The sequence below is a fragment of the Peromyscus maniculatus genome, chromosome 4 (genome assembly GCF_049852395.1).
Source record: "Peromyscus maniculatus bairdii isolate BWxNUB_F1_BW_parent chromosome 4, HU_Pman_BW_mat_3.1, whole genome shotgun sequence".
In the NCBI taxonomy this organism is placed as follows: domain Eukaryota; kingdom Metazoa; phylum Chordata; class Mammalia; order Rodentia; family Cricetidae; genus Peromyscus; species Peromyscus maniculatus.
In genome coordinates, this window is record NC_134855.1 from 65,001,840 (window position 1) to 65,073,928 (window position 72,089).

Here is a 72,089-nt window from a genome sequence, read left to right on the forward strand (position 1 = left end):
TCAACACCCCTTCATGATAAAATTCTTGGAGAGATCAAGAATATAATGGACATACCTAAACATAATACAAGCAATATAGAGAAAGTCAATTGCCAATATCAAATTAAATGTAGAAAAACTCAAAGCAATTTCACTAAAATCAGGAACAGGACAAGGTTGTCCACTCGTTCTATTCCTATTCACTATAATACTTAAAATTCTAGCTGGAGCAAAAAGACAACTAAAAGAAATAAAGCGGTTACAAATCAGAAAGGAAGAAGTGGAAGTTATCATTATTCACAGACAATATGATAATATATATGTTACCCCAAAAATTCCACCAGGGAACTCCTACAGCTGATAAGCACCTTTAAGAAGTGGCTGAATATAAGAATAACTCAAAAAATCAGTAGCCCTCCTATACACGAATGATAAATAGCCTGAGAAAGAAATCAGGGAAATAATACCCTTCACAATATCCTCAAAAAAATATATAATATAATGTTGTAACTCTAACCAAGCAAGCAAAAGATCTATATGACAAGAATTTCAAGTATTTGAAGGAAGAAATTTGAGAAAATATCAGAAGATGGAAAGCTCTCTCATGCTCATAGATTGATAGGATTAACATAATAAAAATGACCATCCTACCAAAAACAATCTACCGATTCAATGCAATCCCCATTAAAATCCAAACACAATCCTTTACAAACCTTGGTAGAACAATACTCAACTTCATATGAAAAAACAAACAACCAAGGATAGCTAAAATAATTCTGTATAAATAAAATAATTTCTGGAAGTATCACTATCCCTGATCTCAGGCTCTACTATAGATCTACAGGTGGATCAATGAAATAAAATTGAAGATCCTGACATAAATCTACACACCTACGGGCAATTGATTTTTGACAAAGAAGGCAAAATTATAAAATGGAAAAAAGAAAGCATCTTCAAAAATGGTACTGGTATAACTAACTGAATGTTGGCATGTAAAAAAAAATGAAGAATGCAAATAGATTCATATCTATCATCATGCATAGAACTCAAATCCAAGTAGATAAAAGACCTCAAAATAAATCAAGGTACACTGAATCTGATAGAAGAGAAAGTTGAAAATAGCCTTGAACGCATTGTCACAGGTGACAACTTCTTGAACAGGATACCAATAGTGCAGACACTCAGATCAACACACAATGAATGGGACCTCATGAAACTGAAAAGTTTCTTCATAGCAAAGTACACCATCAATAAGACAAAGTGACAGCCTACAGAATGGGAAATAAATAATCACCAAACCCACATTTAACGGAGGTCTGATATACAAAATACATAAAGAACTCAAGAAATTATATTTCAAAATACCAAATAATCCAATTTAAAAATGGGGTACAGATCTAAACAGAATTTCCAATGGAGGAATCTCAAATGGCCTAGAAACACTTGAAGAAATGTTCAACATCCTTAGCCATCAGAAAAAAACAAATAAAAATGACCGAGATTCCATCTACACCTGTCAGAATGGCTAAGATGAAAAACACAAGAGACATCTCATGCTGGAGAGGATATACAGCAAGAAGAACACTCTTCCATTGCTGTTGGGAGTGCAAAATTTGTATATCTACTTTGAAAATCAATATGGTGGTTTCTCAGAAAACTGGAAATCAATCTACCACAAGTCCTAGGTATACCACTCTTGGGCATATACCCAAAGGATTCTCAATCATACCACAAGGACGCTTGTTCAACTATGTTCATAGCATCTTTATTTGTTATAACCAGAACCTGGAAACAACCTAGATGTCCCTCAGTCAAGGAATAGATAAAGAATATGTGGTAAATTTAGACAATGTAGTATTACTCAGCTGTTGAAAGCAATGACATTATGTAATTTGAAGGCAAATGAATAGAACTAAAAAAAAATCTTCCTGTGTGAGGTAACTCAGAACCAAAAAGAAAAACATGGTATACACTCACTTATAGTTGAATGTTAGCTGTAAAATAAAGGATTACTATGCTACAATCTACAGACCCATAGAAACTAGGTAACGAGAAGGGGGGTGCCCAAATCTCCCTGGGAAGGGGAAATAAAAGATATTTCATGAATGGACTGTGTTCTAGTGGGGATGGTAAAGTGAGTGATCAAGTTGCGGGAGGGGGGGAAGGAGAGAGTACTGAAAGAGACTACTGGAAATGGGGGACATTTTGAAGTCAGCTTAAAAACCTGGTACAAGGGTATCTCCTAGAAATCTACAAGGATGACCACAGGTAAGAGTCCTATGACCAGGCAGTGACCAAACAAGACTTCAAGTGGAGGGAATGGGAAACCAGCCCAGCCACATAATCTTCGATCTACAGTTTGTGCTTCTTATGAGGTGTGCTGAGGTAAGGGTGGCCTAGAGATTGAGGGAGTAGACAACCAGAGACAGGTGTTGCCCAAAACACCATGCTAGAAGAGTAAGCCCACCCCTGACACTGCCTGGAGTTCCGAGACCCATAGGCAGGATGATCCAGAGACCGAGGATAGACCAAGTATAACTGGCTGAAAAAAATTGTCAATGTAATTATGCCTTAAAGATATTCTGCTATACTCATAGATTTGTGCATAGCCCAATTTTTATCAGAAGGACTTCATCCAGCAACTGATGGAAACAGATGCAGACCCACAGCTAAACTGAGGCAGACCTCTAGAAGTCCTATAGAAGAGGGAGAGAAAGGATTGTAGGAGCCAGAGGGGTAAAGGACACCATGAGAAACCCCATAGAATCAATTAACCTGGGATCATACAAGCTCACAGAGACTGAACTGACAACCAGGGCGCCTGCATGGGACTGATCTAGGCACTTTGCATATATGCTACAGTTGTGTAGCTCTATCTTCTATGGAACTCCTAACAGTGGGAGCAGGGGCTGTCTCTGACTCTTTTACTTGCTTTTGGGATCCCACTCCTCATACTTGGTTGACTTGTCCAGCCTTCGTATATGGGGAGGTGCTTAGTCTTACTTCAAATTAATATGCCATGCTTTGTTGATGTCCATAGGATGCCTGCCCTTTCCTGAACAGAAACAGAGGAGGAGTTGATTGGGTCCAGAAACAGGGCGGAGAGTTGGGAGAGGAACTTAGAGGAATGGAGGGAGGGGAAACTGAAGTCAGGATGTAAAATAAATAAATAAATAAATTTATAAAAAGAAGTTAAAAAATAAAAATAGTTTATTTAATGTTCACAAAAAAGTGACAATGTAATGGTTCACAATGGCAAAGATGTGGTGTAAGAGAAACAATCAAACATTGCTGGTGGAAGTGTAAACTCTTAAAGCTGCTAAGGAAAATTGTATGATGCTTCCTCAGGAAGTTAAGAATTGACATACTTCAAGATCAAGCTGTAGCATATTGGACATATGCCCATAGGATACTGTATCCTTCTACAGACACAATAGTACAACCATGTTTTTGCTGCTCTATCCATAATGTCCATAAGTTGGAAATAACCTAGATATACCTCAACGGATGAATTGATAAATACAAATGTGGTAAATTAACACAATGGAGTACTACACAGCCATTAAAAACATGAGATTTGCAATTTGCAGGCAAATGGATAGAACAAGAAAAAAAAATCATTCTGAGTGAGGTATCCCAGAACTGGAAAGACAATCATGGTATGCATTTCCTTATATGTACATATTAGATGTTAAGTCAATTGCAACCAAGCTACAATCCATAGAAGCACAGAGGGTAGGTACAGAGTAAGGGACTAGAGGGAACAGATAAATCTCATTAAAAAAGACAAATAGAACAGATAGATACAGATGGAAAGAGTGCTGGAATGGCAGGATCATGTAGAGAAGTGGAGGCAATTGTGGGATAGAATTTGGGAAAAGAAATAAAATTAAGGGACATTTGAGGGATAGTATGGAAACCTTATACAGTAGAAACTACTGAAAATGTATATATACATATATGAAGTCAAACTAAATGAAATTGCCAAATAATAGGGGAATCAGAGGCCCAATGGGCCATCTCTTGTCAACAAATGAAGCTCCTAGTATTGGGATACATCTAATTGAGTTGATGTCCAAAGGAATGCCTAAACAACCCAGGCTGTTACCAAGTCTATAGGTTGCTATCTGCAAACTGACAGTCAAGTCCCATCACTGAAGACAACACTTACAAAACTCATGAACACAGATCTCAATCTGATGCCCACATAAAGTCTTCACCTCTATATTCTAGTGTTTTTGGTAAAGGAAGTTACTCAGCATGCTATCAAAGTAGAAACCTAAACACCAAGTCAGCCACATAGCCTTTATCTACAATGTGGTATTACCTGCAAGATATGCTAGGGAAATAATGATACTGCTGTGGGATGTTCTGTATGTCCTGTGGGAGCCCTTCTTGGGTTCTTTGTGGCGTTACCCAGCAGGTCCGCATAGAGGATGATTAGGACCATGGGCCTGAGTGCAGGTGTCTGAGATGGTCTGCACTTGGCTGTGCTGGGGGATGGTCTGTATGTCAAGTTGTTCTGATTGATCAATAAATAAAACCTGATCGGCTGTGGCTAGGAAGGAAGGATAGGCGGGACTAACAGAGAGGAGAAATAAAAGGACAGGAAGGCAGAAGGACAGACTGCAGCAGCCGCCATGACCAGCAGCATGTGAAGATGCCGGTAAGCCACCAGCCACGTGGCAAGGTATAGATTTATGGAAATGGACTAATTTAAGCTATAAGAACAGTTAGCAAGAAGCCTGCCATGGCCATACAGTTTGTAAGCAATATAAGTCTCCGTGTTTACTTGGTTGGGTCTGAGCGGCTGTGGGACTGGCGGGTAACAAAGATTTGTCCTGACTGTGGGCAAGGCAGAAATCTCTAGCAACATGATACAAATCAGCAAATAGCTGATTTGACTTAAGACCCAGTCCACGAAATGGAACCCATACTTAACATTGCTCAGGTGACCAAAAACCTTAGACTAGACATCCCAGGAACCTAAGATAAAACCAAATATGATTGGTCTAAAAAACAGAGGAAAATTATAGTAGTAAAATGGCTCTTAATGATATTCATTAATACTCATAAATCAGTGCCTATTTCAGAGAAGCTTCCTCCTACGGCATGTGTGAACAAATATAGAGATGGACAGCCAGACATTGAACAGAGAATGGGAGACCTTGGAACATTCAGCCATAAATGAGATGCCTTCATCAAATCTTTCCCTCAGAGCTCAGGGAAACCCATAGAAGAGAAAGTTGAAAGAGTGTAAGAGCAAGAGGGGATTGGATCCCATCAAGAAAACAAGCTCTCTAAATCAATATGAACAAAGATCATATGAACTCATAAACACTGAAGAAGGATGTACAGAACCTTCAAGGGTCTGCATCAGATCCTCTGTGTATATATTATATGTGTTAGTGTGTTTTGTCTAACCTTGATGTTATAGTTTTTGTTTTATCTTACTATGTGTTATTTTATTATATTATTAAAAATGAATGAATGAATGAATGAATGAATGAATGATGAATGAAAACCTAGCCACTAGGTTAATGTTAACATGTGAGCTGTCATTTATACCTGCTGGGAGAGGGAAAACCAATTTTCTACAATGGAGTGACTTTGGATATATCAAACACTCCAGAGCCAACTTCATGTTGAGAATTGACCAATATGTAACAGACTTCATAGTTTTGTTGTTGTTGTCGTTGTTTGTTTGTCTTATTTAGTTTTATTTAGTTACAATTTGAAGAGTTTTTGTTTTTTTTCTTTTTGGGTATGGTTTAGTTTTTTTACTTGGTTTGAGGGCATTTGATGTATTAGTTTTTTGTTTGTTTTTTGTTTTGAGGAAGAACTTAAAATTGGGTGGGTGGCAGGGAGAAGATCTGGAAATACTTGGAAGAGGGGAAGAATATGATCAAAATATATTTAAATTTTAAAAATGTTTTAAATAACAACAATATAAAAAGAAAAAAGAGAGAGGAAGAAAGATAGGAAAAAGAAAGAAAGAAAGAAAGAAAAAAGGAAGGAAGGAAGGAAGGAAGGAAGGAAGGAAGAAAGAAAGAAAGAAAGAAAGAAAGAAAGAAAGAAAGAAAGAAAGAAAGAAAGAAAGAAAGAAAGAAAGAAAGAAAGAAAGAAAAGGAAGAGAGGGACAGAGGGAGGGCCAGAAGGACAGAGGGAAGGAGGGAGGGGAGAGAGAGAGGACACAGACTAAAAGTTCGAATTAGAAAATAGGATCTATCTTTCTGCTACATCAAAAAAAAAATATACCAAAATATACCTCACTATCAATGATAAATATTACCTCATGTTAAAAAAAATGAAAAATTATTCCAAGAAAATGAACTTAAGAAGCAAGTGGGGCCATCTACATATTTGACAAAATAGACAAAAACTAATCAGAAAAGATTGGGAAGGACACTAGACACTCATTAAAGGAAAAACCCCACCAAGAGTGTATTGCAATTCTGAACATTTATGTATTAAATACAAGGACACCCAAGTTATCCATTGCTGGTGGGTGTACAAACTTCTATAGCCACTATGGAAATTAATGTGACAGTTCTTCAGAATATTGAGAATAAATATACCACAAAGTTCAGCTATCCTTTTTGTGAAAATATACCCAAAGGCCTCTATATCCTACTACAGAGACACTTGCTTTTATATGTCATTACTGCCTTATTCATAATAACAATAAAATGGAAATAGCCTAGATATTTATCAAATGATGAATGGATAATACAAAATATGGTATGTTAGCACAATGGTAGTATATTCAGTTGTTAAAAATGAAACCATGATTTCACAAATAAGTAAATAGAACTAGAGAAAAAGTCTGAATTAAGTTACCCAGAGACAAAAAGACAACTATTGTATTTTTTCTTTTATATGTGGCTGTTAGCTTTTAAGTTTTCAATAGTTGTTCTAAAACAAACCTGAAAAAGCACAGGAGCTAGGTACCTAGTAAGGAACTGGGTTGTGGATGAGGAGGATCCCATTAGGGAGAGAATATAGAATACAGTGTTATGGAAAGAAAAGTGGGATTAGGAGATTAATTGTGGGGGTGTGGAGCAGAAGGGAAAAGTAAGGAATATAAGATGAGACAACTCATTCTGAAAACCATTTGAGAAGCCATATTGAAACCCACTTCTATAAAAGCTTTCTAAATTAGACAAATATTTAAAAATAATATAAATGGAATCACTGTGTAATTGAGACAACTAAGCATCTTATACTATCAAGTAAAACCTCCAGTGCCAGTAGTAGATTTCATCTTAATGAATCATTGGCCAAAGGGGTCCCATGTGATCCTTCAAACATCACAGGTTATTAGCAAGGCTCTTGATGACTCTCCATATTCTGATGGTAAGGCCCTATTTGTGAAGGTGTTTACTTATGTCATCAAACACGGAGAAGTCCAGTGGGTGACGACTAAAAACTTCAACCCTATTAACAGGTGTTCACAATATAGAAGATGCTCTACATGCCATTGAAGGAGAAAAAAAATCATCAATGCTACCTGTGTGTATTTCTCCTGCTTTTCTGAGGAAGGGACTCTTTTTCTGCTTGTTTTGTCCTATTCTGCTTTGTTTGTTTGTATTTGTCTTATTTATTGTTATTTTTTAAGTTTAGATGCCTCTGTTTTCTAATGAGAAAAAGAAAAGGTGAATAGGGAGGAAGGGAGGATCTGTGAGGAGTTGGGAGAATGGAAACCATAATAAGAATACATTTCATGAAATAAATCAGTTAAAAAATAATCACCCAGATCCAAATGATGTAAGAAAGTAGCCAAGAACCTGACCCTGGATAGATCATGGCCCTATGGGAAAATCAATTACTATTACTCTACTAAAGGAGCATAGCAGTAGAATGACCCCTAAAGACACACTGCCACTCCCATAGATCAGAGGATGGTTTGACCCCCATCAGAGAAGCTTCTTCTTCTTTTTTTTTTTTACATTTTTTTCCTTTTTTAATTATTTTTTTAAATTTTATAATTAATTTAATTTTACATATCCACCACGGATTCCCCGGTCCTCCCTCCTCTGCCCTCCTTCTCCCCCCAATCTACCCCCCATTCCCACCTCCTCCAAGGCAAGGACTCCCCTGGGGATTCAGCTCAGCCTGGTAGATTCAGTTGAGGCAGGTCCAGTCCCCTCCTCCCTTCACACATGCTGAGGAAAGTGTCCCAGCATAGGCCCTAGGTTCCAAAAAGCCAGCTCATGCACTAAGGACAGGTCCTGGTCCTACTGCCTGGGGTCTCCTAAATAGTTCAAGCTAATCGACTATCTCAATTATCCAGAGGGCCTGATCCAGTTCCATGGGGCTCCTCAGCTATTGGTTAATAGTTCATGTGTTTCCACTAGTTTGACTATTTGTCCCTATACTTTTTCGAATCATCGTCTCGATATCTCTTGCTCATATAATCCCTCCTGTCTCTTGCCAAAGTTTCTTCTTGATTGAGATGGGAATTAATACAGAGATCCACAACTAGATCATGTGCATAGTGTGTGAGTCTTTGGAGCTTTAAGTTCTAAATAGAATGTCTTCACCAAGCTCTTCCCCTGAGGTTTCAAGGAGCTATGCAGAAGAGGTATAATGGTTCTCAGAGCCAGAAATGGTGAATGACTCCAAGGAAACCCGTGCCCTTCAGACACAACAGGACCAAGGTACATATGAACTCACAAAGACTGTGGCAGCCTCCACAGAGCCTACATAGATTCAAGGCTGATGGTTGTCCAGGAACTGAGAGGGGGAAGTGGACACAGAGTGTCATCCCTAACCAAGAAGCTATTTACAACTGATACTCATTGGCAAAGAAAAAAATTAGTTTTCTCCAATGATGTCTCCTTGTTTATCTCAATCACACTCCAATGCAAGCCACAATCCTAGAAGTAGTTGGCCAACACAAGAAATTCAATGGTGTGGACATTTTGCTTCATTTTGGCAGGGTTTTTGTTGTTTTGTTGTAGTTGTTAAATTTTTTTTGTTTTATTGATCTTTTATTTGTTTGCTTTGATTTTATTTTTGTGGTATTTTGGGTTTTGTTGATTTATACACACATACACACACAAAGCAGGGGTAGGGGGAAGAATGTAAAGTTGGGTGGAAGGAATTAGGGAAGAGGAAAATATGATCAATATACTGAGGTGTTTCATGTAAACCAATGGCTGACAGTCTCTCAGTACTAGTGAACCTCAAACTCTCTATTATCACAAATTCTGAAGAGATACTAAAGCCTGCTTTGTGCCAAATAAAGATGCATCTAAGAAGCATAAAAATGAAAATAAATATCGTGGACCATGAGAGACCAGCTCCCACTATCAGCTCAGGGTAATAAAAGGAATGCCTCAGAGTTGTGAGTGATAGGAAACTTTTTTATCTGAGGGTAATTAGAACAAGTTTTTAATCTATCTATCTATCTATCACTGATGAGATAAGGAAACACATATGCTTTCTGATGATAACTTTCTCTTTGACTTCATCGTGAAAATGGTCTTTGACCTTTTCTGTCTCTGCATTGCTACATGTCTCCACACTGCTACACTGTATACAAACTGCTGCATATCTGTCTGAACATACATATGGCCACACATCTCTATATGCAGTTACTTGTTTTCACATGTCTACACATCTTTCTTTTACATACATTTCTCTTATCTATCATCTCACTTCTATACAGCTTCATTTGCCTTGTCTCTACACAGTTACAAATCTCTTTGGCACAGTTACATCCACACATTTTTTTTCTCTCTAGTCTGTTACATTCCTTCACATATTGTTACATCATTTATTCACTCTTTACTCACTCATTCTCTCATTCTCACCTTACTCTCACACTTCTTCTCTGCCCAACTGTGGACAATTATATGTTACATTATCTCTCTGTCCATTCAGCTACATTCCTCACTTAGCATGCACACCTACACATACTCACACACTCACTCTTACCCTCTGCCTAGCTCTTACACAAGTCCTTCACATCATTTGCCCTCATTCATTCTCTTACCTCATTCATTCTCTTACCTTCCCCAATGCTTATTCTTCTTCATCTCTCACTCAACACACACACACACACACACACACACACACACACACACACACACACACACACACTTTACTCACATTCTGCAGCAGCTCTCCCACAACTCTACATAGCCATCTCTCTCCACCTCTGCTGCTGCTCCCTCACTGCCAAACTCTGGACAATTATAAGTTATATTTCCAAGGCCCTAACCATTCTCAAAACACAAGATAAGTCACCTAGTTCCTCTCAGGCTAGTAATGTCATATAGACCCATCACATAGCCTAGGTTGGTGAGGGGTCCCAGACATTAAACAATTTGACAATTGGCTGAACTGTGAGTGGTCAAGATGTGTGCAGAAAGGGAACTACTGCAAGGACTATGTCTTGATATAAACAGCCTGGCCTTGATTTAGCAATAGACAACACCTGGGAATTAGTCTTTGTGTCTTTTCTGTCAGGGAATCTTAGTCTGTTTTGTACTTGTTCTAAGGTATTTGCAACATATATAAAAGGCTGTCTTTGAGACTGAAAATACTACTACATTTCTGTGTCAGTAAAGAAGAATATTCTGGTAATATTTCTGTTCATCAGAGTTATACAGCTTAAACAGAAGTCATAACCTGACCATCCACAACTATAAGCATGCCCAAAGTTGTAAAACACACTACCAAAGGGCTGTGGAAAGCACCCCACAGGTGTTCTTATTAGGGAGGCATAACATTGGCATACCTGAGAAAGTTACAGACAGAGAGCAACCGGTTTCAGCAGCAGTGACCTCATGGCTTTTCCAGGTGGGACTCCCCATCAGGGAGTTATACACCTGGTGGGTCAACTTGTCAAACATTAGTTGTCACCTGGTGTATACCGCCACTGCCCTCAGCAAAGAAAGTTGGTTCGCTACTAGAAAGGGTACTTGAATAGTAGATTAACTCTTTTTTATTCTAATTTTATTTTTTGAGATTATAATATAGTTATATCATTTCTTCCTTTCTTTCCTTCTTCCAAACCTTCTCATATACTCCTTCTTGATTGCTTTTAAATTCAGTGCCTTTATCTTTCATTAATTTGGGTTACATACATACATGTACATTTACATACATATGTATTACTAATTCATAAATATTGTGCAACTTCAAAGGGAAGTGGTCCCTGTATCTCAATATAAGCCCTTTAAGTAGCAATACATTTTAATGGGTTTCAAGATCTGGCCTTGGTAACTCATTCCCAGAATGTGGTCATACTAGTGGGAGTGAATACAGATTTCATGTCTGATGGGGAAGGCCCCAAACTCCAGATCAGAAGGTGCATGTGATGTAAGATGGGATGAAGGGAACAGGAATTTTTGCATTTTCAGACTCAGTTCTTGAAGGCACCCATGCAAATAAAGGCTTAAAGATGTGGGCCAGCCAAGCAGAATATATGTGGTCTAGAACCTTTGCATTGGGAACCTGTTCCCATAGAGGACCACGACCTGCAATGCCAGTCTGGGGATTATAGACTTGAATTTCAGCTGAAATTGGGGTCTATGAGTCTGTCTTGGGACTGTGGCCAGCCTACAGTTCATTTCTATTGGGTAAGGTTTAACTTGGGTGAACAGGACCTAACATGGTGCATGGCAGGCAATAAGTGGCTCATTCTGGAGACCTTAACCTGGAGTCTTGGGTCTTGGTACTTGCAAAATGATGGGTTTTATTTTTCCATTCATGGAGTTGGGGGACCAGAGAAGGTCAGGTCCATACTTCCTTACCCTCCCATACAGAGAATCTCACTGCTGCCTAAATGGGGTAAGTGCCTATGCTTACTTAGCAGGCCAAGGTCACCTGGTATGGCCATGAGTAATGAAACCAGGCTTGGACTGGAAGGGCCACAGCAAGACTATGACAATTTTATTGAAAACAATCAGACTTTTTATAACTTTATCAGCAACAGAATATAATGGCAATTAACAGGATCAATACAGTTGTAGTTGCCAGGATACTGTAAAGTTTGCAAGCTACAGAGGGTACACAAGATTAATGTCTAAATCCGATTGTCCTGTCAAGCCTTCATGCTTCCTTGACTTCTAACAGAGCATTCATTCAGAGAAACACAAAGTGGCCTGAATGCTTCATTGCCTGAAAGAGTGCATTGTTCTCTTAGGGACTGAAAGTTACACCCCAGGAGCCATGGACTCTAACCTAAAAAACATGACATATGCCTCTCAAGGAAGCTAGGCCAAGCCAATTCCATGCCTGGTTCCTTACAGTTCGGGGAAAGGCTGAAGCAGGGATCTGAATTTGTCGAAACAACATCTAACCTCCTTCAGTGCAGTGCTTTTTTCTGTGTATTCTAGAGTGCGTGTACATGGTAGATATTCAATTCAATATCTTGGGGGTATAAGTAACAAAAAACCCTGATGTACTGTTCTTCTCATAATGTCTACCTCTGTTACATTACACACACACACACACACACACACACACACACACACACATATATATATATATATGTGTGTATATATATGTGTGTGTATATATGTATGTATGTGTATATATATATATATACAGCATGGTATATATACAACATGATATACACATACACACACACACATATATATATGAAGACTCAGAAAATATGACACAGAAATTAGGACTATGACATGTAGTGTTGAATCTGATACTTTAAAACATTAATAACAGAGTCACAGGAATGTATATTATTATTAAATATGATAGTAATTTTTAATCATTATCTTGTAAGAGATATTTAAAATTAGCAGATGAAAGTTACCATTTTTTACTATTATCGATCAAACATGGAATCTCATACCTTCAAATGCTTCAAGATTTAGAAAGACAAACATCATGTTTTAGCTTTCTCATGCTCTGATTTAGCAGTAAATGTCATGATTATCTTTCCAATACAAAGTAGTTTCTGACACCAAACTTTCCTGAGGGCATTCTTCATCTCCATGTTTCTCAGCGTGTAGATCAGAGGGTTGAACATGGGAGCTATGACGGTGTAGAAAAGAGCAAACACTTTATCTTCTGGATAAGAGACAGCTGGTCTAATGCATATGAAAAGCACAGGCACGAAGAACAAAATGACGACGGTGACATGGGAACTGCATGTAGAAAGCGCTTTGCCGCGGCTCTCTGCTGGGTAAGCCCTGAGGGTGTATAATATGAAAGAGTAAGACCATATCAGGACTACAAAGGTCACCAGTCCCATCATGCCTGTATTGGCAACCACCACAAGTCCGACTCTGTATGTCCTTGTGCAGGCAAGTGACAGCAAAGGATAAATATCACAGAAATAGTGATCCATCTCATTGGGGCCACAGAAAGGAAGGCCGATAGCAAGGAGGCTCTGGAAGAAAGAATGTATAAAAGCACCAGCACAACAAGCCGCGACCATGGCATGGCACCTCCCCCTGCTCATGATGACAGTGTAGTGCAGGGGCTTGCAGATGGCCACATAGCGATCATAGGCCATCACTGTCAGGATGAGGATCTCAATTCCTCCAAAGAAGTGCATGGTAAAAAGCTGAGCCATGCAGCTGGTATAGGAAATCATGTTCCTTTCTATGAGAAGACCAGTGAGAAGCTTGGGAGTCACTGTGGAGGTATAGCACAGGTCTGACAAAGCAAGGTAATTAAGGAAGAAATACATTGGTTGTTCATTTAGCCGGCTGAGTGTGATAGAAATCATTATGAATATGTTTCCCCCCAAAATAGCTATGTAGCAAAACAAGAACAGCAGAAAACAAAGAATTTTAATTTTCTTGTTCTGGGAAAGTCCTAACAGTATAAATTCAGTGATGTTATTGGTGTTTTCCATATTCCAAAGAAATTAAGATTCAATGGAGTGATCTGAAAGCAAAGGACAGAGGAGTAAAATGTTTATTAATTGTGATATGAATCATAGAAAATAATATAAAAGTTATATTCATTTATGAAAACATCTATCTTGTTTCCTTCTGCATATGTGTTTATTTCTAATTCTCATATTCTATACAATTTTTTTATTTGAAAACCATCATAATTTCAAACATATTAATTATTTTATTAAAAATGTATAAAACTAAAAGTCACACTAGTGGAAAATATAAACAAGAGTGTGCTGTTACACTATATAAGATATACAAAAATGAGTTTATGAGTGTGAGATCCTTATCACAGTGTAATTTGCCCATTTGGTAGCTTAGACTTGTGAGACAAAGTGAAGGAAGAAATTAAAATAAGCATAGACTATTGTTTTAGAATTAATATTCTTTTGTGATGTTATTACTCATGATAGTAAAACATTTATTTTGCTTATTAAGTTGTTTTCATGAACAGTATTATAGATACAAAATCCAATCCCTGACCATGGGCTCAAAAGTATCATGTACTTGTGAGTACTATAGGAAGCAAGATAGAGAACATCCTCTGATGTGAAGTTTAAGTAGATCTACTATTTTTAATTTATTAGCTCAAAAATATTAATCATTAAGCTATTTATGTGATAAATGAATATTGTCACAAGATGTAGGAATACCAGTGTCCAAAGGCATAACTAACGCAAACAAGAACCAAAAGTTTAATAATGTTTAAATAAATGAATGTTTAGAATTTAGAAAGTTCTGAATTTTACAAATGACTTCATAAAAAATAAATATCACTCTGGATTTTGTTATGCTAGACATCATATAGGAGGTCTCTAGCCTCTGTGTCCATTTTGTTTAAACTAATACCCTAGTTCTTTGCATTGCACCCAACATCAAAAGCCATTTGCTCTTCCACCCTCAGGAAGCTTCCGCCCCCTATGTAATACTGCCAGTCTGTATATCCTCTAATCTCCCATAATTCCACCAATACTGTCATTGACATGTTAGTGTTCACTCTTCTATGATCCTGCAAAGCAGTTCTTCAGAGAAGCAATTACAGTGTTTTACATTCTTGCTGCCTTTTGTAGTTTGCTACTGTGGTCAATGTATCTCAGTGCACATTTGATATTCAGATGCAAGATCTGCCCAAATGTTCACAGACAAGAAGATCATTAATCTTCTTCATGCTCACCCACTCTTCTATAGTATGAGCATTTCCATTATCCATGACCACAGAGTTTACACTAACTAGTATTCAGTTGGTAACAAGAACTAGCAGTTATTTTTTTCTATTCAGATACAAATATATACTGGATTCACACATATATTAAAAAACTACACTAGCCAATACTACATTGAAAAGTTCTTATGAAAATGAATGATATCATTATTTAGATAAAACAGAATATTGCTGATGTCCAAACATGCCAACAAGAGAAATGATAAATTACTGATATGTGGTTAGTTTTTACCTTTTCATCAGAATACAATCTCAAGTATTTTACACACAATGTATCATTCATATTACAAGAGCCTTAGACTTCTTTCTACTTTTCAAGAACAAAAACAATTATTATTGACAATGTAGATACACACATAATAATGAAGATTATTTATAGAATATTTTTTAACATTTTTCTTGCTATATGAATATTCAAAACCCATTTTACATGTTTAAACTCGTAATGTTTATATTGTTTATTTTATTTATTATTTTTAATTGTTTATTACAACTTATAAACTCAAAGTCATTTATCTTGTGTTTATATCATAGCATCTTACAACCCTCATGAGAGAAGCTTTTCCTTACAGTAAATGGGAATTAATACAGAGACCTACAACTGGTTATTGTTGAGATAACAAAAGACAGCAGAGTAGTTAGCCTTAAAAGAGATATTCATACCTCACTGTAATGCTCAGGGATCTTGGCCAATGCAGAACAGAAAAACTGCAAGAGCCAGAGATGATAGGTAATGTCAAAAGAAGAAGAAGAAGAAGAAGAAGAAGAAGAAGAAGAAGAAGAAGAAGAAGAAGAAGAAGAAGAAGAAGAAGAAGAAGAAGGAGAAGAAGAAGAGTGTCTTCCAGACATAACAAGACAGAGGCACATACGAATTCACAGTGACTGTGACAGCATGCACATGACTTGCACAAGTTCCAACTAGACAAAATCCCAGCATGGAGAGTGGACACTGGGTGTAAAATCCAACCACTAGCTGAGGAGTGAGATTAACAATTGATGGCTTCTAGGAGAGGGAGAGTCAGATGTTTTAATGATGTTACCCCTTGTAGTCTGACCATACTCTAGAGCAGGCTTCAATATCAAGACTAACTGAGCAACGCAGATTGAACTTGATGGGGAAAGAAGAAAAAAAATAAAAAAATTAAGTAGTCATTTCAAAGTTGGGTGGAACAAGATGGGAGGATTAAGAAGGTGGGAAGTGGAGGAGTTGAGGGAGAAAATATCCAAGAAACATAGCATGAAATTCTCAAATCATTAATAAAAATAATTTTGCAGTCAAGGTAAACATTTACTCCAAAGCTTTGGATCATTCTCCTATAGACAATTCTGAGTCTCTATTAATCTTATTATATTTTAGTTTTTACTCTCTTTTCACTATTTTATTATTTTATTTCCTTTTTTCAAAACAAGGTTTCTCTGTGTAATCCTGGCTACCCTGGAATTCACTTTGTAGACCAAGCTGGCCTTAAATTCAGAGATTTGCCTGGCCTGCCTCTGCCGCCCAAGTGCTGGGATTAAAGGCATGCACCACCATCACCAGGCTTTACCATGCTATTCTATCGATCAGCCTTGTTCTTCATTGATTTTCACAACCTTCTGACTTTGTGAAATTCCAAATCATGATATTTTACAATTTACTTTCACCACTCTCTATTCATGTATTGCACAAGGGAGGCAAAAAAGGAAAAAAAATGAATTCCTGTTCTGATAGATTTCATTACTTTTTATTCATTTTTTCTTATCTCTTTTTTCTTCTGTATAAACTAACTGTTCATTAATCTATCAGTACCTTTTATCAAAGCCTTTATTTGAAAATTATTAGATAAAATGTTTTCAAAAATGTGAAAGTAAGGGGAAGATGAATTTATAATGCACACACTTACATGACATATACTGTACATGTGTAGGTCATTCAGTTACTTATTTTTGCTTTAGCTATTACTTACATCTGCATGATTATAATGTTACTTACCAGGTAATCCATCAGCACATATGTGTTCTGGCTCTAGGACTTTCTTCTCCTCTTTGAAAGAAAATATCCTCTCCTGAAAGAAAAAATCTTTGGAATTTTGGGGAAGAATTTTCCTGTTTCTGTCCTCAAGATGTATGTTCTTTGTGATTTTAGAGGGGTTAAATATAGTTAAAATTCTCTGGTCAAATTCCAAGATGTATAAAGTACATTACCTGGGAGACTAGATCTCAAGGCATCCTCTTACTTTTTCTAAGGCATGAGGCATATCCCAAAAGAACATTAGGGAAATGTGCTACTTGAAATGATTTAATTCCTCTCAGGTCTTCAAGAGTAGTCCTAGGTTAATAATGAAATACACTCTGAAGTATCTGCATATAATTTTAGGGCTGATCTGTACTCAATCCTAGTAAGCGTCAAACTCTGTAGACACAAATTCTGAAGAGATACTAAAGCCTGATGACTGCCAAATGACACAAACTAAAAAGTTGTGATACGGGGAAATAAAAACAATGTCTGTGAGTTTGGTTTGCACAAAAACAAAACAAAACAAACAAACAAAAAAAACCCTGTTGTTCCAAGGGCAGGAGCATTTTTCTATTGCACTACTTCAAATCTTGATGACCTCATGCCTCTATCAAAGTTGCCATGGCAACACATTTTATCATGCTTAACAACCAGGGCCTTGAACCTTACTCCTGGAAGTGCATCAAGATCTAGTTCTCGTGTGAGCAAGCCCAAAAATTAGGTTTCAAAGGGGAGAACTTGAATCCTAAACTTCAGGAATCTGTGCCATGTCACAGGGGCTAGCTAGGAACATGGAATAATAGGGGGATCTGCTCAGTATTAAAGATGGGTTTCTCACACAGGAGAGCTGTAGGCCTGAAGACTGAGGCCTTATGGTTAAGGCCTCTTATGGTTAAGATCCTCTGGAGCCTTGGCTTAAGGGACTAGCACGTCCCTCGGGGAAAGCCTTAACACAGAATTGTAGGGGTTAGCCTGGGGTCTGGATATGTGTTTCAGCCTGAGTCTCTGGGGTAGAATGGTACATTGTTGGGCCTGGAGTACACTTTCCTCTCTTTCTATATAATTTCTTCTCTGCTTAGCTGCCGTGTGTGTGTGTGTGTGTGTGTGTGTGTGTGTGTGTGTGTGTGTGTGTGTGCGTGCAGAGTAACTTGAAATTCCTTCCTCTTCCTTTGCTGAAATTAACCTTTTTTCTCTGTTGCACTCAAAAACTGTAGTATCTCCTCTGATATTCTTTTTTCCCAGTTTTTTTCATTAATTTTTTTTTATTCATTTTACACACCAAAGATCCCCCTCATCCCTCTTCCCACCTCCCCAGCCTTGCCCCCAACTCACCCCTCCCCCCCCACAAAAAGGCAAGGCCTCCCATGAGGAGGCACATCCAGTAGAGACAAGTTCAAGTTCTTCCCCCTGCCTTAAGGCTGCAAGAGGTGTCCCCACATAGAGAGTGGGCTCCAAAAAGCCTGCTAATGCACCAGAGATGGATTCTGATTCTACTGCCAGGGGTCCCCCACAGGCAGATCAAGCTACACAATTGTCTTGCCATACAGAGGGCTGCTGTGGGATGGTCTGTATGTCAAATTGCTCTGATTAGTCAATAAATAAAACACTGATTTGCCAGTGGCCAGGCAGAAAGTATAGGCGGGCCTAACAGAGAGGAGAATTGAGAGAACAGGAAGGCAGAGTGAGACACTGCCAGCCGCTGCCATAACAAGCAGCATGTGAAGATGCGGGTAAGCCACGAGCCACGTGGCAAGGTATAGATTTATAGAAATGGATTAATTTAAGCTATAAGAACAGTTGGCAAGAAGCCTGCCACGGCCATACAGTTTGTAAGCAATATAAGTCTCTGTTTTTACTTGGTTGGATCTGAGCGGCTGTGGGACTAGCGGGTGACAGAGGTTTGTCCTGACTGTGGGCAAGGCAGGAAAACTCTAGCTACAGAGGGCCATATAAGGGAATGGGATGGTCAAGTTGGAACAGGGATGGAGTGGGAAAACAATGAGAGAGATATCATGAGGGAGGAAGATATCATGGGTGTAGAGAGAAATCCCCTGATATTTTTAAATGGCTGCATATGTGTGTATGCTCAAGTTGATGTCTCTAGGGGATACAGGTGCATACCTGCTGGCAACGTCTTCTAGATATGATGGAGAAGCTATACCCAAGAAATTGTAACAATATGATGCCTAAATGAGAGCTGAATAATGATACTCACCACCAGTCACATATCATGTAGAAGAGGAAATTTTTACAAGCTATCACTTCTCTACATGAAGAGCTACCAGCCATCAGTGGCTGATGAAAGAAGGAAAAACCAATCTTTTCCAATGAACAAGCCCCCTCATAGGGTATCCAATAGGGCCAAGTGGTCAGCCTAAACACACATACATAGAGCAATACTAAATGGACTCTATGGGTTTTGTGAATGTGTTTGGATGTATAGGTGTAACAGTAGTATTTATAGAAGAGGCCATGGGCTTGGGAGGGAGTATGGGGACAAAGATTGGAGGGGGAAGAGGGAGGATTCCAAATTATGAAAATACAGTTTTCTTGTATGGAACTCTCAAAATATTTTTAAAGTTAAATAATAAATGACAAAACAATAAAAAGAGTCATGGAGAATGTGTACTTAATCTTTACACCTTATCCTATAGAAGTTGACATTTACAATCTGTATATGAGAATTATTATTACTTTCTGTTATTGAAGAAACATGGGGCTGGGCGGTAGTGGTGCATGCCATTAATCCCAGCACTTGGGAAGCAGAGGCAGGTGGATTTCTGTGAGCTTCAAGGCCAGCCTGGGCTACAAAGTGAGTTCCAGGGAAGGCACAAAGCTACACAGAGAAACCCTGTCTTGAAAAAACAAAAAAAAAGAAAGAAAGAAAAAGAAAGAAAGAAACATAGAGATGTGTTTATTCTCCATTATATTATTTCTCAATCTCTGTGCCAATGTAAAACAATTTTACCTATTATACATAAGTATCCCCAAACACCAGTGTTCTACAAATGACTCCAAGATGTCATCTTTATTAAGTTGTTTAGAATGTGATAGTTGATAAGTAAATAAAACCACAGGAAAATGACTGGACATGGAAGAATCAAAATTTACAAAATCAACATTTGCTTTACACAAATATGAACCTCAATTCACTGAAAGCCACACTGAAAGCAAAAAGAAGAGAGAATAAAGAACACAACAAGCAAATATGAACGGTTATTAAAATATCATAAGCAAAGTCAGCAACAGGACAGTTGTAGAATGTAGCGGTAATGCCCGCATTACCAATACCCGTTCACCATGTCTGAGCGAAGGGCTGTGGATTGAAAAATAGAGACAAGAGACAGCGGGTCGTTCGTAGGATTGGATGTCGAATGCCGTTTATTGAAAGAGGGAAGAAACCTTAAATACATACAGGCTTACAGCACAAATGGAGGAACCCCCGGAGGGCAGAAGTTCGCTACCAATGGTCTACATTCCAGACCCAATGTTCTACATTCTTGCATCTAAGTTGTTAACGCCCAAAATGCAGGATACACAAACAAGGAACTTCCCTTAAGCATTCAGAAGGGTGGATACCGGTAGGGAATCTGAATAGGGAGGACATCTGATCGAGGTCAGCAAGCAAGGCCGCAGCCACTCCCAGTCGGGGGCCAGGGCCCATGGCGCCCACAGTAGAATGGCTTGATATTCACATATACACATTTTTCGAGTCCGTCATGGAATATGCTTCTTTAACAAAGGTATTTGATGATACCATATTCTCTTTATGGCATTCTTCATCTCGGTGTTTCTCAAGGTGTAGACCAGAAGGTTGAACATGGGAGCAATGATAGTGTAGAAAAGAGCAAACACTTTGTCTTCTGGGAATGTTATATTTGGTCTCATGTAAACAAAGAGAACAGGCACAAAAAACAGGACCATAATGGTTATATGAGAACTGCACGTGGAGAGAGCTTTGGAATGGCTCTCTGCAGGGTAAACTCTAATGGTGTGTAATATCAGCAAATAAAAGATCATCAAAATTACAAATGTTACCAAAGCAATTAGGCCAGAATCAACGATGACAAAGAGATCAATTCTTTGTGTATCAGTGCAAGCCAATTTCAATAAAGGGTACACATCACAGAAATAGTGATCTATCTCATTCTGGTCACAAAAGGACAAAAAGGAAATGAGAAGGGACTGACTGGATGAGTGCAGAAATCTTCCAGTGCAACAAACTGCAAGGATTTCATTGCATCTCTGTCTGCTCATAATGAGAGTGTAGTGAAGAGGCCTGCAGATGGCCACGTAGCGGTCATAGGCCATTGCAGTGAGAATGAAGATCTCTATGGCTCTAAGGAAATGAAGAACAAATAGCTGTGTCATGCAAGTATTATAGGAAATAATCTTCCTCTCTGCCAGTAAATCAGCCAGGAGTTTCGGTGTCACTGTGGTTGTGTAGCAAAGATCAGAAAGTGATAAGTAATTGAGGAAGAAGTACATAGGTTGTTCCATGAGTTGAGTGAAAGTGATAGAAATAATTATGAGCACATTGCCCATCCAAATAGCAACGTAGCAAACTAGAAATAATACAAAGCAGAGGACTTCAATGTTTTGGTTTTCAGAAAGCCCCAAGAGAATAAACACAGTAGCATTTCCCATAGTTCAGTGTAATAGAAATACATGGCAGGGCCCTGAAAAGACAGATTGGATTGATGAATGCCAGCAATATAGAGATCATTGATGATGAACACTGATATGAACCTGTGTTTGAGGGACTACTTCACAGATTTTATGTTAGTTTTGACCTGAAAAAAGTTGAATTCAGTTAATCAAACAATGAAAGAGTGGTTTAAAATGAGGATTAGTTACTAAAAGTTTTCAACATACAACTAAGTCCTTGTAAAAGATGAGTTTGGGGTCCTTACAGACTCAAATACTGTTAAAGATAAAAGTATATGACAAAACACAAGTAAGGTGTAAACTTAAACAATAGCTCTAATTTTGAATCATGGAATATATTTTACTTTGAATTTATTGAGACATTGAACACCATTTATTTGCATAGGTGTGTGTGTGTGTGTGTGTGTGTGTGAGAGAGAGAGAGAGAGAGAGAGAGAGAGAGAGAGAGAGAGAGAGAGAGAGAGAGAGAGAGAGAGAAATGGAAAACAAGCACTCCAAGTAACTGGCCCATAAAGTTGATTTGGATAATTAGTCAGGTGTCTGTAGACTTGGTTCAATGATTAGACAGAATATAGTTTTTATAGAGGAGCTGAGTTCAGTTCTTAGTACACATATGGGGTGGCTCACAAGCACACCTTCTCCAGAAACCTTATACCCATGTAAAGACACAGAGATATATGCACAGTAGAAAATCACACTTTAAAAATATTAATAGTTTTCCTCTCTTTTTCTCTATTATTACATGTGATCTAGCACCATGCTCTTAATATTTTATAATCCAAGAACATTTATATCTGTGGGTATTTTATTAAAAATTAAATACTTAAATTAGCAATGCAACATGGAAGTTATTTAAATTGAAAAAAACTAGTGGAAAACGAATTCATTTGTATAATTTTGCTTTTTTAAATTTTTATATCAAAATATAAATGTGTCATTTCCACCCTTTCCTTCTTTCCCTCCTGCACATGCAAAGTTCCACCCTTTGCTTCTCCCATAATACCCCAACAGTGTAGCTTCCTAAACATGATCTGAAAAGATAAAGTAGACATGCTAATAGAGAAGGGAGAGATCCCCGTCTCAAACAAAAGAGGTTAAAGAGAGGTATTTTGTGCTATAGAGAGAGGGAATGAATATTTTATTCATCCAATTATTAATCAGGATATGGTGCATGAAAAAATAATCTATTTTCAAGGGGAAAAGAAAGAATTAATGAATTAATGAATAAATAATTTGTTGGCAGAAATTTCTGTCCTGCCAACAATTCCCAAATACACAAACTGAGGCTTATATTAATTATAAGTGTTTGGTTGATAGCTCAGGCTTTTTACTTGCTAACTCTTACATTTTAAATTAACTCATCTTTCTTTTTTATTTAATTTTATTTTTTATTTTAGTTTTTTTTTATCCATTTTGCAAACCAACCACAGGTCCCCCTCTCATCCCTCCTCCTACTCCCCCCCACAAACCTTCTCCCCAACTCACTACTCATCCCCTCCTCCAAATGGGTAAGGCCACCCATGGAGAGTCAGCAAAGCCTGGTACATTCAGATGAGACAGGACCAAGCCTTTCCCCTCTGCATCAAGGCTCAGCAAGGTTTCCCATGGTAGACAATGGATTCCAAAAAGCCAGCTCATGCACCAGGGATAGATCCTGTTCCCACTGCTAGGGGTCCCTCAAACAGACCACGCTCTACAACTGGCTCCCATATGCTGAGCACCTAGTTTGGTACCATTTAGGCTCCACAGCTGTCATCAACCCATATTTCTTATCTATGCTTTGCCATGTGGCTCGGTACCCCTTCTCAGTACAACATGTCCATCTTGATCCTCTCTGTGTTCCTCATGACTCCTCATTCCACCTTTCTTTCTCCCTGCATTCTCAGTTTGGCTTTCCCACCTAACCTTATCCTGCCTAGCTATTGACCAATCAGCTTTTTTATTAAACCAATCACAGCAATATATATTCACATTTTCCCCTTTTTGTCTAATTTAAAAAGGCTTAATTTTAACATAGTGAAATTACATACAACAAAACAGTTATTAAGTAAGAATTACAATTACAATATCCAATTCTTTTGTATTTGGCAAATTTAGAGAAAATAGTCTAATATGTCTTATCTTTGTGACTCTAAGTTTTATATCTAATTTATCTTTTATCATAACCAAGGAAAACTTTAATTATGACTATTGTAGAAGTTTCTGTTCCACAAGCAGCTTCCAAATAAACACAATGAGGGCTTACATTAATTACAAATGCTCAGCCAATAGCCCAGGCTTGTTATTAGTTAACTCTTACATTTTAAGTTAACATATATTTCTTCTCTATGTTTTGTCACATGGCTCATGGCTTGTTACCTCATTTTCTACCCATCCTGCTTCCTCAGCATCTGACTGCCATCTCCTCTGACTTGGCCCTTCGTCTTCCCAGCATTCACATCTTGGCTCTCCCACCTAACCTTATTCAGTTCAGCTATTGACCAGTCTCTTTATTAAACCAATCACAGTGACATATATTCACACAGTATATAGTAATATTCTGCAATAATTCAATAAATAATGTTTTTTAAATCTCAAGTAAGTATAAGTTAAGAAATATAATAGGTAAGGACTAAAGAAGGAGATGAAATTTTGTTTATGCCTTTAATTTGTAGCAAACACATTCATTTAAAGTAGGTATGTATATGTACCTGTTTATACATAAATATATCTGAAATTCATTACATAATATAATTATATAATACAGTAATGACAACCACAGTCTTAATTCCTGTTCTAGTTTTGATTGTAATACATACATAAAAGCTGAAATGGCATATCCAATATATCTTACATACTGAAACCTGCATTGTACTTGTGGCTAAAGCAAATGGAAGGAAGAATGGATGAGGGAGACACTGAGATACAGGGAGAGAAAGTTCCCAGTGTTACTGCCCCTCAGTCTAGTGTCTACACATCATTTTGTCAGAGAGCTCTGAGTAACATAAGGTACATCTCCAACATGTTCAAGAGCCTGGCCATTGAACCAAATAGTCTATGTACTGTTTCATGACAAATGTGAATGGGATAAGCTGCTACCTTTGAGAATATGAATTGAAATAGATAATAATGTGAATTATATAGGCTAGGGATAACTGACCTTAGGGGATGGTAACTTAGGCAATATTGATAAATTTAAGAGTTTCCATATAAGTTACTGTATCACATCCTTGTGTTAGCTTCACTAATGCAAACTAATTATAATTAATGGAATCTACCTGGTTATATGATGAAGTGGGCTCAATTAGATCCTCAGAATACTCTGTAAATGAATGAAAAATACTATCAACCAAGAAATGTGCATTATTTCATGTTGCCAGGCAAGTAAGTTATTTCCACTAAAACTGAGGAAATGAGGTTTTAGGGAAAAGGAGAAAGGGTGAGCCCAGGAAAGTGGAAAGACAAATATAGAGGATAAGATAGTCTATAAAGCAGGGAATTTGGTACAAATGAGGGCAGTGAAACAGACAGACAGATTGAAAGACAAAACTCAGTTACCACTATTATCATGCTAAGGGAACATAACAATAAAATAACTCCCATTGAAAAATTGCTATATCAATAAATCAGTGCATCATCCAACCAGTGCATCATCAGAGAAGGCTCCTCTTGCACTAGATTAAAACAATTAAAACAGAGACTCACAACTGGACACTGTGCCAATAATGAGAGACTTTGGAACACTCAGAACTAAATGAGATGTGTTTATCAAAGCCCTCCCCTCAAGGCTCTGGATCTGCATTTACTTGAGGTGTAAATGACGTTAAAAAGGAGCATCATTCAGATACACCAGGACTGATACACAACTCACAAAGACTATGACAGCAATTTAAGACCTATATAGGTTCACTCCAGACAAAAATCCAATAATGGCAAAGGTGAAGTAGATGCAAAATCTCCAACAACAAAGAAGCTATTTCTAAATGATACCTGCTTGGAAAAGGAAAATCAATTCATTTGTTTGTTTATTTTCCAATGCAGAGTCACTGAGTATATCAACCATACTCCAGGGTAGGCCCTATTTCTGAGAGTAGTTGGCCAACTCAAAATGGACTTCATGTTTCTTCATAAATTTTGTTTTGTTTTGGTATCTTTGTATGATTTTTGTCTGTTTATTTTGCTTTCACTTGAATTTTCATGCTGAGAAAGAGAGAGAGAGAGAGAGAGAGAGAGAGAGAGAGAGAGAGAGAGGGAGAGGGAGAGGGAGAGGGAGAGGGAGAGGGAGAGGGAGAGGGAGAGGGAGAGGGAGAGGGAGAGGGAGAGGGAGAGGGAGAGGGAGAGGGAGAGGGAGAGGGAGAGGGAGAGGGAGAGGGAGAGGGAGAGGGAGAGGGAGGGAGGAAGAGTGTGAAGTTGGGTGGGTAAAGGAGCTAGAAGTTCTGGAAAGAGTTGGAGATAGAAAAGAATATGAACAAAATACATTGTACGAAAAAAAAGAAAAACAGAAAAAGGGTAGGGGGCAGCAAGAGAGCCGAGAGTGAGGGGAGGAACCAGACACAATGCAAACCATTACATCATTTGTTTAGAAACAGATGAAATAATCTAAAAACAGAAAAAAAAAACTCTGTTATCACTCTGTCATTTGATTAAGATGACCTGAATCCTTTCTCATGTAAGGGTATCAAGAAAATCAGACATGTGCTGTACTTCCCAACGTATAATTCTAAAGCAGCTAAACTAATTAAGTTTTATTGGAAAGAAGTAAAAAGTTTTATTTCCTCATTCAGTGTTTTCACAAGCTGTGGAGAGTTCAAGAGATCATCTCATAAATTCACCCTAAACCTGAAAATATCTATAAACCCACTGTGTGTGCCTATGGCTGTAACCATCCATAAAACTGTTTATGTGCCTATGACATTTATAAGGAGATGGACAAGGCAGCAGCTCTCAGATAATGCATGGTGAATCTTTTCTGTCATAATCATTCAAATTCTCTTTTGTTTTACTTTTTCATAGAAAGATTTGTTTCAGAGGGTCACCATATGAGGTTTATTTACAAATCCTGTCAGAATATAAAGTTCATCACTAAATTGCTTTTTCTGGACTCAATCTCAATCTATTTCTAAATTGTGCTGAAAAAAAATGTGCTTATCATCATGTAATAAATCAAATTGAAAAACTAATAACATTTTAAATAAGCACGGAAATTGATTACACAATATAACAACCGTTCTTTGATGCAGAATAATTTCAATGCCGATTTTCTTACTAGGATTCACAGTGAAATATTTGTTAGTAAGTATTCTTCATATTCTCATCTTTGCCATTTATAAATGAGCAAAGCTTTGAACAGTTCAAATACTAATTGTTCTTCTTGATGATATGGTCACTTTAATAATTGTGCAGTGTTTTCTTTTAACATCATATGAATAAAAAAAATTGTGTGTCTCCTGTGAGACTGTCTATTGACACCAAACCTTCTTCATGGCCTTTTTCATCTCTGTATTTCTCAGAGTATAGATGAGGGGGTTGAACATAGGAGCAATGATGGTGTAAAATAGGGCAAAGATTTTGTCCTCAGGGAAAGTGGTAGGAGGCCTAAGGTAGGTAAAGATGGAAGGACCAAAGAATAAAATTACCACAGTGATGTGTGACCCACAGGGAGAAAGAGCTTTGCGTCTTCCTTCTGCTGAGTGATTCCTTAATGTGAACAGTATAACCATATATGAACCAAACAGGAGAACTAAGGTTACCAAGGCAATAATTCCTGAGTCCACAACCATGAGGACACCAGTGATGTACGTATCAGTACAGGCAAGTTTCAGCAGAGGGAAAATGTCACAGTAGTAGTGATCAATTTCATGGGGGCCACAGAAGGGCAAACATATTAGCATAAAAACCTGGGAAAAGGAGTGGGCAGCTCCACCAACCCAGGAAGCCAAGATCAGGATATAGCACCTGGTTCTGCTCATGATTACTATGTAGTGGAGAGGCCTGCAGATGGCCATATAGCGGTCAAAGGCCATGGCTGTCAGGATTAAGACTTCAATAAGGCCAAAGAAGTGCATAGCAAAGACCTGCAGCATGCAGCTTTCATAGGAGATGATTTTTCTTTGCACAAGCAGATCCCCAATCAGTTTGGGTGTCACACAGGAGGTATAGCAGATGTCCATAGAAGATAGGTGGCTGAGGAAATAGTACATTGGTTGGTTGAACAGAGAACTGCCTCTAATTGAGATAAGGATCAGCAGATTCCCACACAAGATGGCAAGGTAACAGAATGTGAAGAACATGAAGCAGAACACTTGTATGTTCTGCTTAGAAGACAGACCCAGGAGAAAGAATTCTGATATGTTCCTCTGGCATTCCATTTATTATAGCCTGTGCAAGAATAATTAAGTATCTACGGGAAAAGGAACCAGGTAAAAGATTTCCAATGTGATGACAACTATGTCAGCATTATAAACACGTATTAGATACTACTTTAAAAAACCACAGATAAAACTCTATAAATCAATTTAAATTGCCTTAGTATTTAGAAATTAAATTTGATATTTCAAATGGTACTTTATCAATTTTCCCTTACAGTCTGTAATATTACTAATGTCAAGAAAATCTTATCTGTTACAATATAAATTAAAGTTACTATTTCACCCATAAAAACAAAATGTGCTATTGTTGTATGTGAAATTTTAAATAGGAAAATAATTTAATATATATTTAATAATATAATATAGGGAGTTAATCTTATTTTTTGTTTCAGTTGCATATATTATTTGAAACAGAGAAGAATGCTAGGAATATTTTCTCTCTCCAACATGAAATAGAGTAGCTACCTGAATGTTTTTATGAATGAATATATTTATATTTGTAAGTTTAAATTTTTTAAATGTGAATTATATGACTGATGGGAAATATTCCATGAAATATGGTGGCAGGGAGGTAGAGAGATGGGAGTTACCTACTGGAATTAATAAAATATACTACGTGGAGAACATTCTAAATATAATTTTAAAAGTAAAATATAGTTACATTTTTATTATTGATATTTTGAAAAGACAGAAAATTTACTGTGTTTCTCATATACACTTTAGTGTAATATATTATCTTTAGGTCAACTCAAGAGTCATAAACAGCGAGGACACAAGCACATTAGGAAGAAAGACTGAAATTGACAGATAATTTGAAATCTATAGAATATATGTGTAAACAACAAATTGAAGAGAAGATAGTATATAATCTAAGTGCAACCTGTGTGGTAAAAATACTCTTAGCTTGTACTATTTCAGGTATGTGTAAACAACAAATTGAAGAGAAGATAGTATATAATCTAAGTGCAAACTGTGTGGTAAAAATACTCTTAGCATGTACTATTTCAGGACTTATTTACACATTCACATATATTATTATCAATTTTCCAGCTGCAATTCATGTTAAAGAATTAGAAGGGCAGGAACTACACATGTGTCTCTCTGGCCCTGCTGGAAAAAGTTAACTAGCATCCAGAATGAATTTATAGGTGAAACCTAAATTGCTAATTTAGTAATCTTGCAGGAATGTTTATCACAAATCCTGCAGAGTTTTGGCCCACAGTTTCCATATTTTACAACTTCACTAATAATGACATTTGCAACTATTTGAGGCTAAAATAGAAAGCTTTAAAAATCATTGTGTAGTATATTGACCTAAAATTTCAATTTCAGCTGTTTTTTTCTACATTAACAACAGAAAGTCTGAAATTTGTCATGTTCTGAGACTATCTCTCTAACAATTCCTTGTCTCCCATTTAATCAAAGCATTAGCAAAAAAAAATTTACAAACAATATCACCTCCATGAAACACATCAATGTCTTATGTATTAAATGAATTGGATCAAATTTATAGATAAAATTTATGCTTCATTTGTGGAATAATGTGTTCCAAAAGAAAAGTAAATATAATGTCTAGCAATTTGAATAACTTACAAAAAAGAACAGCCTCCAAGGTCATTTGTCCAATTCTTAATGAACACCTTAATTAATAACTTAAAAGTAACAAAATAAATGTTTGGTGCCTATAATGGTAGCAGTATGAAAATTACCAGCACATGAATTACAGATGCTCTCTGGGTTAGTTTTCTCTTACTCCTTATCACACATCTACCCCTCTCAGTAGCTCATCCTGCTCACCTTGCTTGACATAAACACTTGAAATAAAAAGGAAGACTACATAACAGTCTGAAAAATTTAAATTCTCAAAAAAAACCTCAGGATTGCATTTATCTTTTCCACATGGAGAATTCCAGTACTGTATAAGAAGTGTAAGCTTTAAATAGCTGTGGATTTGCACTACTATATTTCTTCAGTCTATAAGAGAAATATCCTACATTTTGAAAGCTGATAATTCTTTATACTTACCCTTATTGAAGATTAATGAGAACATTTTGAGAATACCATTCACAAATTTATTTGAATCTATATATTCACAGATATATAGCTAGCTCTGTAAGCATACAAGAGCCAGGTGAAAACAAAATAAATTGTAACATCTTTAAATTTGAATGCAAAGCTTCTTCTTCCCTCAGGAGCTTCCCTTAAATGATGTTAGTAGCACAGCACTCCGTTGTCCACATTTGTACCCCTCTTCTTCAGGGCTCTTATGAATTTTGAGCTACAACTCACTTTCAACTTTTGTAGTAGCAAGTCTCTTAGCAATGTGTCTCTAGAGTCCAGGATTATTGTTGAGATCCACAGAGCCTCGAGGACTTTTCACTCATTTGACTAATTTCATTCTCTGAAAAACAAGAAGAGAATCACAGGAGGAACACTGAGTTTTCTTTGGAGTAGTTCTTGGTTCTGGAGAGGAGAAATAAAGAGAAGTGTGAGTGTATGTGTCTACCTCTCTTTCTGTGTGTGTGTGTGTGTGTGTGTGTGTGTGTGTGTGTGTGTGAGAGAGAGAGAGAGAGAGAGAGAGAGAGAGAGAGACAGAGAGAGAGAGAGACAGAGACAGAGAGACAGAGACAGAGACAGAGACAGAGACAGAGAGACAGGGAGAGAGAGCGACAGGGAGAGAGAGACAGAGAGACAGAGACAGAGACAGAGAAAGAGAAAGAGACAGAGAGACAGAAAGACTTCAGAATGATGTCAAGAAGTATCGGGGAAGGAAATATACATACTCAGACACATGACAATCCCTTATGAGTTTTGTAATTTGGATCGGAATGTTTTTGACCAGCTGTCACGGAACAGCAGTGGACTATTCCTTCTTCCTTCATTGATTTTCTTGTGTGTTGAGATGACAAAAAAGTGCATGTTAAAATTAATATACACTGCCACTCCCACTGATAAATTAATAAATAAGACTATTGAAATATATCTTTGAAAAGTAGTAGATGATGAAAGGAGTCAAGAACTTGTGTGTGTGTGTGTGTGTGTGTGTGTGTGTGTGTGTGTGTGTGTGTGTTACAGTTTTAAATATTAAGTTTCCACTACAGGCTTACTGTTGAAGATGTGGCCCCAACCCAATGGCACTATTTTTTTAAATTTTTTTGTGTTCTTCTTGTTTTGTTTTGTCATTTTTTTTTGTCTTGTTGGTTTTTTGCTTGTATGCTCTGATCTCTTTTCAAAAAGAGAAAACATAAATTTGCGTGGGTTTGTAGGGAGTAAGGTTCTGAGAGGAATTGGAGGAAAAATTAAAATATATTCTATAAAAAATTAAGGCCCTATATATAATATATATATATATATTATATATATATGAACAACTTTGTGAGGCAGCTAGAAACTATATTACTTTAGGAATGTAGTAGTAGTAAGTTTTCCTCTAACACTTTTTCTTTCATTCATAGATGAAAGTACACTCACAGGGGTTCATCCACGCAATTTCAAACAGGCGTACACATGTACACACCGTGTGTACACATACACGAGGATGAAAATGAAAGACTGTTGTAAGCACAGCAGTAGTAAAAGCATCAAACAATCCAGATAATTTATCTATCAGAGTCTGAAATCTTAAGAGCAGTGTTTCTATATTTATGGGCCAATAACTATAGAATATTAATAGTAAGTAAATTGGTAGGTATAGGTCAAGGTTTCTGCACAGTCAACAGAAAAGGCACGCAGAACAGTAGTCAGGTAAAATATTTGTATATAGCCTTTACTTAACCTAGTTGTCTCTTTAACTTTCAGTTGTAAGCAGTGCCTGCTCCATAAGATCTCACAGGATTTGCTAAGAAGCAGCAGTCTGAGTCATGAGACAAGCTTCAATTGGTGTAAATGACTCTTTGAACAAAATGTAATTAAATAAAAATGTTACAGTGAAACCTAGGAAATACTCAAATACCTAGAAATCATGTAGCACACTTCTTAATAATCCAAATAGTCAAAAATAAATCAATCTACAGACTCAGTGTAATTTCAATCAAAATTCCAACACAATTCTTAACAAACCTTGGAAGAATAATTCTCAATTTCATATGGAAAAGAAAAGGCTAGCTAAAACAAGCCTGAACAATAAAAGAAATATCAGAGATCTGTTTCATCATTTGTGATTTTTAGTTATAGTATAGGACTATGGTAATAAAAAACATGGTATTGGCATAAAAACAGCCATGATGATCAATGGAATTGAATTGAAGACTAAGACATAAAACCACACACCTATGGACACCTGATTTTTTTTATAAAGAATCCAGAAATACACAATGGAAAAAAAACAGCATCTTCAATAAATGGTCCTGCTCAACCTGGATGTCTGCATGTAGAAGAATGCAAATAGATTCATAATTATCACCCTCCACAAAACTCAAGTTCAAGCAGATCAAAGACTTCAACATAACACCAGACACACTGAACCTGATAGGAGAGAAATTGGGGAATAGCCTTGAACTCATTGGCACAGGAGACAATCTCCTGACCAGAACACCTATAGCACAGGCATTAAGATCAACAATTAGTATATGGGGCCTCATGAAACTGAAAACCTTCTGTAAGATAAACAACACCATCTTTTGGACAAGGTGGCAGCCTACAGAGTAAGAAAGGATTTTAACAACTCCACATCTGATAGAGGACTAATATCTAAAATGTATAAAGAACTCAGGAAATTAGATAAATAAAAAACAAAATAAACCAATTTAAAATGGACTGCAGATCTAAGCAGAGAATTCTCTATAAATGGAACTCAAATAACTGAGAGAGCCTTAAAGAAATATTCAACATCCTTAGCCACCAGTGAAATGGAAATCAAAACTACTTTGAGATTCCATCTTAACACCTGTCAGAATGGCTCAGAACAATAACAGGAGAGACCCATCATGCTGATGAGGATAAGGACCAAGAGAAACACTCTTCCATTGCTGGTAAGAATGGAAACTTGTACAGCCACTAAGGAAATCAGTATGGTGGTTTCTCGGAAAGTTGGGAATCTATCTACCTCAGGATTTACGTAAATCACTCTTGGTAATATACCCAAGGAAAGCTCCATCTTATCACAAGGACACTAGCTTAACCATGTTTATTGCTGCTCTATTCATAATAGCCAGAAATTGGAAACAACCTAGACATACCTCAAGAGAAGGATAGATAAATGTGATATATTAACACAATGGAGTATTATTCAACTGTTAAGAAACAAAACAAACAAACAACAAACAATTAATCATGAAATTTGTAGACAAATGGATCCAGCTAGAAAATATCATTCTGAGTGAGGTAAACTAGACCCAGAAAAATAAATATGTATTCATTAATATGTGTATATTAGCCATTAAATAAATTATAACTGGGTGACAGTCTATAGAACCAGAGAGGTTAGGTATAGAGAAAGTGTGTGTGTGTGTGCGTGTGCGTGTGCGTGTGCGTGTGCGTGTGTGTGTGTGACTGTCTGTCAGGGGTAGAGACAGATGGATCACTCTGGAAGGGGGAAATAGAATAGATACTATAGATGGACTGGGGACTGGTTGGAATGAAAATTGGGACAGGGAGGGGAGATAGGTCAGAGGAAGTGAATACAGGGGGAGACAGCTAGAATTGAGGTGTATTTGAGGGATGGCATGGAAACCCAATGCAGTGGAACCTCCCTAAAATATATGAAAGCTATCATAACGGGATGTCCTCTTATTTTGGGTAACAGAGTCTCAACTGGCTTTTCCTTGTCACAAAACAAATCTTCCCATAGCAGGACAAGGTTACATTCAATTGTGTTTTAGATTAAGGGGGTTCCACAGAAGTCTCCTCCTGCAAAACAAACAAACAAAAAACAAAAACAAAGACAAAACTAACAAAAAAAAATGAAAAAAAATGGGCTATTGCTGTCACAATGGGTTATTCTCAGAAAACTGACTACAGGGCTACATGGCTGAAGACAAAACCATTACAACTAATTGAACATGGGGAAGTCAAGCTGGAGACTGCAAGGAATCTTCACCCCTATGTTCTAGTGTCTTTGGTACAGGAAGATATTCTACAGGCTACCAAAGTAAAACATAAACACCAATCCAGCCACAAAAACCTCTAACCTACAATATGTCCTGCCTGGAAGATATGATAGAATGCCAATATTTTTCTTTTGTCTCTTTATAGCGGGAGAAAGAGGAAAGAGAGAATATGAAATTGGGTGGGTAGGGATGTGGGAAGGATGTGGGAGGAGTTGGGTGAGGAGTAAATGTTGAAAATATATTGTACAAAACAACTTTAAATAATAAAAATATTCTCTCTTTCCTCTTTATCCCGCTCTCAAAAGAAAAACAAATGCCCCCAAGACCCCAAAACTAAAATTAAAACGAACTAACATATAAGAAAAGTAGACAAAACATACCAACACAAAAGAAATATTGCACTAAAAATGTGGTCAAATGGTCATTTCATTTTATGTAAATTAAAATTAAATTAAACTGCTGATTCACTAACCAAATTGACAAAAGCCAATAATAATTAAATTACCAATATCAAGAGTAAGATGTGATGGACTTGTTCTTTCTGTTCATAGTTCTTACGTAAGTACAGTTGTGAGGAATGCAGGTCAGCTCAGACTGGAGTCTGTAACCTCCAGCATGTAGTTGTAAACTTCACCCAGAATTTGAGATATTGCTGTATCAAAGAAGGAAGTTTCTATATGCTATTACTCATCATGCATAGATTTCTGTTGAAATTTTCCTGTTGTTTTCTTGAAGTACATGCCGATAACATCCATTGTTCTAGGATGTTCCTTACAGACATCTTTGTGATGCCTCTTTTAGAAAGAATCCAGCAAGGTTTGAGACTTACCTCAACTAATTTTTTTCCTTTTTATTTTATTTTCTATTTAGTTTAAATTTACTCATTATTCTTACCTTTCTTTCTCTGATTTAGTACACATTTTGATAATCTTACAGTGGCATCTGATAACTTAATCCCATTCTATTTTTTCTTTTTCTAATAAGAATTTTTTATTAATTTTACATACCAATCTTTCCCTGTATTCCCCCTCATCCCAACCTGCATTCCCTCCTCCATAAAAGGTAAGGCCTCCCATGGGGAGTCAGCAGAGACTGGTACATTCAGTCAAGGCAGATCTAAGCCCCTCCCCCTGCATCAAGGCTGTGCGATGTGCCCCACCATAAGTAATAGACTCCCATCTTAGACTACTAGCAATAGTGGAGAGGGTTCCTGAGCTGACTTACCCTGGTATTCAGATTGGTGAATACTCTGTCATCATAGAGCCTTCATCCAGTAACTGATGGAAGCAGATGCAGAGACCCACAGCCAAGCACCAGGCTGAGCTCCAGGAGTCCAGGGAAGAGAGATTCTATGAGCAAGGTGAGTCAAGATTATGATGAAGAAAGCTACAGAGACAACCAAACCACACTAGTGGGAACTCATGAACTTTAGCCCAACAGCTGTGGAGCCTCTATAGGACTGGACTAGGCCCTCTGCATAAGTGAGATAGTTGTGTAGCTTGATCTGCTTAAGGGCCCCCTGGCAGAAGGATCAGGATCTTAGAATCTCAGAATTCCACTAGTGTCATGTCTTGATTCAGGATTTTAAATTCTGGAAATTGTTGATTTTTTTTTAATTCAGCTGTCCATTATTCTTGGCTATGTGTGTATGTGGCTTCATCTCAGCATCCTGTTGTTCTCCACATCCCTCTATTAAATGCCATTCTACTATTGAGAGGCGTGAGCTTAATTACTCTTCAAGAATAACTGTTTCAGCTGCTGTTCCATTGCACATCAGAAGCAGTCACTTATTTCCTGTAAACCTTCATCTAATGATTTTTTAATATATCACAAGATGTTGACTATAAGATGTCAAGTGTTGTTGTCATTGTACAGATTTTCTTTAGGAAATCACATTTTTGAGATTTCATGGGTACAGCTTCTCTGTCATATTTAGAAGATGCTAGCTTATGGTAGGTGCCCTGATCCTCTTCCACTTAGAATATTTCTGACCTCTCTTCTGTGATGTTCTTGAGCCTTAGGAGTGTGAATTTTATTGTAGATATATCAACTGGTAATGGGCAGCCTAAGGCCAACTGTTCTCTTTGATTAGTTGTAGTTTACTCCATTGCTCTTCATCAGATGCAAAAAAAAAAAAAAAAAAAAAAAAAAAAAAAAAAAAAAAAAAAAAAAAAGCTTTTTTGAGGAGTAGTAAGAGCTTCACTTATTTTTGAATACAAGGATTCATTTTAGAGTTACTTGAACCATTGTTGTTAGGGTCATACACAGTTAGACAAATGTATCTGTTCTTAATTATTTAATTGCTTTACTGGACTATTGAAAATGTAATATTCTTTGTTCAAACTCCCCTTGCATATTTATAAAGCCTTTTCCCTAATTTATCAATACCCATAGTCTAAATTCTTCTTGATCCTTTTGTCTTATATGCAGTTGGTTTATTTCATTTTATTTTAAAGATAGAGTTTATTAAGGCCAATCTGGTATTGAACTCATTGAATATATATAGCCAAGGATGATGCTGAAGTTCCTCTAGGCTTCTGGCTTCCACCTCCCAAGTGTGTAGAGTTCAGGCATGATTCACTGTACATGAATTATAAAGAATATTTCTATAGCCAGAATAACTTTAAATTTTGTTTGCAGATTTTTTTCTTATTTAACAAGCTGTACCTTTTAATCTAAAAGATTAATGCATCAGAATGCTTGCTTTTTCTTAAGAGTATGGTTTTGCAATGACTAATGTAACACCATGCTGTCCAAAGTTTATTTTGTGTCTGCCTAGACACTTCTTAAACTTCTACACCACCCCCAACACCCATATCCTTCTTGGCACAGCTTTTGGGTCTGACCATGACCTTGACCACAATCTAGACATATTAAATAGTATCTGAAAGATACTACTAAGCTTTGCAAAGAAAGAAGAAGATGTTACTAGGCTACCCTAAACTTGTCACTAATGTAAACACCACTCAAGCACTACTGTAATGTGGGTCTTGTCTTTAATAATACTGTACCCCTGCACTTGGACATCAAAAGGCTTTTCATAGGCACAAGCTTGCTCTTGGTCTGACATTAATAAAAAGACTCATAACTTTTAATCATCTTAATTATCATGATTGTCAATAACTATCTCACATGGATTTCAGCTTAGTTTATAGTCTTGAAATTTCTTTTCTATCTATACTTATTCATATATTTTACTCTTTGTCTTATTAGTTTTCTGCTAGTTGTGTTTTCCATGGCTACTTAATGTTTATAGTTTACATTCCACAATATCAGCTTTTACATCTATATTCACACCGTTTTATGGATAATGTACCAGTATTATGGGACTATAACCACAATGCCAATACTTTAAATTTGTAGCAATCCTATTATACATATGATTTCTTGTGTGTATCTATATTTGCCAGAATTTTTTTGCGAAAATATTCAACATGAATCACTTAATTGTTGTACACAACATTCTTGGGTAGATGTGTACAAATGTCTACTAATCCCAAAAAGGCATCAATGACAGACTAAATTATAATGGCACTAAAGTCCAACATGGTGAATCAATGAGTTTTATTGAGCTTACTCATAGGAATAAAGATGAGGGATTACTGACAAGAGCAGAAATGACTCAAAGACAACTGCATCAGTGAAGCCCACTCCAGCACGGGTGGTAGCTCATGACAGCTAGAAATGAGCACATTGCATAATCTGCTGGCAGCTCAAGAGATTGGAGAGCATGTCTTCCAGGCTGCTCATTCAGTTGATCTGTGCCTCTTCCAGGTGCCTGTTCCTCAGCTTCTTCTAGACAGTACAGCTTGCCTGAGAATATCTCACAGTAGTTTAACAGATTATATGTTATCGATTACATACACTTGGGAAGGGAGTGTCTTAGTGAATTTGGTCAATGTCAGGGATTTCAAAAGATATTGAATTGTTCCTGAAGATGCAGTTGGTGAGCTATTTCCCTTCCCTTTGACATCGTGCACTTTGACAAGCTCAGGTTATACTGTTGCGTCAGTTGTGGTCTCCACTTTAGCATTCTGCCTTAAAATATCCTGTTGTTCCACTTCCCCTCAACATCCTGTGCCTTAACATGTTTTCCCCAAAAATGAAACTTTTTAATCCAGAAAATAAATGTTGTATGATGTAAGAATATCAAGAAAGTTCGTCATGAAAACCCATGAGTTTTATGGGGGTTACTTACAGAAATATGGCTGAGGCATTATTTATAGAAACAAAAATGACTCGCCAGGCGGTAGTGGCACACGCCTTTAATCCCAGCACTCGCACTCGGGAGGCAGAGGCAGGCGGATCTCTGTGAGTTCAAGGCCAGCCTGGTCTACCAAGTGAGTTCCAGGAAAGGCGCAATGCTACACAAAGATACCCTGTCTCGAAAAACCAAAAAAAAAGAAAGAAAGAGAGAGAGAGAGAGAGAGAGAGAGAGAGAGAGAGAGAGAGAGAGGAAGGAAGGAAGGAAGGAAGGAAGGAAGGAAGGAAGGAAGGAAGGAAGGAAGGAAGAAAGGAAAGAAAGAAAGAAAGAAAGAAAGAAAGAAAGAAAGAAAGAAAGAAAGAAAGAAAGAAAGAAAGAAGGAAAGATGATTCAAAGACAGCTGTATATCAAAAGCTTAACCCACCAGGGCTGAGGGCACATGGAAGCTGGAAATTTGAATCTTACTGTGCAACTTGCAAGTAGATTCACAGGTGGTATAATGTCTTTTCCAGGTTTCTCAATTAGACTGAGGCTTTTCCAGGAAATTCACTAGGTCTCTGACCCTTCAAGGTAGCTCTGATGACCTCTCCTCTTGGGAAGCTTGGCTGATCTCCATCTTCCAGGCAGGCCAGCTAGTCTGAGCCTCTTCTGTGTTGTGTCTGACTCTCCACAATTACTTTTTCTTACTTTTTCTTACACAGCCCTGAGGAGGGCTGGGCCTAATGAATCTAATGATCACATTCAGGAATTTCCTGAAGCTATTGATTTTTTTACTTCCTGAATTTTAAGGAACTTAATCGGGACATAATGTTTCTCTCCCTTTACAACATTAGATTCTCACAAGAAGTAACGTTTTACCTCTGAAGCAATTGCTACCCAATATTGAGGGGTTACGTTTGGTCCAGTGTTTCAGAGATGTCAGCCCATAATCTTTGGAGTCTTAGTTAATAGTGAGTTAGAACATCATGTTTTTGAGGAAACATTGTATTGAAATCATTACAATATTATATACATTTATATTTGTTCATAGATTCATATTGCTATATGGATAAACATTATAAAAACATATATATATATATATGTATGTATGTATGCAAGTATATGTATTATTACCTTTGAATTTAATATGTAGTATGCTTATATATAGACAGATTAATTTAGGTTCTTGATTTTGTTCATTCTCACTTTTCAATGACAAAATTTTAGTCTCATTTGTCAATGAGAGCAGCAAAGTATTTTATTTTAATGTATATTTCTTCTTATTTCTATTCCTTTGTGACTCACATCAAAAATCATTCAGTGAAGGAAGAACAAACAGTCCATTTATTGTTTTGAGACAACCGGTAAAAAGTAGTCAGATGCAAATCATGATGCTGATCATGGGACTGTGTTTCTTTCCCTGATGTTCCCTGTTGACATTCTGGAGATAACTCTACTCACCCCCTCTTCTTCCTCCCCCTCCTCCTCTCCTTCCTCTCTCTTTCCTTATTCTTTCTCCCTTTCTCTCTCCTTTATCCCTATTGCATGCACAGATGCACACAAACACCCATGGTTTCTTTCTGCTTTTTGAGGAGGAAATTAACCAGAACAAGACAAATTTCTTAAGCCTCTCTAGATCTAAATAAGAGTACTCATCTCTAGAGACACAGTACTCAGAGAGTGGCTACTATAAGAGAAAGTAAATTTAAGCCATAAAATTATCAAGAGGATTGTGGAATGCAAACATTTCTCATTACTATTATATTGTGATCATCATTTTTAACAGGCTCTTAAGGAACAGATTCTCCTTGCAGTAATATTTAAATGAAGATATCATGAACTCTTTTGTTTATATTTGGTTCATTATAAGGATCCTAACACTTAGTGTCCATGTTGCATGGTATTTTAACGTAATTTTTAATCTTGAGTAAGAGTAAGTATAAAGAAGTACCAGCAATTAAATGCACACAGTCTTTTCTAAACTGAATAAATGTTGCAATGTAAATCCAGATGCATAAAAAACTTCACTGTCCTTACAAGATAGTGAAATTTTTATTTTGTACAGGAAGACAGAAACCCCGAATTTTTTGGGGAAATTATAGTGTTATTTCATGTGTATATATGAAGGCAAGGTCAGCTAACTAAGTAACTAAATAAGGTAAGTGTATGAAGAGAAATAGCAGAAAATTAAGTTGAAGAACATCCATAATCCACATAGAGGTAAACCTTGTAACTTTTATTGTAAAATCAATATAAATGTTTGACAATTGCTTTTGTTATTTTTAAGGTTATTTGTTCAGATATTGTAAATAGAATTTGAGCAAGAATACTCTGGTTTCAATATTTTGTTTAATATGTAATAAAACAGAATTTTAAATTTAGATAATATATTAAGACAATAGTGTTCATATTTTTCTACAAAAATCAAACTATGGGAAAAAGGCCACTTTTCCAAAAGACTACTTCAAAGCTATGAAATATTAAAATTAAACTTTTACTTAGCTTTGCTAATATACAATTTAACTGTTTAAGATAAGCATAAGCAGCATTCTAATTTAAATAATACCATCAGAGCACATTTATGTTGCCACTCAAACTGTCTACATTCATACATGTTCAGATTTCTGCCTAAAGATGAATATTATTGCTTTTTTCAATTATTTCAACACATTTCAATTTTATGTCTACTTTTAGGACATTTCAACAATGATTAATCTGTTCATAGAAAGGGATATAATATGAAACCAATCATTTATGGGTCTGCACTTCTTTTACTGTCTGGAGTTTGTACATGCAAGCTTCATGAATACCTTAATATCCTCATGTATAAAATAGTTGTTTTCATCTCCTAATTGATGAAGAAATTGAAACATGGAGAAGTTGAGGATCTTGTGTCACTGAGAACAACTGTGGCGAGTGCAGAAACTCAAAATAATAATATATATATGTGTAGCTAGAGTTTTCCTGCCTGGCCTCGAGTCAGGACAAATCTCTCTCACCTGCCAGTCCCACAGCCGCTCAGACCCAACCAAGTAAACACAGAGACTTATATTGTTTACAAACTGTATGGCCATGGCAGGCTTCTTGCTAACTGTTCTTATAACTTAATATAATCCATTTCCATAAATCTATATCTTGCCACGTGCCTTGTGGCTTACCGGCATCTTCACATTCTGCTTGTCCTGGCGGCAGTTGGCAGTGACTCCTTCTGCCTTCCTGTTCTTTCTTTTCTCCTCTCTGTTTGTCCCGCCTATACTTCCTGCCTAGCCACTGGCCAATCAGTGTTTTATTTATTGACCAATCAGAGCAACACATTTGCCATACAGAACATCCCACAGCACATATGCATTCAAAATAAATTATGAATACTAATATAATATGAACTGTATAAAACAGTTGATACATATAAGGTGAACATGTTATTCAAGTCTACAATAAATGGCTATTCTCTCTTAGAAATCTAAAAATACTTTCACCTTTAGTGACAAGTTTACATAAAATATAAAGATTAAAGATTGAAAAATATGGAGTCACAATTCAAATTCCATTATTTCCCTGTGAATACAACTCTACAGGTATTGGATGATGCAGGTGAACAGTACTCAGACCATCAGAAATTAGTTGATACACATTATTCACTGGCAGAAAGGGACCATTAGTGCAGTTAAACATTTAGAAAAATGTGAATGATGATACTCTAAGCACATTTTTTCATTATAAAGCACTGTTTTGCTAATACGGTAGAACGTCCTTCTTATGATCCTCACTTCCTCACAGATCAGATCTGAGAGGATGCACCACGTATAGTGTACTTGTCCACTGCTTTAGTTAGATTCCTAACTTGATCTTAGTGGATAACATGTGCAACTTCATAACTCAGGCTATGGTAATATTTGATAGTTTCTCAACCACAAAATTTGAAATCAGATTGCATATTTTTTTCTTTTAATTGGTTATTCCTTATTTAATCTGACACACCACATTTTTGGCAGAATTAAGTTACTGTCTTTTCTTCATATGTTTGTCCAATCATTAGTGATAGTAGAGTTTGCACATCCCTATCATTTTTTACTAAAAATTAAATATTATTCTAATTATTTTCAAAATATTGGCAATCAAATTGTCACTGTATTTTCGTAGATTTAAATGTTTTATTGCATAGACAACATGGAATATTTTCATTAACTATAAATCAGTGTATTTTGCCAAGTTACTATCACCATGTTAGTGAAATATTTTAATGATAATGTAACTTAAAATTTTAGTAATATAAATTTGAAAGTAATGTACCACTAAAATTATCCAAAGAAACCTAAAATATTATTATATGCTGTGAGATGGAAGAAATATAAACAGTAATATCATGGTATGTATAAACTATATAACTGAAATTATAAGTGAAATAATTTTTCTACTTCAAATTGTGTTTTTATCTGTTTCATATCATTAGAAATAATAATAATACAACTTTAAACTCCTTTCCAAAATTTAACTTATCTTTTAAAACCCAATAAAATGTTCTCTTAATATTATCAATGTAGTAGAATATTTGAAAATATTAATAAAAAACTATTGAACAAACAAATGTAATTTACATGAAACTATAATTAATTTATTGAATTGATTAGCTTCTGTGATTCATTGGGAAAGTATGTATGACTTATCAGTCATGTTTACATGGTTGTGATTCAATTACAATTGTTGCTTCTGAAATTCTCATTTCCAGATAAGTATTCTTGCACACACTATAATAAATGGAATGCCAGAGGAACATATCAGTATTCTTTCTCCTGGGTCTGTCTTCTAAGCAGAACATACAAGTGTTCTGCTTCATGTTCTTCACATTCTGTTACCTTGCCATGTTGTGAGGGAATCTGCTGATCCTTTTCTCAATTAGAGGCAGTTCTCTTTTCAACCAACCAATGTACTATTTCCTCAGCCACCTATCTTCAATGGACATCTGCTATACCTCCTCTGTGACACCCAAACTGATTGGGGATCTGCTTGTGCAAAGAAAAAGAATCCCCTATGAAAGCTGCATGCTGCAGGTCTTTGCTATGCACTTCTTTGGCCTTATTGAAGTCTTAATCCTGACAGCCATGGCCTTTGACCGCTGTGTGGCCATCTGCAGGCCTCTCCACTACATGGTAATCATGAGCAGAACCAGGTGCCATATCCTGATCTGGGCTTCCTGGGTTGGTGGAGCTGCCCATTCCTTTTCCCAGTTTTCTTTACTAATCTGCTTACCCTTCTGTGGCCCCAGAGAAATTGACCACTACTACTGTGACATTTTCCCTCTGCTGAAACTTGCCTGTACTGATACATACGTACATCACTGGTGTCCTCGTGGTTATCAATTCAGGACTGATAGCTTTGGTAACCTTTGTTCTCCTGTTTGGTTCATATATGGTTATACTGTTCACATTAAGGAATCACTCAGCAGAAGGAAGACGCAAAGCTCTTTCTACCTGTGGGTCACACATCACTGTGGTTATTTTATTCTTCGGCCCTTCCATCTTTACCTACCTTAGATCTCCTACCACTTTCCCTGAGGACAAAATCTTTGCCCTGTTTTACACCATCATTGCTCCTATGTTCAACCCCCTCATCTATACTCTGAGAAATACAGAGATGAAAAAGGCCATGAAGAAGGTTTGGTGTCAAAAGATATTTTCAGAAGAGAAACATAATTGACTCATAATATGTTAAACAACTTCATGTAGCAATGATATTTCCCTTAACCCATAGGAGCATTACAAGGTTTTAAACTACTGTGTGTCAATGGCTCATGCATAAAGGGAAGACTAGACAGATTAAGGAATTGCTCATATGAAAATGTACTGTGCAACTGAGAATGAAAACTAACGTGTATATTAAAATGTTCTAGGCTGACTGAATGGTGCCTACAAAGTGTCATAAATTCCCGTACTAGTGCAGCACCTTACATGCTCCTTTATTTGGATTTTTGCATGATGGTAGAAAAAATTTCAGCATGATTTGTAAACAAAATAGATGCACATGGTTTTCAGAGAAATACTTTTACCAATGTGTTATATATTTTAATAAGATGTTTAAATAAATCTTGTACTGTGACAATCTTCACTAAATTATATCATGTTTATCTAACCAAACATTCTCAAACTGTGGAAAAACAGGATGGATGACAGTAAATTTTATGACTTTCCAGTAAAGTTTCAAAACTCTAAGACCACAAATTTGAGCAAATCATTTCATAATAGAAAGTCTTGAGATATAGACCTAAAAAAATGAATCCATTCACCTTCTGATGCCTAGTGCTAAGAAACTTCTTCTTCTTAAAAATTTTAAGCTTATATTGTTTTTTATCTTACTTATTGTATTGAAAGTTTGTTTTGTGATGTTTTCAAACATGGATACTTGCATACTTTGTTCTTACTTCGCTCCTAGTTGCTTCCTCCTCTCTCTACTCTCTCACACCTCTCAGTGTTCCATTCCTGTATTCAAATGTCTTCCCTGGTGTAGTCAGGTCAGATATATTCCATCACCCTCTGTTTCAGAGATACACTCTTTACCTATTTACCTCTGCATTGTGGTCCACTTCTTCATTTATGTCACAAATATATGGTTAAATATGTCCACTATATTAATGTTAGCATAAGCCTAGATACTACATATAAAGAATATGTAATATTTTTCTTTCTGAGTTTGGATTACTTTAATATAATGATCTCCAGTTCCATATTCTTAATAGCTGAATAAAATGCCATTCTGTTTATGTATTATATTCTCTGTATACATCCAGCCAATAAATGAATTGATGAATTCAGTAGAATGTTCTAAAAGGAAGAAATATAAGTGATTAATACAATTCTTGAGTAAATAGTAAACAATCATAGGTACAAAGAATTGTAAAAATAAAGCTATATTGTGATTTAACTTCAACTCAATCATAATTATTGTCAAGACAATAAATTACAACAAATGCTGGCAAGGATATGTGGAAATAGGAGAACAATATTGTGTTATTGGCAGTCAAAGAAACTATCAAAAAATATGGAAGTTTTCCCAAAACATCTAAAAATAGAGCTACCACATGTCCCAGTTACATTACTTTTGTCTTCTCACTTTTTGGCTTCCTTGGTTCCAGAAGGCACATTGCAAACATCTGAAGAAGGGAAACAACCAACAGTCTTACCTAGCTATAATGCCTATGAACCACATCAGTGGCTGTCATGACTCGATAGTGCTAAGGTTACAGAAGTGGCATGCATACCTTGGCAGTAAACAACAGCTTTCTAACTGGAATTAAGACCCATTCATTCCACAAGAGGGAAACCATTCCTAATATTGGAAAGCTAACTAAATACTCAGGGCTAGTGAAGTCATGGATATTGAGAAGAATCTACAACTACTACTTTACTAAAACAGCATAATCCTTAACAATAATATGAACATTTCTCTTTATACCAAGTAAACGTAGCCTTTATCCTTCACCAAGGAAACTTTCTGCAAGATACAGAGATCATTACTGAAAATTATTACAAGTCAAAATTCAGAGTTGTGGAGTCCCATCTCAATGGATACATCTGCAAATCATTCTCACACCGAAGGCTCAGGGAAATTATGAAAAGGAACTGAAAATATTGTAGGAGCATCAGATACTATGTTTGCTGTGATGTTTTTTTTCTACTGAGAAAGTCAGAAGGTACAACCATAAAGTCTCACAAATATGACTGCCTAAACATGAGCCAAAAATATAACTACAATAGATATAGAAAAAAAATGGATGAGGAGGGCAAAGTGACATATTGAACACCAGACCTCAACTCCACACAAAGACCTGTAGGCAATGGTGAGAATAGGAGGAATAGTCCTCCCCAGGGAAAAGCCCACCTATTCATTATCCAATACCAAATGGTCAGTCCTGAAAATATACATACAAGCAACAGCATATTGTCTAAGCAGCTTTTATTTAGGAATATGCACACACATATGCACATACACAAACATGTATGCATACATATGTACATATATATTCATGCAATAACTACTAAAGAAAAAGAGGACATCAGTTTGAAAGATAACAAGAAGGGGTTTATGGGAATGTTTGGAGGAAAGAAAGGGAAGGAATAAATGTTGTAATTATAATATCTAATATGAAAAGAATTTTAAAAATAAATTAAAAACCTGCCAAAATGTTGATAACATCAAATCATGGTGCCCAAGCCCAAACAAAATACATCTACATTACAATCCCCACATGTAAGGTTCGAGGAACACATTAGAAAGAAAGATGGAAAGTACTTAAGTGCCAGAGGACCAGAGCATGTGTTTTGAGACAGTATCTTTTTTAATCAACATTTTTTCATTTACTTTACATACCAACCACAGTCTCCCCTCCTGTCTTTCTTCCTGTCCCCTCCCCCCACCTCTCATCTCCTTTCAGAAAGGGGCAAGCCTCCCATAGGAGTCAACAAAGCACTGCATATCAAGGTGAGGAAGGACCAAGCTCCTACTCTTGCATCAAGGCTTGGTGAAGAATCTCACTATGGGTAATAGGTTCCAAAAAGCCAGCTCAAACACCAGGGACAGGTCCTGATCCCATTGCTAGGGGCTCCACAAACAGACTAAGCATCACAACTGTCACCCACATACAGAGGACCTAGGTCGGTCCCATGCAAGCTCCCTAGCTGTCAGTCCAGAGTGCATGAGCTCCCATGAGCTCAGTTAAATTGTCTCTGGGTTCCCCTGTCATGTTCATGAACCCCCTGCTCCTTAAATCCCTCTTCTCTCTCTTCAGCTGGACTCCCAGAGCTGAGCGCAGTGCTGTGAATATCTGCATCTGGTTTCATCAGTTACTGAATGAAGGCTCTCTGATAAAAAAAATTAGGGTAGTCACCAATCTCATCACAGTTCACACCCTCTCCACTATTGCTAAGAGTCTTAGCTGGGGCCATTCCAGTTGATTCCTGGGAGTTTCCCAGGAACCAGGTTTCTCCCTAACCTGATAATGGCTTCCTCTTTCAAGACATCTCTTTCCTTGCTTTCCTCTCCATGCCTCCCCCAACTCAACCATGCTAATCCCTCATGTTCCTTTCTCCCATTCCCTGTCTCTACACCCTCCTGCCCCCAGTTTACGGAAGAGACCTCATCTATTTCCCCTTATCAGGGTGGTTCATGCATCCCTCTTAGTGTCTCCCTTGTTACCTAGTTTTTCTAGTGCTGTGGATTGTAGCTTGGTTATCCTTTGCTTTACATCTGCTACCAACTTATGAGTGAGTATATACCATGTTTGTCTTTCTGGGTCTGGGTTACCTCACTCAGGATGATTTTTTTTTCTAGTTCCATCCATTTGTCTGAAAACTTCATGTTGTCATTGTTTTTTACAGCTGAGTAATACTCCATTGTGTATATGTACATTTTCTTCATCCATTCCTCAGTTGAGGTTGTTTCCAGGTTCTGTATATTATAAATAATGCTGCTATGAACGTGGTTGAGCAAGCATCCTTGTGGTATTATTGTGTATCCTTTGGGTATATGCCCAAGAGTGGTATCACTGGGTCTTGAGGTAGACTGATTCCTAATTTTCTATGAAACCATGATACAGATTTCCAAAGTGGCTGTACAAGTTTGCATTTCCACCAACAGTGTAGGAGTGTTCCCTTTGCTCTACATCCTCTCCAACATAAGCTGTCATCAGTGTTTTTTATCTTAGCCATTCTGACAGGTGTAAGATGGTATCTTAGAGTCATTTTGATTTGCATGTCCCTGATGACAATGGATACTGAAGAGTTCCTTAAATGTCTTTTGGCCATGTGAGATTCTTCTGTTGAGAATTCTCTGTTTAGATCTGTACCCCATTTTAAAAATGGTTTATGTGGTATTTTGATATCTAGTTCCTTGAGTTCTTTATATATTTTGGAGATCAGCCCTCTGTCAGATGTGGGGTTGATGAAGATCTTTTCTCATTCTGTAAGCTGTAATTTTGTCTTATTAAATGTATCCTTTGCCTTAAAGAAGCTTTTCAGTTTCAGGAGGACCCATTTATTAATTGTTGATCTCAGTGTCTGTGCTACTGTGTTATATTCAGGAAGTTGACTGCTCTGCCAATGCATTCAAGGCTACTCCATACTTTCTTTTCTGTCAGATACAGTGTAACTGGATTTACATATAGGTCTTTTATCTGCTTGGACTTAAGTTTTGTCAAGAGCAACAGATATGGATCTATTTACATCCTTCTAAGTGGAACATACAATTATGCCAGCCATTTCTTGAAGAGGCTTTCTCTTATCCATTGTTTAATTTTTGCTTCTTTGTCAAAAATCAGGTGTTCATAGATGTGTGGATTTATGTCAGGGACTTTAATTTGATTCCATTGATCCACCTGTCTGTTTTTTTGCTAATACCATGCCGTTTTTATTACTAAAGCTCTATAGTAGACCTTTAAGTCAGGGATAGTGATACATCTGGAAGTACCTTTATTATACAGGATTGTTTTAGATATCCTGGATTTTTTGTTTTTCCATTTGTGGCTGAGTATTGTTCTTTCAAGATATGTGAAGAATTGTGTTGGAATTTTAATGGGGATTGCATTGAATCTGCAGATTGCTTTTGGTAAGATTGTCATTTTTACTATTTTAATCCTACCTATCCATGAACATGGGAGACCTTTCCGTTTTTTTTGAAATCTTCTTCAATTTCTTTCTTCAGAGAATTAAAGTTCTTATCATGCAGGTCCTTCACTTGCTTAATTAGTGTTACCCCAATGTATTTTATATTATTTGTGACCATTGTAAAGGATGATATTTCTTTGATTTCTTTCTCAGCCCTTTTATCATTTGTATATAGGATGGCTACTGATTTTTTCTTTTTAGTTAATCTTGTATCCTGCCACATTACTGAAGGTGTTTATCAGCTGTAGGAGTTCCTTGGTCAAATTTTTGGTGGTACTTATGTATACTATCATATCATCTGCAAATAGTGAAAGTTTGACTTCTTCCTTTCCAATTTGTATCCCCTTGATCTCCTTTTGCTGTCTTATTGCTCTGGCTAGAACTTTGAGTACTATATTGAATAGATATGGAAAGAGTAAATAACCTTGTCTTATTCCTGATTTTAGTGGAATCATTTTGAGTTTCTCTCCATTTGATTTGATGTGGGCTGTTAGCTTGCTGTATATTGCTTTTATTATGTTTAGGTATGTTCCTTTTATCTCTGATCTCTCCAAAACCTTTATCATGAAGGGATGTTGGATTTTGTCAATTGCTTTTTCAGCATCTATTGTGATGATCATCTGTTTTTTTCTTTCAATTTGTTTATATGATGGACTACATTGACAAATTTTCCTATGTTGAACCATTCCTGCTTCTCTGGGATAAAGCCTACTTGATCATGGTGGAAGATTTTTCTATGTGTTCTTGGATTCAGTTTGCCAGTCTTTTACTGAGTATTTTTTCATCAATGTTCTTGAGGGAGATTGGTCTGCAATTATCTTTCTTTGTTGCTTCTGTGGGTTGGTTGGGTATCAGTGTAACTGTGGCTTCATAAAAAGAATTTGGCAAGGTTTCTTCAGTTTCTATTTTGTGGAATAATTTGAGGAGATTGGTATTAATTCTTCTTTGAAATTCTGATAGAGTTCTGCACTGAAACCATCTGGCCCTGGGCATACTTTTTTGGGGGGGAGGGAGGTTGGAAGACTTTTAATGATTCTTTCTATTTCCTTTGGTATTATAGGTTTATTCAAATGTTTATCTGGTCCTGATTTAATTATATTTGGGTATGTGGTACCTATCCAGATTATTATTCATTTCTTTTAGATTTTCCAATTTTCTGGAGTAGAGGTTTTTGAAGTATGACCTAATGATTCTCTGGATTTCCTCAGAGTCTATTGTTATTCCCCTCTTTTCATTTCTGATTTTGTTAATTTGAATATTCTTTCTCTGCTTTTTGTTAGTATGGATAAAAGGTTTTCTATCTTGTTTATTGTCTCAAAGAACCAACTCTTTATTTCCATGCTTCTTTGTTCTGTTCTCTTTGTTTCTACTTTTATTCATTTCAGCCCAGAGTTAATTATTTCCTGTCATCTGCTCCTACTAGATTTGCTTCTTTTTGTTCTAGAGCTTTTAGCTGTGCTGTTAAGTCACTAGTGTGAGCTTTCTTCAAATTCTTTATGTAGATACTTAGTGCTATGTCTTTCCTCTTAGCACTGCTTTCATAGTGTCCCATAAGTTTAGATGTGTTGTGGAATCATTTTCATTGAATTGTAGGAAGTCTTTAATTTCTTTCTTTCTTTCTTCCTTGAACCAGTGGTAATTCAGTTGAGGGTTCAGTTTTCCTGAGTTTGTAGGCTTTCTGTAATTTGTGTTGTTGTTGAACTCTAACTTTAACCCGGGGTGATCAGATAAGATACAGAGGTTTATTACATTTTTTTATATCTGTTAAGATTTGCTTTATGACTGAGTATGTGGTCAGTTTTAGAGAAAGTTCTGTGAGGTGCTGAAAAGAGGGTATATTCTTTTGTGTTAGGGTGGACATCTGTAGATGTCCATTAAGTCCATTGGAGGCATAACATCTGTTAGCTCCCTTATTTCTCTGTTAAGTTTCTGTCTGGCAGACCTGTCCATTGGTGAGAGAGGGGTGTTGAAATCTCCCACTATTGGTGTGTGGGGCTTGATGTGAGATTTAAACTTTAGTAATGTCTCTTTTACAAATGTGTGTGCCCTTGTATTTGGGGCATAGATGTTCAGAATTGAGACTTCATCTTGATGGATTTTTCCTTTGGTGAACATGAAATGTCCTTCTCCATCTCTTTTGAATTTTAGAAGTCTATTTTGTTAGATAGTATGATAACTATACTAACTTTCTTTTTAGGTCTTTTTGATTAGAAGATCTTTTCCCCATCCTTTATTCTGAGGTAATATCTGTTTTTGAAGTTGAGATGTGTTTCTTGTATGCAGCAGAAGGATGGATCCTGTTTTCATATCCATCCTGTTAGCCTCTCTCATTTTATTGGCAAATTGAGTACATTGATATTAAGAGATGTTAATGATGCTACTTTTTGTTTTTGGTTGTGGTGGTGGTAATGTGTGTGTTTCCCTTCTTTGGGTTTTGTTGGTGTGACATTATCCATTGCTTATGTTTTTTTGGATTTAGTTAACTTCCTTGGATTGGAGTTTTGCTTCTATTACTTCCTATAGGTCTGGATTTGTGGATAGGTATTGTTTAAATCTGTTTTTGTCATGAAATACCTTGGTTTTTCTGTCTATGGTGATTGAAAGTTTTGCTGAGTATAGATTTCCTGGATGTTTTGTGATAGGAATTTATTGGATTCAACATTTTCTTTGATGAATATATTTTCTCTATTGAATCTTCAGTGCCTGAGATTCTCTCTTCCATCTCTTGCATTCTGTTGGTGATGCTTGCATCTGTAGTTACTGCTCACTTTCCCAGATTTTCCATTTCCAGAATTCCTTCAGTTTGTGTTTTCTTTATTGTTGCTATTTCAATTTTCAAGTCTTGAACTGTTTCTGTCACCTGTTTGATTATTTTTAATTGGCTTTTTTTTAAGGGATTTATTGATTTCTTCCAATTTTTTGTTTTTTCCTCACTTTCTTTAAGTAATATCGCCCTCTAGGGGAGGGCAGCCTCCAGGCAGCTCAGGGCTCAAAGGGAAATCCACAGTATCTCATGTACTAGACTTTTTTATGTGAGGGGTTTAGGGAAAAAGACACTCACATGCTCTCTTGATGGTTTCCTTCTTTATTATCTTTTCCTCCTCTCTCCCTGTACAACTTATATACCCTGATAAAAATATTTCAGGCAATACAGGAATCACACTGTGATCACATTCCATTTTTCAAGTGAATGATTATGATGAATACAGGTAAAAGCATGTTTTTTATCTCCCTTACATGATTAAAAACAGAGTCACACTGATAACCCACATACATTACATCTAAGTAACTTATTACAGATTAATAAAACACGAGCAAGCAAGGAAAAGGTTTTCATAGCCAAATCTTTTGTTGGCAGACTGCAAATTGTGGATACAAAGAATCGATCACTTTATTATCTCTCTTGAAAGGTAATCCTATAAGGAATCTTAAAGTAATCACAAACCTAACCTTTTATATGTGAAAAAGAATCAGTCAGTTCTACTTTAAATCTTTAGGGTACATACCCACTCATCAATAGTATATATATATATATATATATATATATATATATATATATATATATACTATTATATACTATATTATATATATATATAATTTATGTATAGGAGATTAAGTGTAAAAATTGGTATAAGGAATTAATCATCACCTTTGGTCATCAACCAATCCTAGCAAAAAAGGTGTGTCAGCCAGTAGTAATTTGGCTGCTTTCGTCTTGTTCCCTGACCTTAAGCAGTTCCACATTCAACTATGTGCCTTTCTAAAACTTTAAATTATCTTCTTGGGTTTTTCTCACCTCAAAGCTACTTGACAAAACATCTAGTCTAACTTTAAGTTTCAAAGCTTTGTTTTAGCTGTGATGCACTCCAAAACCTGTGAACACATCTCCAAACATTAAATTTAAAAGAATTTAAGCTAGCTGGGACTCAATTGTTTTTCTTAATCATTAATCTAAGCCACACTCTATAGGGCTTCTCAATAGAAACTTATTGTTGTAGCAGTATGACATTTTCTTGTTTATATTTTTAATCATCAAAACTCTATTTAAACTAACATTATTATTATCATTTAAACAGTACAGCTTAGGAAGAAATCATCTTCATTATAATCCACAGGTAAAAATCCTCATTAGACCAGGATGTTTCTATAAGATCAATACACTACATTACAGGCAGGGATCTCCCCACAGCCATTCACACCATATCAGATACCATAGAAAGATGGAAACAGCAAACATGTAAAGGCACAGCAGAAGCAAAAGACATTCCAGAGTCTGTGGTCTCATGGCCTTGCCTAACCAAGATTGACCCACCAGAGAGTTTCCTTATAGTGGGCTGACACCTTAAATTTTAGTTGCTACCTGCTGCTCCTGTGACACAGCCAACAGCAAAGGGAATTTTTCACTTCCTCTTTAAGGGCTTATATTATATTCATAAAGTTATTTTTAAAGTTATTTTCTTGTGTTTTAGCTGTACTGTAATGTTCAGGTCTTTCTGCTGCAGGATCACTGGGTTCTGATGGTACCATTTTGTTCTTTCAGTTGTTTAAAGTATTCTTGCACTGGAGTTTACTCATTATCCTTACACTGGTGTGGGCCATGCCTGTGCCTATGTAGTCTGTTCTTCCAACTGGTTTCATTTGTGTGTTGTATGGTTTTTTTTTTTCTTCTGATAAATAAAGCTTGCCTTGAGATTAGAGGGAAGAGATAGCAACTAGTTAAGCACAGAGGCCAGGCAGTGGTGGCTCAAACCTCTGATCCCAGCACTTGGCATCTCATGACTTTAATCCCAGCACTAGGGAGGTGGAGTCAGGAATATTAAGTGTGTGGAGACAGGATCTCTGGCCCATTCATAGAGACAGGATGCTCCATTCAGTCTGAGATTTTGTAGAGGTGGGAAGTCTCTGGCGGCTGGCTGCTCTGATTTTCTGAACTTTCAGCTTTCACCCTTGGTATCTGACTCCAGGTTTTTATTGTTAAGACTAATTAGATTCATGCTTCAGTTGTGCCTGTGCACATTCTTCCAACAGGTGTGGTGTGGTAATATATTGTAAAGTGGTGATATATTGTGTACCCTAATGAAGCTTGCCTGAGGGTCAGAGGACAAAGCCAGCCTGTAGATTAAACACAGAGGCCAGACAGTGGTGGCACACATCTTTAATCCTAGCACTCAAAAGGTAGAGATCCATCTGGATCTCAGTGAGCTCAAAACTACCCTGGACTACACGAGATTGACTCAGTCTAGTGAAGAAAACAGAGACAGGCAGTTTTGGCACACAGCTTTAATCCCAGTACTGGGAAGCACAAATGCCTTTAACCCCAGGAAGTGATGGCTTGGTGGAGAAAGGTATATAAGGCGTGAGGAGACAGGAACTAAAGGCTGTTTTGGCAGAGGCCTTATCAGGCTGAGGAGTTGGTGAGGTAAGAGTTGGTGGCTGTTGTAGATGTAGCCAACCGTCTTATTAAATAAGAAACACAGAAACAATGTAAAAGAGAAAGCCGAGAAGTCAGAGCTCAGAGCTAAAATCTCACCCTTCTTCCTGCTGTCCCAGCTTCGCGAAAAAAAGAGCTACTTCCTGTCGGTTCGTTTTTTTATAGTATGTTGTTCTGCCTTCTCATTGGTTGTAAACCCAAACACATGACTGCCTCGTCACTGTCTGAATGTACAGCCCCCTAGGTCTTAAAGGCATATGTCTCCAATGCTGACTATATCCCTGAACACACAGAGATCTTATGGGATTAAAGGCGTGTGCCACCACCGCCACACTCTTGCTATGGCTCTAATAGCTCTGACCCTGAACACACAGATATCTATGGGATTAAAGGCGTGTGCCACCACCGCCCAGCTCTTGCTATGGCTCTAATAGCTCTGACCCCCGGACAACTTTATTTATTAACATACAATCAAAATAATAATTCAGTACAATTAGATTACCACCACAGGCTGTGGCTTGCTCTGCTTCTCAGATACTTCAGCATTCACCCCAATATCTGGTTCCAGGTTTTTTATTAATAAGACCATTTAAGATTCAAACAACAGTGTGGTGTGCACCTGTGCTTATGTAGTTTGCTTGCTGGCTAGTGGGGACTGCTTTTCCAACTGGTGTGGTTTGAGGCTGTGCCAGTGTAATCTGCTGGGGTTGCAGAGGGTGGGGGCCACCACAGGGAGAATGTTCAGGTGCTTGGGTTGGTGGCAGGTGGGTCTTAGAGGGACAGAGTCCAATGGGTTGCAGGGGTGGTGCTACAACCTAGGGACATAGCTCTTATATGCTTGCCAGCTGGTGGAGACTGAAGAAACAGTATTTTCTATTTGTAACAGGGAAGCTGTATTCATGAAATCTTAACAGTGTTCTCTCCTATACAAGACCTGCACAATGGCAACACTTGGTTGGCATGTCAATATGGATAGAGGAAATATTGCAAGGTCCCATTCCTAGATGAAGAGCTGTGGACAATTAATGGTTGCTAAGACAGTAACTATAGTCTTCTCCAATGGTGTTGACAATGTATAGAGAACAGTAGAATACCTCAATAAAACAAGGATAAACAACTCACTTGATAAATATGCTAATGAAATATTTCTGAAAAGATAGACTTCAATAAACATGTAAAAGACGTCCAGCACTACTAGTGAATCAAGACAAGTGCACTTTATAATTATACTGTCACCACTAGTGTGTCTTCTGCTCAGCCCACTAGGCTCCAACAAATAGTTTCAAATCCATGGCTTCATAGACAGCCGGTTTAGGATCAGTGGGTCACAAAACAAAATCAATACTCCAGACTTTTAAAAGTAATGAGTCTTTACAAATACACTGCCACTCAGAAAAAAAGTTACATAGATTAAAAAGGTGTTTTAGAAGAAGAGAGGAAATAGCCAGCAGTCTTGATCATAGTCATGGTCAAACAGGAGTCACAAGGTAAAATGAGACTCCAGGATTTTTTTTCTCACAATTCACAAATCTATTCTAGATGCTTTCACTATATATTTTTTATTGCTTTTTGAAGCAACAATAGTTTTATTCCTGTTTATATTCTATGGACAGTGCATGCCAGCAAGAAGGTCTTCTGTATGTCATCTTCAGTCTGGGAACACAGGCTGTGAACACTTCCAGCCTCAAGAGTCAGGCTATACCTGGAATTATGTCTGTGTCCTTACCTGACTCTCCCAAGGGCAGTACATACATACACATTTACTTTACTAGGTAAAATCTGAAAAATTTTACTAAGTAAAATCTGAAAAATTTCCAAATTTTAATTATCTATTGAATTTGAGACAGAGCAAAGCATTGATTCAAACACAGGTCTTTAAATATATGTCCTTATTACTTCATAGCATTTCCTGCTTTATTCCTAGGCTAAAGTGACCTCACATGGGTTGTATATTAGTAGTCCTTAAGTAATATTTTCATTTGATCCAACTACATTGTAGAGTTTTGTGTTATTCCATTCTTGGATATAGTATGTATCTGTATATACATTTCATAGTACAGGAAGCAACATTAAGTAATATTTGAAGCACTGGAGAAAGAAGTAATTAAAGTAAGAAAATAATACTGGCATTATATATATAAACATAACTGTTCTCTTACATTGCTTTTGTTGTCATTCACAACAATTTTAGATGAGGTAAATAAGCCACTTACTTTTCCCCTCAATATAAAGAAATTCATATAATAATGAGTATGTGAGTCTAATAGGCATTGCAGATTCTGTTAGGCACATTGATTGCAAGTACAGGTAAGCATACAATCATCCCTTAAGTAATGTGTGGCTGTGTATGGTAAATTTGGTCAAAGTTCGAAATAATTATTACTCATCGTTTGAATCCATCATCAAGATGCCTAAATACTCAGAGGCTGAGTTGTAGAGCCCTTGTACAGAATATGTGAGATTTCAGATTTTTTTCACAGAGTTTACAAAATTTTGGAAAAAATCTCTTTATAGTACTCTGGGAAGAATAATATCATGACTAGAAAAAAAGGAATAAAAGCAAGGAAAACAAAATACAAAATCAATAAAGTGAAGATAAAACAAACTTGACCAAATGCTAGCTTTTTAAATATGAATTAAAAATAAATTTATAGCATTATTGTAGAAATATGTTAACTTATTAAAACTTAGCTACTATGAATTTTAAAATACTTCATTTTCTCATATATAAATTATTCTTAAAGTAACTGAAGTAAATTAAAAACAGTATCCTTTTAAACTTTCTCTCTTGTTTTCTGTCCACTTGTTCTTTTCTACCATTTTCAAATTTTTTCAAAACTTAGAACATTAATTGCTTAACATATTAAAATGCATCTTATTAATATCATTGATATTAAGGTAAAATATTTTAATTATTCACAGTAATTAATATACTTTAATTCCCATGCATCATGTGTGTGTGTGTGTGTGTGTGTGTGTGTGTGTGTGTGTGTGTGTATCTTGAACTGGGCTCAGAGTTTCCAAGCCATTTGTAAAACTTAGTGTTATAAATCCTAGTGTGTTTCTTTTATGAACCAAACTTCAACGTGACTTTCAAAGTATCATAGGACAGAATATTCAGTAAATAATGTGAAAATTGTCCCTTAGAATAAGGAGGTGGAGAGAGGCAGGCATAAGAATATGTTTGTGACATTTCTTGGCAATAATTGTGTGTGTGGTTGCTATGATAGTGCACTAAGTCTGTTAATAGCTCATTGATCAAATCTTTTAGAGGTGAATAGAAAGGAACATGGACTTGGCCCTTCTGAGGCTGGGCACTTGTGCATGTTACCATAGACCTATAAATACTTTGTGGAAAGAAATGATGTTTATTACTCATATACTCCCAGAGAATTTTTCAGTGTAAGGGCTGACTTTAGGAATATTTTTATATAGCAAATTGGATATTAGTAGTTTTTTTCTAGAGAGAAAAGAATCTTTTCACCCAATGTTTCAGTATCCATGGGAGGGGCTAACTCGGATCTTCTAAAGGAGTATCTATGTACTCTGTCCTCTCTATGTAGTTTTTACAACAGTAAGCAAGAGTGAATGAATCTAAAATACACTTTAGTCTGGAAAGACTCAGTTCTCCAATTTGCATGTTGCAGATAATCTTGTATGTGATACATCTCCAAAGTAAAGCAGGACTTAAGAAGAGTAAACTATGAGCAATGCATTGGAAACAATGTCTTTATCTCCAAAAGGCAGGAAGTTTTCCTATCAAACTTACACTATTTTATGAAACTTTTCTTCCATTTAGGATCAGCTCATCTTCCTTTTGAATCCTGAAAAACCTAAAGTAAGAGGAACATGTTTTCTTCATTGGTGAGTAGTTGGTAATAGTTTGTATTTCTTTAACTTACACTGGCCTTGAGACATGTCAGTTTCTCAGGTTATCTACATACTCCTATTTTGCAAAGTGTAGGGTCAGGATAGAAATAGGTCCTGTGTGAGCCATCAGGATAAGGAGTCATTTTGCACTGAAGCTGCTGTGGCAATATGATAATGGTGATGAAATCAGTGTTGGGGTCTGGCATATTCTTTCTGTTTACAATTCACCCTATGGATTTGATGTAAGGGTTAATACAAGGAATACAAGACAGAAAACAGCTCTATTTAAAACTTAAAACACTTTATCATACTTTATTGACCCTTTCATGAGATTTGTCCTGGCTCATCTCCTGTTCTTCCTCCTCTGACTCTTACTGGCAATGACATTTTTTTCCTATGACTCTTCAGATAATTATAATGACATGGTTGCTGTATAGATATGGGGGTTAGAATACTCGGAGCACAAAGGCTTGGCTTCTGGTCCTGGGTCTTCTCTTACTGCTGTTTGATAGACAAAAGTTTTTTGTAATGTGTGCAGTCTGGAACAACACAAACTTGCCTTATTTGGGTATGTAAAACTGACTGAATAAGCAATGCTAAAACATAAATAAGACAAGTATGTACTAGAGATGACAGACTCAGTGAAAATGCACATACAATGTTAACAGTGGAAGTATATTAGTAACAGCACTCAACTGTAAATCTAGATAGGCTTTGCTAAGGAAATGGTATTTGCATTGGGCTCTCTGTCGAGACAGAAATAGAGGTATCACAATCCAGCAGTGTTCTCTGGAGCTCTGCTCGGTCCACCTCCACTGTCTAGGGTCCAGGGACAGAGAGAGTGTTGGCCCATCCAGATCTCGGGTCTCTGGGCGCCTCCCTTGGCCCTGCCTTGTAGGCATGACAATTGTCAAAGCCTCAATGGGGGTTGGAATTTCCAGATCAAAGCTGGAATGGCTAACCACTACAGATTCTCTCTGGAGAGAAGGAACATCGTCATCTTTATTGTTTGTTTCAGCAATGTGCATATTTGGAGGAAGATGGACTTTCTGGTTAAGAATGTATTGTTAACCTGGAATAGATTAACTTCTTAGGACTCCATGAGTACCAGAAATGGAGGGAAGAGGATCTGTTTGTTGGCTTTAATAGTACATGAAAGTTTAGAATTCATATTTCTAAGAAAAAAAGTGAAAGCTAGTGTTTGTCCCCTTTGCACTTTCAGCTCTATGAGTGTTTTAAATAGTGTATTTTCATTTTTTAATATAACCTAATCAATACTATTATAATTCACACTCACTCTGAACTGTTCATCTCACAATAAAACACAGCTATGATTTTTTACTATCACAGGTTATAGTTTACATTGGCACATGGAAGTACCACTTTAAGTGATAATAGCCTGCTGGAATACAATTCATCGGTAGGAAGCTTGGTTAGCATTCAGAAGGCCCTGGGTTCCAATCTGAAAACAAATAAGAAACAATCAAACTAACCAAAAAAGATAAAGGCTAATGAAAAAGGCACTGTATTGTGTCAATAAGAGCATTTCCCACTTGAATACAGGGTTATGACATCACAAATTTCTCCAAGAGAAACACTGTTATTAATGAACATTGTCATTACAAAAGAGTGTTAACCCGATGCTCTTACCTATCTTTTACAAAGTCAATAAGTGCCAACAATTCCTGCCTGAATTTTTATGATCTCAGTCCTTGGGACCCATCAGTGGGTTGGGTTTCAGGCTAAATAATAAGAATAATAGAGTGATGGTCCATTCCAAGCATACACACATATACACACACACACATACACACACACACACACACATACACACACACACACACAATTTGAAGTGAGGATCAATCACATCTTTAGAATAATTGCTCTGAGTCTAGTATCACACTTATGTGCTGATCAAGCATTTGGCCTCTTTCCCCCTTAATTTTGAGATACATATATTTTTTTCATATACTGTCACTATCACATAAATAGGCAAAATTATTTGATTTTTTGCAATTTCATATAGTGTCTAATAAAATTTTCAAATTTAATGCTTAACGGCATAATAAATGTTAATGTATAAATACATTGACTATCAGCTATGACTATGTTGTGATTTATTTCCTTTGATAAAGGAGTCATACATTAGTTACATGAACATACTTTGCTGTTATCTTTGAAGACATATTTAATGAAAAAAATCATGCTATTAATGAAAAGTTAATAATTTTGTTTATGTTTTGTTTTGCAACAGTATTGCACTATGTAACTCTGTATATCCTAGAACCCATTTTGTCCACTAACCTGTCCTCAAACTCACAAACGTCCTCCTGCCTTGGCTTCCTGAATTCTGGGAAGGCAAAAGCCTCCATGCCTAGCCTTCAAAAGTAATTTTAATTCTGTTTGCTAAATCAGTAAGCAAAACTACAGGTGATTCAAATTTATAGGATGAAGTAGAAAATATTTCAATAGTAAGAATTAGCTAATTCTTTATTAGGTTGACCTTTATCAACTTAGTAATCACTACATATTAAACAAATATAAAATTAAAGATCTCATTTTTAGATGCTTTTCAATATTTACTATTTGTGATTAAAACGCAATAAAAGTAATTCTGAGGTTTTTCAAAAAGATTCAAATAATGACATTAGTTCTGGAATTTCCATTAATAATTATTAAATAGAACAATAATAGAACAATATATAGACACATTATTATGAAATACTTCTAAAAGTATTATGAAATTTGCTCTTTAATTAAGAATAAAAGCAAAAATGGAAGCTAGAGTAAAACCCATCCATATTTTCTGCTCACCTATATACTACAGATAAAAATTGGACTCTATCAATGTTGTGAAATAAGTTTCAATTTTGGGTCACTTTGAAAAGGACCTTTTTCCTACAAAAGAAATATAGGTAGCTGTGTTACCTCCTTCTAACTCTGCTTCCTTCCACTGTAGGGATCATTGTCTTCCATCTGTTGGTCTCTTACATTGTCTTGAAAACATTGTCGATTCTTGCTCATTGATTTCTCACTTTAGAATTTTTAGTCCACAGATATTAATATGGTTGTTTTCATTATAATAATTTTATGCATTATTGATGTTTATTGTTATTATAAAACTGATAATTATAACTATTTATCCTGAAGAAATCACAAGGAAAGTAAAGAATATTATCGGATATTTCATATCTGAGTAGAAATCTTCAAAACCCCCCATCATAAAATCCTGAAATTCATCATAGAATTCCACTTCCTTGAACTCTGATATTTGGGTTATTTTTAATTAATAGATTACTTAATTATTTATACAATTATAAAAATGTATCTTTGATCATTATTCCAAATAAGCCAATATATTGAGGTTAAAAATAATGATATTAACTGAGACTATGGCTCAGTGGTAGAACACTTGTCCATGATGGAAAAGGTTCAGTGATCAATCCCTATTTTGTTGAGAAAAATAATGGCAGAAAATGAAGACAGAATATAATGATGCAGACGGGCTTCAGTGAAAAACAGCACTCGGTCTCACAGTTACTGTTTTATTCATGCAAATTCAATAAACATATTGATGAATTAATAAGTACAGTTTAATACAATTGTGTCATGTACTTTATTCATATTCTGAACTCTATTCACACCCACTTTATCCCTCAACACCCACAAATGTCTTCTTCTTTTTTGGAATAGTTCCACTTCTCTTTTTATGTTACATAAATGTTTCTCTTTTCGTGTGCTAAGATATATTAACTTAGGCACAAATGTTAGGGAGGCAACATTTTGATCCCCTCAAGGGATCAAAAGTTAGCATAGCTTTAAAGGCATCTGGGAAAAAAAAAAAAACAATGCTGTTGATCTCTGGAAGGAAGGTGTTGAGAAAGATAAGGATTTCTTTAGACAAAAAGGCAGTAGAAAGACGACTTAACAGAATTCCAAAAGAAAGCAAGCAAGTTGCCAAGATATTGTGAAGCCAAAGGTACAATGCTTGAAAAAATCATGAACCTTATATTTCAAATACTCTAAATCACAGCATATATTTCAGATAGTTATGTATATAAAACGTCCTCATGATTTCAGGGGAAGGGTGGGCATTTTTATTCATTATTCATTTATGAAAAAAGACAACTTCTTATGTGAAACATAAGTTTCATGAAAACTTATGAGAAAAAAAAAAAACTTCTGAGAAACAAAAGTTACTTGGAAAAGAAAACTGTCTATTTCATCCAAAGTTTCTTCATAGCATTTTTCATCTCTGCATTCCTCAGTGTGTAGACAAAGGGATTCAGCATGGGTGTGACAATTGAATCTGACACAGCCATGGCTTTGTCTATAGGGTAGGTAGAAACAGGCCTCACATATAAGAAAATACATGGCACAAAGAATAATACAACCACTGTGAAGTGAGAGCCACATGTGGAGAGAGCTTTTTGTCGCCCCTCAGAATTATGAGTTTTTAGAGAACACAAGATGATTATGTAAGAGGCAATTAGAATAATGAAGATGGCCACACACATCACTCCACTGTTGAAAATGACAATGAGGCCCAGGGTATGAGTGTCCATGCAGGCCAATGTCAGCAACTGAAATAAATCACATAAAAAGTGATCTATGATATTGGGACCACAGAAAGGTATTTGATACATGAAAAGAAGCTGAATGGTTGCATGTGCAAATCCTCCTACCCAAGCTCCCCCCAACAGCATACAACACATCTGAGGACTCATGGTGGTCATGTAGTGAAGAGGTTTGCAGATGGCCACATAGCGATCATAGGCCATCACAATAAGCAGAATGATTCCCACACCTCCAAAGAAATGTTCTGCAAAGAGCTGGGCCATGCAGCCTTCAAACGAAATAGTGGTATTTTCAGAAAGGGAGTCTACAATCAGCTTTGGGGCAATGACAGAAGAATAGGTGACATCCAAAAGGGACAAGAATGTGAGGAAAAAGTACATTGGTGATCTCAAACTCTGACTTGTGATCATGGTCACTATGATGAGCACATTTCCCAACACCATAACCACATACATGATGAGAAACACAGCAGAAAACAACTTCCGCAATTGCCAGTTCTCTGTAAGACCCAAAAGTATGAACTCTGTCACATTGTTTTGATTTCCCATTTATCTTGTAATTAGCATTCCAGCTCACCACTGAAGAACCTAAAAAAGAAATGTGATTTGAAATTAATCATTATTGAGCTTCTAAGTCATTAGTTCTCATATTGACTTACTGTATTGCTAGCCACCCTGCCATATAAGGTAGAATAGTTTTTCTTTGAATTCTAATCATATCTACCAGTATAGTGATACATGGCTGTAATCTCAGCACTTACTTGGAGCCAGGAAGAGGAGAAGTTCAAGTCGAAGGTCATCCTTGGCTGCATAGTGGTATGTTCCTGATTAATCTGCATAAGACTTTTTCTCAAAATAAAGCCATTCTTTCAGATTAAATGGGTTCTTCTCTCTCCTTTTATGCTTACTGGCAATTATCAGTGTGCAACTTTTGACCCGTGTGGGTGGTTAGGCTTCATAATAAAAATAATAAAATAATAAAAATACCGAGGCTCACTAGGTTTAGAAATATTGTGATTTCAGCATATGGCCAGCATTTTCTGACTTAATATATAAGAAAATTTAGTTAATTCACTTATTCTATTTTTCTGTTATTGAAAAAGGATTTTTTCATACAATATATTCTGATTATGGTTTTCCCTCCTTCTACTCCTCCCCCTTGCTCAGCTCCTCCTCTGCCATCAGGATCCACCCCCTTTCTGTCTCTCCTTAGAAAACAACCTGGCATTTATAGGATAATAATAAAATAAATATAAGGTAAAACAAAAACTGACAAATCAAACTAGGAAGAAGAAATAAATAGAAGGAAAAGAGCTCAATAAAAGGCACAAGAAAACTGTAAAGATGCAGAGACACACTGTGTGTACATTCAGAAATCTCATCAATACACAAGACTAGGATCCATAATACATGTGCAAATCCTGTATGAAAAAAAGATAAATAAGATAAAATAAAAATTGAAAAGCACTCTCACAACATTATGAGACAGGGAACCTCCAAAGATGCCATTTTCAAAACTATAGTAATGCCTCTGTAATTTCTTACTTTCTTTCTAATTTTAAAATTTTATACATAATACTGATTATCATCCAATACCCAATTATTATTGATCAATGATGATGAATTCCTATTGTGAAAATAAATGGAAGAAGGGAAAGCTGTATTTCTTGCTTGGAATTACATAATTTCTATTTTGCAGAGTCAGCATTTTATAAAAATAGTAATTAAAGAGTAGGTCCTAAATTTGAGAGGGGGTACATGAAGGGCTAGAGGGGGAAAGAGAAGTAGATGGAAATGATATAAATACAGTTATCATATATTAAATTCTCAAAATATGAAAAATAAAAAAGGATACGGGAAGCATTTTGTAAACTGCCCTATCCTTAGAAATAGACTTGCTTATTCCCATCCCTACCTGTTCCCAGTCCACCTGCAAAATCTATTTGATTTCCCCTTCACAACATGCGGCGGGGGGGGGGGGGGGAGGTAATGGAGGGAAGAAATACTAAGAGAGACAACTGAAACTTGGGAGTGTTTCGCAGGCAAGGTAGAAATCTAGTGCAATGGAAACTCCCAGGAATCTGCAAGGGTGACTCTAGCCAAAACTCCTAGTAATGAAGAATACAGAGCTTGAATCTTCTGTAACCAAACAAGGCTTCCAGTGGAGGGATTGGGACAACAATCCAACTGTAAAACCTTCCACCTACAATTTGTCCTTCCTGTAAGATATGCTAGGATACAGATGGCCTAGAACTTGTGAAGGTGGCCAACCAATGACTTGTCCATCTTGAGACCCATGCCTGACACTATCTGAAAGGTCAGGAATCCGGAGAGCCCAGAGACGTAGGATAGAACCAAACACATTTAAAAAAAAAATCCATGAGATGATTCATAATAATACTCTACTGTACTTGTATACTTGCAGATATACTAGCATAATTGTCATGAGAAGGCAGAAAGTTTTCATCCCGCAACTGATGGGGCTAGATACAGAGCCCTACAGCCATACATTAGGCAGAGTTTGTAGCTCAGGGAGTCCTGTGGGAGAGGAGGAAGGATTGTAGAAGACAGAGGGGTCAAGGACACCATAAATAAACAGCCTACAGAATCAACTAACCTGAGCTCACAGGGGCTCACAGAGACTGAAGAAACAATAAAGAAGCCCGCAGGGGTCTGACCTAGGCTCTCTGCATATATTTCATGGTTGTATATCTTGGTGTTCTTGTGGGACACCTTACAATGGGGAGCAGAGACTGTCTCTGATGTTTTTGCCTGCTTTGAGGATTCTTTTCCTTATTTTGTGTTGGCACACTTATCCTTAATATGAGGAGATATGCCTAGTCATATTGCAACATAATATGCCATGTTTGGTTGACACCTGCAGGAAGCCTGCCTTTTTTTTTGTCAGGAAACAGACAAGGAATGGATCTGGGAGAGAGAGGAGGTAGGGATAGAGAATTAGAGGAGAGAAGGGAAGGAAAACTGCAGTTGGTATGTAATTTATTAGAGAACAATAAATAAAATAAAATATAAAAATAATAGATTTTTCTCTTGAGACAGGCTATTCCACTGAAGCCAAGCAAAGTCACCCAACTCTCTAAGTTTGGTCAGTCTACTCTGTGGAAGTATTTATTCAAGCAAGAACTGTTTAAGTTCACAAGCTTTTTAGACACCATCTATGTCTGTGAGAGCAAAACTCAAAAACTAAAAATAATGCCAATAAAAATAAAACTGAAAGAATGTAGGAAAAAATAGTGACTTAAGACTTAAGAGGTAAAGAAAAGAAGGCTTGAAGTGAGTTCCAACAGAGGGAGTAGCATGAACAAAAGCCCAGAGTAGGGGAGAAGGGACTTTTTAAGGCAGCATCAGAGAACAAAGTTTTGGACTCATGAATACCAGGATCTAATGTGACTTCTGCATTACATCTCAGCTGCATGACTCACTAGAACTAATTTTTTTTCTTTAAAAATGTAGATTTATTCATAAATTTTGAGGGTGCATTTTAATAGCTTAATGATAACACAGTAAGTCACAATACATATGCAAATGAATTCTATATATAATTTCATAAAGAGTTTATCAGGACAGACATCATTCCTTGATAATATATAAACATTTGTCATCATAATTTTCTGCCTTTTTAACAATTTCCCCATACTTGTTTACATGAATGGACTGCATGTCCATGTATATGGACTTATTAATTATATGGAGTATTTCTGTAAGACAATTTTCATGACAGAAATACAGAACCAACTATATGTGCATTTTACTTATAAGTGCTGATTTGGTCTCCCAAGTCTTTATTCTTATCATTAATGTATGAAATACCTCAGGTCTATATTTTATATTTCTTTAAATTTATTTCTGATTTTTAAAATTTTATCTTTTTGGTTTGTTTATTTGTTTTTTGTTTTTCAAGACATAATTTCACTGTGTAACAGCCCTGGCTATCCTGGAACTCCCTCTGTAGAACAAGCTGGTCTCTAACTCATGGAGATCCACATTTCTCTGCCTCCCAACTGCTTGAATTAAAGATGTGCACCACCACCACCCAGGAAAATTTTGTTATCGTAACTTCATTATATTATAAGTGTAACACAATTGCATTGTTTTCAGAGAATATTTAAATTATTAAATTAAAGACTATGCAAAATACTTTTCTTTACATTTGTTAATAAGCTATGAAAACAATATAAACCATTAACATTTTTTTCATAATGAATTGTTTCTACTGTCTTTAAGATAACAGTGCTACTGAGTGGTGGGTGTGATTTTTTTGTTCTTTGTATAAAATCTGAGTATCTAGACAGTCTCCAGTGTACTCTGATCTTCTAACTATACACTTAAATTTATCACTAAAATGGTAAAATATTTTCTTAATACAAATACTTGCTTAAGTTTCTTTTCTCTAAAAATAAGGGGCTAGCCTAGCAAATAGAAGAAGGAGTGACTTCACTAGAATTTGACAGAAAAAAAAATGTGATAAGGTTGCAATTTTCAAAGTCCAAGCATACAGAAAAACATTGATGGCATAACTATCATCATAAAAGTGAGAAAACCAGAGGCATCACCCGTTCTGTGTGACCATTGTCACCTTCCTTCTCTGTAGCCATTCTTGTGTATAGAAATGACTACACTTGAAGTTGTGCTTTAACACACAGGAAAATTTTAGTAATAAAGGTTTCCTAGATGAAAACAGTTCATCATTCATATGTAATATTGACTAGTATTACAAATGTCAAGGAAAACAACGGTTCATTTTCTTAATCAAGGATCAGAAGGCAATAATGGGAAAAAGGAGAAACAACATTTTAGACATAAAATAAAGTGAAAACTGGGGATGGCGACTCATGTCTGAATTCCTCGAACTCGGGTGACCAAGGCAGGAGGTTTGCAAGCTTGAGAGCAGCCTGGATACATAGTGAGGCCGTAACTAACTAACTAACTAACAAAAAAGTAAAGTATTTTAAGATATGAGAAATAGAACATAAGCAAAACTACTGGAGAAACAGAAAGGTAAATCAAGATTAGAAAAAAGAAAAAGTTTACAAAGACAAGTACTGTTAAAGACAAAATACAATTAAAGTGAAACTTGAAAGAAAAAAGCTTCAGTGGTAAGCATTCCCCCTCTGGGTAGCAATTTTTATTCTTTATTCAAGGAATTTAATTTAACAAAATGTCATATTTTAATAAACATTAATTATTTGATAATTTTATATATTGATCATGTGCAACTCCTCCCATTAACTTCTCCAAGGTATGGCCCCATCTTCCTACACAACCACCCCAACTTCATGTCTTCTTTTTCTAAATTTTATAACTAATCCAGTTTGCAGTGCCATACAGTTCTAGTTGTAGTGCCATCCATCAGAACTTGTTTGATGTACTACAAGCCAGACAGTTAAAGAAAATAGACTGCCCCTTTCCTGGAAGCCATTAACTTCCCATAGCTCCTTAGTTAAGGATAGGGGCTCATGAACACCTTCACACTCCATGTTAGAATGCTAAATTGATCTTGAACTAGCAATAACAGCTGCTGTGAGGTCATGAAGGCAGTAGTCCTGTCTTTTACAGAAAACTCTGCAATACCCTAGAGCAACAACTCAAGGAGAGGGCACTCATCATATTTTTAAAGTAGTCTAAATGCTCTAATTCCATAAAATGATGAGACCTGTATATGAAACCTTAATCCCATAATTAGATGATTGTTTTGACAGCTATTTAGAAATGGGGAACAGGTCAAGATTCTCATATATGCTATAGGGTATTACTGTGATCTTCTGGAATTCATCCACATTTCATTCACATGAAACAAACTTCTTCAGAGAAGCTAAAAACCAGTGAATTATCCCAGTTTATTTTTTTCTAACCATGTGGAAAGCTTCCAGGAATATAAATGAGGGATTTCACCCAATTATCCAATTTTCATCAAATGCATAGACCTAGAACTTTTATTTTGCATAAAAAGAATGAAAGAAGGAACTTTAAGATACTCAGAGTCTAATAGAGAGATGACCTTTTCAGGTCACCAAGTGGTCTTCTGTCTTTTGAATGAAGAACAATTGCTAAGGAGGAAGCCAAAGGGAGACTTACCAATTCATTTCATATTTTCCTGCTATTTTCAGATGACTGTGTTTGTGGAGGAAAGCAGAATATTTCATTCAGCTTCTTCAGAGAAATATAAATATCTGTTCTTCTCTGGGTACCATCGAGGGCTGTAAGAACACAGGGTGCTTGCTTGAGGCAGACTTGCCTCATCCCAGATTCATCCCTTGAGGCTGGTTCTACACTGATGAAGACACTAATTCAGATTTAATGTATTTTCATGCACCAACTGTAATAACGTGTATTCTCAAGGGTGGGAACTTCCCTGGGGCCAGATAAAGACAATGCTTCACCAGTGAAATATTGAATTTCTGGGTATACAAGGGCTAAAGATGTGGCCATTTTCACTTATGAAACATAAATACAAAGTGAGAAAGAAATAATAGTATAAATGGTAGCTCTCTGTTCTATAAAGTTATTTGCATTGATTCTACAATTTAATTGGCATATATCACTATGTGTATATACAATTACTGTGCTGTATAAGGGCATTTTCATATAAGTGCATGTATTTTGGCCAAGTTTCTTATATTACCTCCCATTCTCTCCATTTTTCTAGCTTCTCCTCCCATTGTTCCCTTCCATACATCTAGACTCTTTCACTTCAAACTTCCTGACATATATATATATATATATATATATATATATATATATATATATCCATGACTTATATGTCTATGTAAAATTCATACACCAGAGAAAACATACAATATTGTCTTTCTATACATTACTTCATTTGTGTTAATATGATAATCTTCAGGGTTTTTTTTATTTCCAGTAGATGACATAGCTTTGTTCTTTGTGGCTGAATATAACTTCAGTGTATTCATCACATTCTCTTGATAGACAGCTAGTTTGATCCAATAACTTTGTATTGTGAAGAATGCTGTAATAAATGTTGGCTTTGTAGAAGTATCTCTATAGATTTAGAATCTTTCAGACTAACACTTAGGACAGAAATATTATATTTTTAGTTTTTGAGGAATATCCATGCTAATTTATATACTAGATGAGTTCATTTAAGTTCATTTCCTCCACCATTGTCCACTTTTTCCTTCATCCTCAGGAGTATTTGCCATTTGTTTGCTTAATGACTGTCATTCCAACTGGGGTAAGAAGGAATTTTGATCCATGTTAAATTTCCATTTACCTGATGGCTAGTGTGATTTGAACATGAGATATTTCCCTTAGGATGATGTGTTTGAACACTTCGGTGGCACTGTTTGAGAAGGTTGTGATACTGTAAGTGTTGGAGACTTGTGGGACAAGTAGATGAGTAGAGGAGAGAATTACTTGAGGGGTAAACCCCAGCATTGCTTCCTGTTTACTGCCTGTCAACTAAGAATGTTTGTGACCAGCAGGTCTCTTGCTCCTGATGCTTATCCCAGTAGTTGCCCATCTTCCCAGCCATGCAGAAATGGCCTTGTCAAATATAAGCCAGAATTAACACCTCTTACTTTAAACTGTTTCTTTTATTGACCACAACAATGAGAAAGTTATATAATATAGCTAATGATATTAAATGCTTTCATGGATTATCAGCCATTTGTACTTAATCTTTTGAGAATTGCCTGCCCATTCATTTTCTCCCATATGGATTCTGTATTTTATTTCTTTGTATTTATTTATTTATTCATTCATTGGTTTATTTATTTATTTTCAATTTTCTATACATTATAGATATCAATACGGTGTCTGAAATGTAACTAGCAAGGCTTTTCTCCCATTATCTTTACTGTTCATTAGAAAACTTAGATTTTACATAATCCTATTTGTCAATTTTTGTCATTGTTTTATCAGTGATTGGAGTCCTTTGCAGAAAGTTGTTGTCTAAGGCATGAAGTACCCCATGGCAGCATCAACAACTACTTTTATTGTTTTTCCCTAAACACTTTTAGGTCTGAAAGTATAATAATATGACCACAGCTGATGATTACTTATTTTTTAGCTACTTTCCTGTTTCTGTGAAGAGACACTATGCCCAAGGCAACTTAAAAAGGAAAGAATTTAAATGGGCACTTTCTTTCAGATGAGAAGATGAGTCCCTGCTCATCATGGTGAGAAGCATAGCAACTGGCAGGAAAGCATGGCACAAGAGCAGTAACTGAGAGCTTACATTTTAATCTGAAAGTTGGAAGCAGAGGGGGAAACTGAGCCTGGCATGGGCTTTTGAAAACTCAAAGCCCATCCCCAGTGATATGCCTCCTCCATACTTTTCAACCCTTTTCCAAAGAGTCCAACTGGGAACCAAACAGTTAAAAATATGAGCCTATGGGGCCATTCTTGTTCAAACCACCACAATATTGCTCATTAAAATTTAACTCACCTCTGTTTCCTGCCCTACCCTCAGCACCAGATCTCTATGCATAGACATAGCCCACCAGCATAGCTTCCCTGATTTTTATCTCCATTCCAAGTCAGGACTAAACACATCTCATTTTCCTAATTGCTTAGCTCATCATCAGCATTCATTCTAACTTTGCTGATCTGTATTTATAAAATAACATGATATCATAATTCTGAATTGAACATGTAAGCTTATCTCATGTTATCAATGTACAATGCCAAATGATTTTAACTCACGTTATTTTTGTGTTAGTTTGGGTTAGATTCCAGCAATTACAAATGGAAGTTGGAATGCTCAAGCAGTATATTTCCTCCAAGAATGATTTTATTCCCAGATATATTGCTGCCATGAGTGAATGTATTTACTTCATAATCATTAAATGAAATATGTTCCCTCATTGATGTATTTCTAACTTTCTTTTATATTGCTACTCCTTACCATCTATTCTATAGTTTTAAAACATTTTTGTGTCTTTAATTAAATATTTTCCAATACTTCTCCAGTGCTGAAATTTCAATTGTCCTTGATTGCATCCCAACATCTAGCACTATGTAAGACTATTTCTGTAAAGTATATTTCATTCTGTTTAATTAGGTTTTGTTTCCATTTAATTGAGAGATACAAATTGTGTATCTTTATCACGAATAGCATATTTCCTTGAATTGTGGGGATTAAGTTGATTAGGTTTTCATCAGTGTAGCTAAAACCTGTGGGAAAATTTTTCTAAGGGTGAACAATTATTAGTTCCATAGTTCAAGAGGTTTCAATTCATTGTCAAT

General features: G+C 36.4%; 3 protein-coding genes and 2 pseudogenes across 3 annotated transcripts; 1 reads left to right on the top strand and 4 right to left on the bottom strand.

Moving 5' to 3' along the window:
* Positions 1-12,866: 12,866 nt before the first annotated feature.
* LOC102905783 (olfactory receptor 4P4-like) lies at positions 12,867-13,816 on the bottom strand (annotated as a pseudogene).
* A 6,981-nt stretch (positions 13,817-20,797) lies between these two features.
* On the bottom strand, positions 20,798-21,727 carry LOC102906097 (olfactory receptor 4P4-like). The gene has a single exon (XM_006997559.3). The coding sequence runs from the start codon at positions 21,725-21,727 to the stop codon at positions 20,798-20,800; it is 930 nt and encodes a 309-aa protein (XP_006997621.2).
* Positions 21,728-27,186: 5,459 nt separating this feature from the next.
* On the bottom strand, positions 27,187-28,111 carry LOC102906400 (olfactory receptor 4P4-like). The gene has a single exon (XM_006997560.3). The coding sequence runs from the start codon at positions 28,093-28,095 to the stop codon at positions 27,187-27,189; it is 909 nt and encodes a 302-aa protein (XP_006997622.2). The 5' UTR covers positions 28,096-28,111.
* Positions 28,112-43,079: 14,968 nt separating this feature from the next.
* On the top strand, positions 43,080-44,019 carry LOC102906709 (olfactory receptor 4P4-like; annotated as a pseudogene).
* An 18,476-nt stretch (positions 44,020-62,495) lies between these two features.
* Positions 62,496-63,404, bottom strand: LOC102909475 (olfactory receptor 4C6-like). Its single transcript, XM_006997568.3, has one exon. The coding sequence runs from the start codon at positions 63,402-63,404 to the stop codon at positions 62,496-62,498; it is 909 nt and encodes a 302-aa protein (XP_006997630.2).
* Positions 63,405-72,089: the final 8,685 nt, after the last annotated feature.

Coding starts and splice junctions, on each gene's coding strand:
- LOC102906400 (XM_006997560.3), bottom strand. CDS start 28,095: ATGGAATGCCAGAGGAACATATCAGAATTCTTTCTCCTGGGTCTGTCT.
- LOC102909475 (XM_006997568.3), bottom strand. CDS start 63,404: ATGGGAAATCAAAACAATGTGACAGAGTTCATACTTTTGGGTCTTACA.
- LOC102906097 (XM_006997559.3), bottom strand. CDS start 21,727: ATGGGAAATGCTACTGTGTTTATTCTCTTGGGGCTTTCTGAAAACCAA.